General features: G+C 37.1%; 2 protein-coding genes across 3 annotated transcripts in view; one reads left to right on the plus strand and one right to left on the minus strand.

Annotated features, from left to right (window-relative positions):
• The first annotated feature begins 5,772 nt into the window (after positions 1-5,772).
• cdhr1.S (cadherin related family member 1 S homeolog) lies at positions 5,773-54,570 on the plus strand. 2 transcript variants are annotated; one of them, XM_041571159.1, is made up of 17 exons: positions 5,773-6,014; positions 17,110-17,205; positions 20,286-20,431; positions 24,165-24,215; positions 25,272-25,361; positions 27,846-27,932; positions 32,148-32,264; positions 33,089-33,232; positions 33,667-33,745; positions 34,714-34,814; positions 37,754-37,957; positions 38,768-38,920; positions 39,522-39,686; positions 40,567-40,634; positions 47,932-48,160; positions 49,728-49,982; positions 52,755-53,574. In XM_041571159.1, exons 1-17 carry the CDS (start codon positions 5,936-5,938, stop codon positions 52,956-52,958), a joined length of 2,268 nt encoding a protein of 755 aa, XP_041427093.1. In that variant the 5' UTR covers positions 5,773-5,935; the 3' UTR covers positions 52,959-53,574. The 2 variants fall into 2 exon arrangements, with proteins under 2 accessions (XP_041427093.1, XP_018094949.1); XM_018239460.2 differs by having other exon boundaries at positions 5,784-6,014; positions 53,482-54,570.
• An 11,789-nt stretch (positions 54,571-66,359) lies between these two features.
• The window catches only part of lrit2.S (leucine-rich repeat, Ig-like and transmembrane domains 2 S homeolog), an 11,581-nt gene continuing 5,851 nt past the window's right edge, over positions 66,360-72,089 (minus strand). The window contains 1 exon segment of the mRNA NM_001094334.1: positions 66,360-68,553. Coding sequence (NP_001087803.1) covers positions 67,730-68,553 — 824 coding nt within the window. The 3' untranslated portion in view covers positions 66,360-67,729.

Consider the following 72,089-nt stretch of genomic DNA (forward strand, 5'->3'; position numbering starts at 1 on the left):
TTATTTCATTGCTTTCTGATTGATTTCCTTCCTACTCTATTTAGTTCCTATGCTCTCTTAACTATTTCCTTCCTTTCTTGTGTTTATTACTTACCTAATTAGTATGTTCTTTCCTTCATTATTTCCTTGCTTCCTTAAATATTTGCTTAATTTCTTATTTCCGTTGTGGCTTCATTGCCATCTTATTTCCTTCCTGCTTGCTTATTTAATTTTTAAGATTTAGATGGTTTATTAGTGTGTTTTTTTTCAAGAAAAGGAAACATGCTGTTTGTCAATACTACAATGCAAAATGAGTGTGCTGGTTGCAGCTACCTGTATGTAAAATGTTCTGTTTAGGAATCATTTAAAATAGCATATATATATATACAATATTGTGTGTATTTCACCAGCATTAGGCTGGTGACATGAAAATCCAGATGGGCTTCCATTCCTTGCTCCAATACGGGTTTTCAGCTGCCAAGCTACAGGTAATTAAGCTACAGATGAGCTGGCACCTCCGAGCTTCCCCCTAGAGACCTCCTTGAGTGTAGGAGGGTGAGGGGCCACGTGAGAACCTCCTTGAGTGAAGGGAAGGAGTTTGTGAGTAGCTGAGAAAGAGTACCATTCCCCACTGTGTTAAAGAGTTTGGAGAGAGCTCCAAATGACCGGAGAGTGGAAAAGAGATACCCCTCCCGGGAAACAAGAGTGTCTTGAGTGAGCCCCAGAGAGGATTCTGGGACTTGTGTCCAGTGAAGGATGTATTGTAAGTGCTGAAGAAAGGTGAGTTTATGTTAACACCAGTGATGGTGTTAAAGCGGGACTGTTATTCCCTATGTGAAGCCAGCGGGCTGAAGAATTGTTTGTGTTTGACTGATGTGGTGTCAGTCTCCATTTTCTGTGCTAAAAACTGTGCCGAGGCTGTGGTTTTTGCTATCGAAAGCTCACAAGAAAAAAAAAATGTATGTGTGTGTGTGTGTGTATATATATATATATATATATATATATATATATATATATATTGACAGCGCTATATAAATAAATGATGATGATGATGATATAAGACCGAAACGTTGGAATAACAAATAAACTTTATTTCTTTTTCACCATATTTTAAGACCTGTGAGTGCCTTGCTTTACATGATATTCTAGATAGATAGATACGTAGATAGATATACACTCATGAGGGCTAGTAGCTGTTAAAGGTAAACTATACCCCTTTAACAATGTAGGACTCTATAAAAATATATTGCAAAAAACAGCTCATATGAAAAACCTTGCTTCAGGTAAATAAACCATTTTCATAATAATGTACTTTTTTAGTAGTATGTGCCATTTGGTAATCATAAATAAAAAAACTGCCATTTTAAAAAACAAGGGCAGCCCCCTGGGATCATATGATTCACTGTGCACACAAACATACCAAACTATACTTGTTAGGTCACATGAGCCAATTTCCGTCTTTTGCTTCAACACTTCTTCTTGTGAAGAGTTGTAGTATTTCTGGTCAGATGATCTCTGAGGCAGCACACAGACCACAAAATGGTGGGTCAAGGCAGGAGATGTAAAAATTTACTTAAAAATATATTTCAGTTTGATGCTTTAATATGCCACTTAATTTGATATAATCTGATCTGTTGCTCAAGTATTTATTTTGGGGGAAAAGTTTTCCTTTAAATGGTTATGTAAATTAGATTTAAATGACCTTTCTCATGTTTACAATTAGGGGGAAAAACAGAGCAAACTGTTGCTGCAATAATGAAATATTTTATATCAATATATACTTTTGATATTCCTTGACGGCACTACGTATTTGTCATAGTAAAGGGTACCAGTCTAAAGATTCTATAAAATTGTGCAGTGTAAAGAAGGACACTTCACTCTACTTTTATTTCACACTTCGCAGAAATGAATAAATTAACAGTCCTGTATTCATCCAATTATCTCCGTATAATGAGCAATTATAATTTTGAGAGAGGAGAAGTCCAGTTTAAATTTTTGTGTGTGTTAGTTAACCCATATGCTGTCATTTTATAATGCATTTGAGATGGAAATGTTATCTCTATAACACAGGAGCATAGAACATTGTTGGAACATAGTATGTGTACCTGGATAGAGAACTGGCTAAAAGATAGACTACAAAGAGTGGTGGTAAATGGAACATTTTCGAATTGGACCAGTGTTGTTAGTGGAGTACCGCAGGGCTCTGTACTAGGTCCCTTGCTTTTCAACTTGTTTATTAATGACCTGGAGGTGGGCATTGAAAGTACTGTTTCTATTTTTGCAGATGATACTAAATTGTGCAGAACTATAGGTTCCATGCAGGATGCTGCCACTTTGCAGAGTAATTTGTCTAAACTGGAAAACTGGGCAGCAAACTGGAAAATGAGGTTCAATATTGATAAATGCAAGGTTATGCACTTTGGCAAAAATAATATAAATGCAAGTTATACACTAAATGGCAGTGTGTTGGGAGTTTCCTTAAATGAGAAGGATCTAGGGGTCTTTGTAGATAACACGTTGTCTAATTCTGGGCAGTGTCATTCTGTGGCTACTAAAGCAAATAAAGTTCTGTCTTGCATAAAAAAGGGCATTAACTCAAGGATGAAAACATAATTATGCCTCTTTATACTGTAGGTCCCTGGTAAGGCCTCATCTGGAGTATGCAGTGCAGTTTTGGACTCCAGTCCTTAAGAGGGATATAAATGAGCTGGAGAGAGTGCAGAGACGTGCAACAAAATTGGTTAGAGGGATGGAAGACTTAAATTATGAGGGTAGACTGTCAAGGTTGGGGTTGTTTTCTCTGGAAAAAAGGCGCTTGCGAGGGGACATGATTACACTTTACAAGTACATTAGAGGACATTATAGACAAATAGTACCAGAGGCCACCCCTTTAGACTAGAAGAAAAGAACTTTCATTTGAAGCAACGTAGGGGGTTCTTCACAGTCAGGACAGTGAGGTTGTGGAATGCACTGCCGGGTGATGTTCTGATGGCTGATTCAGTTAATGCCTTTAAGAATGGCTTGGATAATTTTTTGGACAGACATAATATCAAAGGCTATTGTGATACTAAGCTCTATAGTTAGTATAGGTATGGGTATATAGAATTTAATTAAAAGTAGGGAGGGGTGTGTGTATGGATGCTGGGTTTTCATTTGGAGGGGTTGAACTTGATGGACTTTGTCTTTTTTCAACCCAATTTAACTATGTAACTATTAATTAATGGTGGCAGTTAGAATTTAGATCAAAAGGAGTGATAGATAGCACCATTGTTGTGGATATAGAAACAAATTAGTAGTGTGCAGGGTCACAAAGCGTATAGGTATATCATGGAGAAAAAGTATGTCCCATAAATTGCACCTTCCCACTAAATCATTCTGAGACTCCACGTAACTTTTACTACTTGTGATAAAAATAACCAAAAGAAAATATTAAGTTAAAAGAAAACATAGGAGAGAAAAGCTGATATAACTCTAGGTCGTCAGCTTATAAACGGTAAGCAAAATCCTGTGCTGGGTTAGTTATCACAGTTTATATAGTCACTGTGTAATCCATTAATGGTACGGACAGGTAGGGTCAAGCAGCGTGTTTATAAATGATTTGGAGCACAACTGGTCATGTCATCGAATATTTATGCAGTATTTGTCATTCTGCGGTAATGTGCAGTTCCAAAGCCACAGATATCATTCACATGTTTCGCTGTGCGTTTTTTCAACATAAATAAACCACTAATTACACAAATAATGTGCTAGTATTTACTGAAGTATCCCCACAAAGAACACTAACCTGCCATCTCGGGCAGAGTTAATAATTGCGGGCAGAAGAGATTAACAGTGCAGTCCCCTGTATTGAGACTGCATTTGTCTCCCTAGATACGCATCAATAGATGCGATATTAGTGAGGGGTTAATCGTAAGCACACCGATCAGTGGGAGAGCAGCAGCACAGAGTCCCTGCTGCCACCCACAATGCTCTTCTCATTCAGTCTCTCGATTATCAGAGTGCAGGAGATTATATGCGGCTGAAAGTCAACCGTTAACGACGCATACATTAATCTTAACCCGCCAGCTCTTCCACCCTTCCGCCCATTCACCCCAGACCATACCTCCCAACTGTCCCTTTTTCGGAGGGACAGTCCCTCTTTTCACAGCTCAACCCGCAGTCCCTCATTTGTACTGGAAAGTCCCTCTTTTCTCTGCACTGAACAGCCAGAAAAAGAAACAAAGTTTCTCACTAAATTGGCTTTTAGCAGAGAGCCCAGAACAGCTAACAGGTGCAAATAAGATACTTTGTTACAATTTTGGGACATGAAAAAAAAACAGTTTAGATATTGAGAAATATTTTCATACTTTCATAACCTGCCAAATTTTGTAAAATGAACATGGTAAGTAGGGGGTGTGGCCACAGAAAGGGCGTGGTGAAAAACATTTTGCTGTTCTACGTGTGAAAAACATTTTTGTCCCTCTTTTTACTTCCAAAATGTTGGGAGGTATGCCGAGACCCGAGGAACTGTTTTCTCTGCCCATAATTAAAAAAGTGAAGCGCATTTGTGGGGATACTTCAGTAAATACTAGCACATTATTTGTGTAATCAGTGGCACCTTTATGTTGAAGCACCGCACATTACTGCATAAATATTCGATGACAGGACCAGTTCTGCTTTTCTCTCTTATGTTTTCTTTTAACTTAATATTTTCTTTCGGTTATTTTTATCACGATTAGTAAAAGTTACTTTACGTTTTAACTTTTTGGGAAGTCTCAGAATGATTTAGTGGGAAGGTGCAATTTATGGGACATACTTTTTCTCCATGATATACCTATACGCAGTTAGAATTTAGCAATTTATACCTGTTTCCTTTAAATTTTCAAAATTAAAAAAAATAATAATAATTAAATCTGCCTGCTGAAAATAGTGTTACTTATAACAGAATTATAGCCCAGTCTGCAAAAACAAAAGCCATTACACACTATATTCTGAGAAGATTAGCCACTAGATGTAGGAACATTGCTGGTGGTATTTACATTCTTTACTGGATAGCTTCTTTCCAACTCATTCCAGAGGTGTTCAGTTTCACTCCTAAACACTGCAAAACATTTACATGAATCTTCCTTCCACAAATAATCCTGCTGAAACAGAAAAAGTCCTCCTTCTCTCAAACTGTTGCCAAAAAATAGGAAGCATGGAATTGTCAAGTATGTTATTGTATTGTAGTGATACCTGTCTTGACACATAACACCTAACTCATGAAGAAAGACAGACATATTACTATATAAAATGTAAAGATCCAGCCCTTCATTGTTGCTCCTTCTCCCTTGCAGAATCAAGCCTGCTAAAGTCAATCTTTAAAAAAAATAAGTGCTCTCTGGGATTGTTAGATGTCTTCAGCTGCAACAGTTGCCTGGAAGAGTGGCACCTGTGGCAAGAATTATGCCTCATGTTATTATCCTTGAATATATCTTATATAGGGTTGGACTACAGATATTTGTACAGCCTAGCAAACTTACTAATTATTAGTATTACGCTGAAAAGTATCCTGTACATCACTTTTAAGCAATTTTATTTTGCACAATCCAGGGACAGAAAATTCTGTGATAAATCTTTTTAAATTGGTTGTTTATTCTCTAAATTATGAATAATTCCAGGGCATTATTTAAAACAGATGTATTTTGAACTAATTTACAGAAAAGAGGCTTTTTAAACAGTGGTTATTTCAATTATTGTATAAACTACAAATTGTGAATAAGACTGCTTCTTTGGGAAAAAGTCCCTTAGTTCCTTGCAAGGTAATTGGTCTAATTAGATAGAAGGAAGGAGAAAAATAAGACGTGTCATCGGATTAGCATTTTAACATCTGTTACCACCCATTGCACAGAGAGTCTCGTTACGCTGCCCTGAAAGGTACCAATCTCCGTAATCCCTGCAAAAGATATACAAACGACTAGAAATAAAGATTAAATTAATGCTGCCTTCCATGATGAAGCAAGAGTGGAACCTATGCCCAAGCATCTTTGTTTCCTTATTTCACATTTGCTTATCAGGTAAGTGAAATTACAATCTAGGCAAAGAAGCTCTGAGCATAAGGCAGCTAATCCATGTTTATTAACGATGCTCATAATAAGGGACTTTAACCCCTCTGACTTCAGGCTGCTCAATGTAAGGAAAGTGGGCTATGCTAACAACATTAACAACATTAAGCAAGGGTGCCCAAAAGGTAGATCGGGATCTACCAGTAGACCTTTAGCTGGTGATCAGTAGATCTCAAGACACTATCAACAAACAGATTGTCTAAATTACCCTCCTGTATGATTCTTTTAATTCAGATTTTTATTATATGAAGGATACATAAGAAATAGTTGTTTTTTAAACATAGTAATATAAATTCTTTCATAAATCAATATAATATTTAAGTAATATTTTCCATGGAACAGAATGCTAACCATGCTTTTATGGATGCAGATCATAATGGGACAACATCACTAAAAGTACACCTCACAATAGTAAAGTATGGGCACACCAGATACAGTATAAAGGAAGCAGAATATTTAAATGTTTTATTAAATAAATAATGTAGCACAACAAATTAATCTAGTAGTTTTTTAGCTTATGCACTGAACATGAATTGAACATTCAATTTTTTTTATTTCTAGTTTTAAAGTAATCAAAGAATACAAGTTTTTTATATGGTTCAAACGTTACACCACAATATTGATCTAATAGCTTCTTAATGACAACATTCTTGTGAACAAATTGTACTCTCTACTTTCCAGCTATAGAACAGCTTCAAAACAGTTAAAACATTGTGGTAGATATACACAGGCATTTCTTTAAAATACTGAAATGTATTGACCATCTTTGATGCATATAAAAATGTAGTTGCTTTATGAATGTGCTTTAAAAAGGTTAATTTTTGGAATCATACCAGCGGATGTAGAAACAGATGGTTACACAGTTTCTGCCTTTATTCTGTAGCCATCTAAATATAATTGTGTGAACATGCCTTAATGATATTGTGCATTTTATGATTTGATGTGTCTTGTAATTCATGTTTTTTGTTCAGTGTTAAAAGCATAAATTCATAAATCTGATGTTTGTTTGGTATTTAGACAAAGGTTGAATTAGTCATATTATTAGTTTCTGTGATGCATTGAGAGACTCTTGTTGGATTACACTTTATTGAGGGCCCAATAAAGTAAAGAAAAAGCAGGGGAACTTTAAGTAAAAACTTACCAGAAGCCCTGTGAGGCTGGTAACATTGACGGATAGCCTTTTCCAAACCCCCACATGCCATATAAAAATCAACAAATAAGTAACTACATGAACAGTTTACATTTGACTAGGTTTTAATCTGTAATCTCAATATCATGGATCATGGTTAATTATATTACAAGAGATATAAATTACTTAAATGTATTATATTATATATTTTTATGGAGCAATATACAGTATGTGGGTTATTTATCAAAGTCCGTATTTATCTTAATATTTTATGCTGCAAACTCAAATCCGCTCGGGTTTTTTACGCTTATTAATTATTACATTTTCCCAAAAATTTGCTTTGTGGGAAAAAGTCTGATTTTCATGATTTTTTCAGATTTTTCTTCCGATTTTCACGATTTTCTCTAAATCGCCCGAAAACTTCAGGGTATTGCACGAAACTCAGACACATCAAAAAATCATTGGGATTTCTCCAATTGACTTATATGCAACCTCAACCTTTTCCACCCTCAGGGTTTAATAAATTCCGAATAAATTGTGATTTTTTAAAAGTCCAATTTTATAAAAAAAATCACAAATTTTTCGTGATTTTTGCATTCGGAGTTTAGCAAATAACCCCCTATATGTAGCTTTGACAGGAACCCGGTAAGAAGAGTGAATTTGTGTCCAATTAATAACAAATCTTTTGTTTGTTGTTGTTTTATAATACCTTAAAAACAACTTGTGTATTGTGAACTTGTCCCAGTGTACTGGTCTTAGGCATAATACATATGAAATAGACTAAATAACCTTCTCTCCTTCCAGAGTTACTTTTCAAATTCTAGAATGCATTTCAATAAAAAAAATGTATTTATAAAATTTGTTGCATATAGATGATGTATTATTTCAATGTAATTAATACTGAAAGCACTTGTATATTATTGAAAAGATGTCTTACTTTGATCTTACTTTGATCTTGGAATTCATACATATCGTACACTGCCTTCCTCAGTTATTGAATTGCTGCATTGCTGTCTCTGTGTCTTCCCCAATCACTGTGCCGCTGTATTTATGTACCAACTGTCCTGTTTTCCGAGGGACAGTCCCAATTTTGACAGCTCAACCGCAGTGCAAGGTTTGTTACTGAATATCCCGACTTTGGCGTATATTTATCTGAGATTGCCACAGTCTGCTAGAGTGAAATTCCATTCATTTTTGTGGGATTTTTAAAAGACTATTTATCAATGGGTGAAGGTGAAAGTTCAAATAAATACATCTTTAAAAATGCCATAGAAATGAATGGAGACAGAATTTCACTCTAGTGGACTATGGCGAGCTCAGACTTCACTGTTTAATAAATATAACCCTTGCTCTTTGATCTCCCGCACTGAACAGACAGAAAAAGATACAACGTTTCTAACTTTTGACTTTTAGCAGAGAGCCCAGAATATGTGCAGGTGCACTTTGAAACATTGTTGTTACAATTTAAAATAAGCAAAGAAACAATTATAACAATTTAAGATAAGCAAATCTCTTGGGGAAACTGTGACTTGCAGCTTAAAGGGCAATTCACCTTCATTAACAAAACTGTAATAACACATAAAACCACAGAAATGTGTCATAACCTGCCAAATTTCGCAAAATGAACATGGTAATTATGGGGTGTGGCCAAACAAATGCGCATAGTCAAACAAAATAATACACAGTGCTCTGCGCAGCAAACCTGTATGTATGTATTTATATATGTATGTATTTATGAGCGCTGTATTTATGAGTTAGGGAAGGGGGAAATCACAATTTACGGAGCAGCACACAACTGTGGGTCCTGTTCTTTCTGCATGACCTATCCAGTATGAAGTACAGAGCACAGGCAGAAGTGCTGCCCAAGGGGTGCACTCTTGTTTCCCTGGTCTTTGTAAATTAACTCTTATGCTATTGTTTTTGATATGGGAAAGTTTAATGATTTCATTTATAGCTTACAGTATATGAAAAAGAATTACATTAAACCAGTTCTCAAACTGTGGGGCTGACCTCCCTAGAGAAACTCAAACAAAAGGAAGGTTGGTCCTAGCATGATGGCCAGTTGATCTCAGACCTGTCGAGGTTGCATATAAGTCAATGGGAAAAGTCTCAATGAGTTTTTGATGTGTGCTGAGTTTTGTGCAATACCCCAAAGTTTTAAGAGTTTTTGGGCAAAAATAAAAGTTTTTTTGGGTGAAAAATCTGAAAAAATTGTGAAAATCTGACTTTCTCCTGCAAATTTTTGGGAAAATTTAATAATAAATAAGCATAAAAAACCCAAGTGGATTTGATTGGAGTTTGTAGAAGAAAATATTGAGATAAATTCAGACTTTGAAAAATAACCCCCAGACTGTTACAGCCATGTTTATACTGTACTTTGTATCTGTAACCTTTTTATGACCTATACAGTAAGTGATCCAACCAAAACCAGGTCTGAGTCTATGCACTTCTGTTTAAATAAACAATAAGCATGTTGCTTTGATAAAACACCTATAGGGGGATGTAATAAAAGTCGCAAAGAGCAAAACAATTTGCACAAATATGAATAAAAATTTGCATTTCACAACGTAATACTCTTCCTTAAACTGTTATTGCATTGTGCATTTTAATTGCACATTGACCACTTTTTGCTTGAAGGTGTCGTAATCTTTTAGAGCAAACCCTGTCGGAAGTGGTCGCTAAACAGTTTTTGGGTTTGCAAAAGCTATATTAAATTCACATAAAGTCAAATTTGTTTGCACAAAGGCATAACTTTTTGAATTGCAAACTGTTTTTCCGTTACCGATTTTTATTACATTCCCCTAATAAGCTTGAATGGGGGGATGTAATAAAATTCACAAAGAGAAAAACAATTCGCATCAATAAGAATAAAAATTCACATCTCGCAATGTGGTATTCTTCCTTAAACTGTAGTTGCATTGCAAATTATAATTGCACACTTTTAATAAGTACTTAAAGGTGTCGTAATCTTTTGGAGCAAACATAACAACCTATTCAGTAAGAAGTTTTATTACATTCAGTGCACTATTGCTTTCAATAGTTTGGCTGCACTGCCATTTTTCTCATATTTGTCCAATGGCTATGTTTTTGATGCAAAGTCATTGGGGCAGGTTCACTAAAGGGCGAAGTGGCAGACACTAGCGTCAATTCGCCAGAAATCTCATCTGCAGGAACATCGCCAATTCACTAACAGGTGTAGAGGACAATTCGCTAGCGAACGAGACCGTCGCTAGCATTCGTTTGCACCCTATCACCAGGCGATAGGGTTTATTTCGCCGCCTCAGACCAGGCGAACTAATAAAACAAAACTACATCTTCCTCAATCTTATGTCGGTGACATAATATCCTTTTTGCCGGAAATGCATTCAATTTGTAAAAAAACGCTGGCAACTTTTCTTTTTTTAAAGTTGAATTGCCTTCAACTTAAAGATTTATGTGTGAACAATTTTTAAAACTAATTTGAGGGGCATGCCAGATTTGTTTAATTGTGGGCTCATGTCTAGGGCATTAGAGGATCTCTTCTGTCTTTATTATGGCTCATTGGACATGTGTTTGAAAAAGTGGCCACTTCAAGCATTTGCACCAACATTACTATTAAAGACGTCCATATGACTTTCAGGTACCCGTCCTATTCAAATAAGCCTAAGCGCAAGAGTAGGGATGTAGCGAACCGCCGAGTATGTGTTCGCGAACGCCGTTCGCGAACACCAGCAAAAAATGCGAACAGTTCGCGAACAGTTCGCGAACTTCGAACATCCGAAAATCGTTCGATTCGAACGATCGAAGGATTTTTAATCGTTCGATCGAACGATTTTCGTTCGAATCGAACGAAAATCGTTCGATTTTAGCGACCGAATGGTCGAATGGTCGAACGATTTTGACGCGAACGCCTATTGGCGAACGTCGCGCGACGTTCGCGAACTTGCGGCGGACGCGAACAGCCGATGTTCGCGCGAACAAGTTCGCCGCAGAACAGTTCGCTACATCCCTACGCAAGAGTGCTATCAAAATTTCGCTAGGCAGAAATTAACGCTAGTAAAAATTCGCTAGGAAATGCTCACCTAGCTGAAGTAACGCATAGCAAAAATTCGCCAGCATTCGACTGCTGAGACGCAACTTTGCATTTTAGTGAATTAGCGTATTAGTAATGAATTTGCGCCGCAGAGTGTGGCGAAGTGGTCGCTGGCAAAAATTCGCCCTTTAGTGTATTTGCCCCAATATGTTCCTATATCCACATAAAAGCAGAATGTTCCATTTGCAACATCTAAAAGTTGGTTATCTACAAACATCAGCAATTAAAATATATCTATAGAAGATGACCATTGCAAGGTAAATATTACTGTACTTAGGGCCTTTGGTATACCCAAGCTCAAGCCATCTGTCTTATTATCATGCTTATCCTACCACTCAATCTTCTTAATCTAGTTAGGTCAGTTGTGTAGTTTGTGGACTGCAGATCATAGCATGCTAGTCTATTGGTCTCACAGCTAAACATGATTTGTTGCAATATTTAGTATATGTTATTATACCCTAATATAACTACATTTGCATACAATATGATGTATTGGAAATAAAAAATAAAATAATAAAAGGTATTTTTAAAAAATATTAAAATGTTTGCATAAAATGGACTCTTTGGTAGATGATCTTGCTGTATTTTAGACCATTTATTAGATAACGGATTTTAGGATAAAATGACAGATGACTAGGTTTATGCAGCCAACTCAACACTTTTCCAGCAGGTCATGCGAGGGTGGATGTCCCGACTAGGCCTTCACCCTTCCATGTCTGCAATGTCAGCATTTACCAGTCTTCTGGAATTCAGCTTGCTGTAAATTTCTTATACAGCCACACAGGGTCAGGTGCAAGTATATAAACAATGGTAGTTGGGTGAGAGTGTGTTAGGGTTAGACAGAAGTCAACCTTTTTTTCAACACACACATTACTAGAGGTGACTGTAGTAATTCTGTGTAGAGATTTTTAAAGAACTGCAGATGTGCAGTTGTTGTTGTTTCTCTGAGCTATTTACTAACTAAACAATGCGCTAATCTGCAGGGACTAGTTCCCCAAGCCAAGTTCACCTATAGCAGCTAAATAGTTTGCCATTTCAACACCTTGTGGTAATGTCAGCAATTGCAATTGCTTTTGAATAGATTACTAAAAATCTGGAAAGCAGAAACCTTATTGGTTGCTATTGGCAACTGCACTTGTGTAATTTAGCACCTTTGTCAGTCTACTGTGTTTTGACATTTTACCAAGTGACTGTAGTATAAAATATGTGTATCTGAAAGGTGAGCCAATATTGTGACATAACCTACACAAAGAGGATAAAAGAACACTAAAAGTAAAATCCTGAAAAATAATTCACTTGAAGTACAAGTCAATGAATGGGTACAACGAAATTACCAGGCTACTGAATTTGGCTTGAAGTACAGTTACATAATCATTAAGAAATGAAAAATGCATGGCACAGCTGAAAATCTGCCAAGATCAGGCCTTCTTCCAAGAGTAAGTGACCATGTGAGGAAGGCCACCAAGAAACCTCTGACAAAAAGCTACAAGCCTCAGTGGCTGAGACTGGAGAGAATATGAATGCAATAACTGTTGCCTGTGTGCTTCACCAGTTGCTGCTTTATGTGAAAGTGACAAGAAAGCCAATGTTAACTAAAACATATGAATCTCCCCTGCAGTTTTGCTAGAAGGAGAGTCAGCTGAAGGAAGGTTCTTATGGGGGAATGTTATTTGTTTAAAATGTTCGTAAACTCCTTTGCGAATGTTAGCGACCATGTTTGCTAAATTTTTGACTCAAAGACATTCACAGTGTATATAATATAAAATTTCACAATCGCAAATCATTTTTTGAGACAAAATATTTAACAAAACTTCAGAGCAGGTGTTAAAGTTTCGGAATGCACAATTAAGATTCACAATACAATAAAAGCCTAATGAATATTATTACATTGCGACAAATTTTTATTCTCAAAGTTGTGCTCTTTTATTACATTTCCCCCTTAGGGCATGGCCGATTCAGTCGCGATCCGACGTGCTGTGCATCACGTCGGATGTGACAGAAATAAGGTAAGTAATTCAATTGTCGCATCGTGTAGCAGCATTGATACGATGCGACACGACTGTCGGATGCAGACGCTGCATGCTGTGTCTGTATCCGACAGTAGTGTCGCATCGCGTCACATCAACAATGCGACACGATCTGACACTGCCGTTACTTACCTTGTTTCCGTCGCATCCGACGTGACGCCTGCGATTTTGAATCGGCCATGTAGTCCTGCCCTAAGTCTGATCAGATCAAAATTGAACATTGTGGCTATCAGACACAACACTGTGTTAAACGTAAGACAAATACTGCATGTCATCAAAAATACATCATCCCCACTTTGAAACATGGAGGTGGCAGCCTCATGCTGTGGGAATGCCTCTCTGCAGAAGACAGAGGGGACTCCATTTAAACTAATTTAAATAACATTGCAGAGATCTGTTTTTGCTGTAGCATGAAATAACCTGTTTCTATTGATAAGTGTAAAAAAATCACAGTTAAATCCATGGTCTATACCAATAAAATATGAACACTATAAAGGGAAAACATTTTTTTATAGGCATTGTAAATGCTTTGGGGGTGGGTAATTTTACAGGAGACTATAACATCAGGGTGAACATACTAAATATTCTGTACTATAACCCCAAACAATGTAGGTCTCTGTAAAAATATATTGCATAAAACAGCTCATATGTAAAACCGTGCTTAATGTAAATAAAAGATTTTCTTAAAAATATATTTTTTTAGTAGTATGTGCCATTGGGTAATCCTAAATAGAAAATTGCCATTTTAAAAAATAAGGGCCGCCCCCTCTGATCCTAAGTTCTGTCATTTGCTTTCACGTCTTCCTGAGCTGCAGTATGTCTGGTCAGGTGATCTCTGAGGCAACACAGAGAATATCATAAAATGGGGGCTCAAGGGAAAAAATATAAAAGGAGAAGATTAGTAGTGAGACTTGCTAACAATGCAGATAGTAGCAGAATTATATGTAAAAATTAAAAAATGTTTATTAGGACATACATAGCCTAAAGTGTTTCGTGCCAATTAGGCACTTACATAGGCACTTACACTTGCAAAGATGTGTGTGTGTTAACAAAATGTATTATACATTTTCTTATTACTAGTGGCTGATATACTCTCCCCATTATTATGTCATTTGAGATCCTACACATTGATCTTGATATGAACAATTGCTCAAATTGTTAATTTGCATCATATAGGCGTTAGTATGCAGTATGCAATATGCTGAGCAATGCCATATGCTGGCATTCACAATGAATGCCACTGCTCAAAACATTCAAAACATTAAGGGGCAGATTTACTAAGCTCGAGTGAATGGTTTGAATGTCAAAATGTTTGAATTTCTAAGTAAATTTTTGGGTACTTCAACCATCGAATAGACTATATTCGACCATTCGACTTTGACTAAAAATTGTTTGAATCGTTCGTTTCGAACGGTTTAATCATTCAATCGAATGATTTAATCGTTCGATTGATCAAATATGTTAAAAATCCCTCAACTTCGATATTCGAAGTCGAGGGATTTCAATTCGAGGGTTGAATTTCGACGTTTTTTTAACTTCAAAATTTGACCCTTAGTAAATCCTAAGACTAATTAGCACATCTATCTGCTTTGATAAATATGCCAATCTGTTAACACTTTCATGACAATCGGGTAATCTTTATTAAAATGTAAACACTCCTAAAAGTAAAGCAAACAATTAGCAGATACATTGTACATATAGGTTTTAACACCTAAAGCTGGCCATAGACGCAAAGATCTGATCGTACGAATCGAGGATTCGTACGATTTTCGGACCGTTTGTGGAGAGTCCCGACATTTTTCGTCCGGCGGAGATCGGTCGTTTGGTCGATCGGACAGGTTAGAAAATTTCTGTCGGCTGCCGATAATATCTCTGCGTGTATTGCCGATCGTACGATTTTCAGTGGGAGACTGTCACTAGCTTTGGTTGGACATAGATATCGTACGATTGCTGTCAGGGGCAGAACATTGCTGATCTGTTCTTTAACTAATCTGACTGGTAAGACTTTGATCTGAATGGTTAGTGGCGGGTCGGGAGATGTGAAAGTCCAATCGTACGATGATTCGTACGATCGGATCTTTGCATCTATGGCCAGCTTAACAATGATATAAACACTAAAAAACCAAAATCATGTAAAAGTCAATTGCAGATGGTCCCTTTAACAGTTGGAAGATGTTTTGCCTTCATGATTCTCAATAGACTGTTGGATGCTGGTTTTCATTCGATAAGTTGTAGTTTTTTAGTAAATTAAACCAGATTGTGGTTGGGAATTAGGTTGAATTTGTTACAATAAAAAAATAAGAAAAAAAGCAGGTTTTAGTAAATATGCCCCTAAATATAAAATAAGATAAATAAATTAGATTTTTATGAATACATGTATGGTACCTGTTATCCAGAATGCTAGGGACCTGGGGTTTTCTGGATAATGAATCTTTTCATAATTTGGATACCTTAAGTCTCATTACAATGAATTTATTTATCCATACTGGTTCCTGAAAATGACTTTAATACGATGTATGTCTCACATTCTATTACTATAATATATACTACTGTACACAATAAAAACATCATGGAAGACTTGTAGCTTTGACTGCAAAAGACAATCCCTTCTCTCTCTATGGTACTATATATAGTGGGAAATTTTAGGTTACACAAAGCAAAACTTTTGAAATTTTAGGCAGAAATTATTTTGATGGGAATTTCCCATAAAAAATCTGTAGACTTGTCACATCATCACCCAGCAGGGCATTCCACCACCTCACTGTGCTCGCCATGAAGAGCCACCTTCGCTGCTTCAAATTAAGGAAGTGACCTCTTATTCATTGATCTTTTCTAAGGGAAAAACCTCCCTGCTATTTGTCTATTATCTCTTCAAATGTAAAGAGGAATCATGTGCCCTTGCAAGTGCATTGCAGCGAAAATAACCACAGCCTTTACCAATCTTTTCTTAATTTTTAATTCCATTCCATTTCTTTCAACATGTGAATTGCACATCTCCGCACTCTCTCCAGCTCATTAATATCCTTCTTAAGGACTGGAACCCAAAACTGCAATGCATACATAAGTTGATGCGTAAAGAGACAAAATGCTAGTTTCATCTCTCAAGTAAATACCCTTTTTCTGCAAGACACACATATTTGCTTTAGTAACCACTGGGTGAAACTGAGTTAAACAGCTTAGAAACATGCTGTCATTTAGTGCATAACTCACATTTATGTTAGTTCTACCTTGTATGACCTTTCACTTTTCCACATTGGACCTCATTTGCCACTTTGCTGTCCAGTTCTCCAATTTATCATCATCATCATCATCATCAATTTAGCCAAATCTCTCTGCAAAATTGCAGCACCCTGCTTGGAACTTTTAGCTTTGAACAATTTAATATGATCAGCAAAATAGAAACAGTATTTACTATGCCCACCTCAAAGTAATTGATAAACAAAGCAAAGGGCCAACCCCCTGCTTTACTCCACTAACAGCAGTAGTCCAATTGCATTATCCCCTCTCTCTGTAATGTTTCCTTGTGTCAGTCTAAGCACAAACAGTATGTTTTGGGTAAATATTCCTTAATTTAAACAGTAGCCCTTCCGCATCTCATAATCAACTTACTGCTACACTCTTGGCACACTACTGCACAAGGATGAATGTGCATAACAGGATACTGGACTTAGAAAACTAAGCCACAAACCACATACAAAAAAGAAAATAGATTTACTAGAAAATAAGAATACTAAATCAAGTTATACAGTCTAAGTGAAAAAAGAATGCAAAAATGAGAACAGTATACTATCTCTTAACAATGTTGATATTTTTTTCCAGTCCAAACCAATCACGGCCCCTATTTTTTTGATAATGGGCCTATAAGTGCTGATGGGAACATGGCCTTGCTTAGTTTGTCTGAAGACACACCTGTTGGTAAGTTAATATTTTACCTTATGATTTGATAATACTATATCTCAAAATGATTGAATAACCGTGGACCATGGAAAGGTGTCAATCCTACACTGGTTCTTCAGTGCTGTAGAATTTTGAAAAAAGTAATTGACTTTCTCCTGTATCAGAAGATAAGAACAAAGCAACTTTGTTGCCTTTCATGTCCAAATTAACAATGTGTGGTACAATGAAATAGCACTGGAGGCAGGGATCAGACATACTCAGGGCATTTGGGTGGCATAACCTGAAGTATTTAACCCCTAAGAAATTGGTCTGTGACAAATTTTGTTGATTTAGTCAAAGCATGCCTCAATGAATAAAGATCTAAGCTATAAATGGACACACACTTTCACCTTTGTATTTAAGATGTATTTATTATGTTAGCTTATATCAATTATAAATAATGTAAATATCAGTCTGTATTGTTTCAATCTGCAGTGTACAACCAATATTTTAACAGAAGTAACTTGTGAAAGAATATTTGGCATACTGCAATACAAAATAGGTACACAAATGAATGTTGTGTAAAACAATTTCAAAGCAGTTTTATAATATTCCAAAGGAAGGCAAAAGGATGTTTATTGGAAATGAAGCATGATGTATGAGGTGGGAAGTGCATATTTTATGTTTTAGTGATCTGCTGCAATTACTAGGAATGTGCATGTGTTCCTTCAGTGCTTGCTTTGTATGAAAGCACTTTGCAAGTCCTGTCTGCATTTGAAGCACCGGCTTTGACATATCTATGTGTAGAAACTAGTTTTGATACATTGTTCTAGCCTAATGATCTGCCTGGAAAATGAACACTAAATGAACTAATTGCAGAATTGCCATTGGAAAATTGCATCTTTATTTATTGCTTGAAGTCAGAGTATTGTCAATTATCAAACCACAACCCTGTCAAGGTCTTATGGGAAGATTTTCACTGTAAGGTTAGAGAAAAAGCACTACACGCTTGTTTTACCTCTGGGTAGAGCTACAGAAAGTGTGGGTTGACATATCCACTAATTAGCTTCAAAAATGGACAGCTGCAATGCCAAAGGTTTGTATGTAATAAAAAAAATGTTATGACTATAGGGCTAGCTGGGCTTGGCATATTATGGATACCTTTTTATACAGTCATATGAAAAAGTTGGGGAACCCCTCTTAATTATTTGAAGTTTTGTTTATCATTGGCTGAGCTTTCAAGTAGCAACTTCCTTTTAATATATAACATGCCTAATGAAAACAGTAGTATTTCAGCAGTGGAATAAAGTTTATTGATTAAAATATGCAATATGCATCATAACATCATAATTAGATGGGTGCATAATTTTGGGCACCCCAACAGAGATATGACATCAATACTTAGTTGAGCCTCCTTTTGCAAATGTAACAGCCTCCTGATACCTCCTATAGCCTTTGATGAGTGTCTGGATTCTGGATGGCGGTATATTTGACCTTTCGTCCATATAAAATCTCTACAGTTCAGTTAAATTTGATGGCTGCCGAGAAAGAACAGCCTAAATCAATCATCCCATAAATTTTCCATGATATTCAAGTCGGGGGACTGTGACAGCCATTCCAAAATATTGTACTTCTCCCTCTGCATGAATGCCTTTGTAGATTTTGATGTGTGTTTAGGGTCATTGTATTGTTGGAATATCCAACCCCTGCATAACTTCAACGTTGTGACTGTTGCTTGAACATTATCCTGAAGAATTTGTTGATATTGGGTTGACCCTCGACTTTCACAAGGGCCCCAGTCCCTGAACTAGCCACACAGCCCCACAGCATGATGGAACCTCCACCAAATTTGACGGTAGGTAGCAGGTGTTTTTCTTGGAATGCGGTGTTCTTCTTTTTGTTATGACCAGATAACTCAATTTTTGTCTCATGAACCCAAAGCACTTTGTTCCAAAATTACTGTGGCTTGTCTAAATGAACTTTTAAATACAACAAGTTACTCTGTTTGTGGAGTGAGTACAGAAAGGGCTTCTTTCTCATCACCCTGCCATACAGATGTTCTTTGTGCAAATTGTGCTGAATAGTAGAATGATGTACAGATACACCATCTGCAGCAAGATGTTCTTGCAGGTCTTTGGAGGTGATCTTTGGGTTGTCTGTAACCATTCTCACAATCCTTTGCATATGCTGCATATGTATCTTTCTTGTTCTGCCAGACCTGGGTTTTACAGCAACTGTGCCTGTGGCCTTCCATTTCCTGATTACATTATTTACAGTTGAAACTGACAGTTTTAAACCTTTGAGATAGCTTTTTGTAGGCATCCCTTAAACCATGATACTGAACAATCTTTGTTTTCATATCTTTTGAGAGTTGCTCATGCTGTCACTCTTCAGAGGACAGTCAAAAAGAAGCACAACTTGCAATTGGCCACTTTAAATATCTTTTCTCATGATTGGACACACCTGCCTATAAAGTTCACTTAACAAGCTAATCCAACTAATTTGGTGTTGACAGTAATCAGTATTGTGCAGTTACATGCATTCAAATTAGCAAAATTACAAGGATACCCAAATTTTTGCACTGCCAGTTTTTCACATTTGATTTAATTTCATACAACTGAATACTGCTTCACTAAAAATATCTGTTCAGAAAACACCCCAGTACTCAGATGTTCTTGGGAAATGAAAGACATACCACTATTATCTTTTTTGTTGAAAGTGGAGTAAATTATTATGCAGGCTGAGAGGGGTTTCCAAGCTTTTTCATATGAAGGTAGATCAAGGAATTAACATGCATGACAGTGACATAAGTCTTCCAAACAAATTGGGGTTTTTATGCTACTAAGTTAACCAATAACATGTATCACCTACTCTTTTGGATCTGGTTTGGATCCATTGCTACGGTACAACACTCCACTAAAACTCCTGACTGAATTACTGATTTTTTCCCCCTCAAAATTGATATACTCCTTTATCAGGGATTTCCAACACAGGATGCAGACCCTGTAGTTTAGAAGTTCTAATGAGGCCTTGTCTGGTGACCAGTATCATGTTTGCAAAATATGATTTAGCTGTTGGGCAAATTTGTAATGTAATCTTAAACAAGTGTTTTCTTGAAGGTGCTTACATATATATATTAAATGGAAGTGACCCTGATGGAGACCCTGTGACGTATGGGCTCACATTTGAACCTGGTACAAAACGTTATTTTGATGTTGATCCGGACAATGGAAATGTCACATTAATTGAAGAACTTGACAGAGAGGTAAGAGAGAAAATACATGCTATGAAATCAGAGGAAGAAATAGTAATCTTACATAGTGGGAACAGAATCTGAACAATATGGAAGGAGAAAGAAAAATATTGAAGATGCAAGAAGGGTAGGTGGTGAAAATTGAAGTGGCTAATCGTAGGGAAAATGCAGGTGAGAAAAAAAAGGAAGTTGTATTGTAGACTGAGAGCAAGACCTTGGGGGTTGGAAATACTAAACAATAGGAATTCTGAAGAAAAAATCTGCATCCAAATGCATCGTAGACAGGTCAGGTGAAGGCAGTGAAATTAGTTTGCTGTGGAATGAATTTTTATCACAGAGTATCACAAGAGAAATGTATCAAACTGACCTGTATGTATCAAACTGAACCCTCAGGTCTTGAGCACACATAGTTACATAGTTAAATTGGGTTAAAAAAAGACAAAGTACATCATGTTCAACCCCTCCAAATGAAACCCCAGCATCCATACACACACCCCTCCATACTTTCACATAAATTATATATACCCATACCTATACTAACTATAGAGTTTAGTATCACAATAGCCTTTGATATTATGTCTGTCCAAAAAGTCATCCAAGGCATTCTTAAAGGCAGTAACTGAATCAGCCATCACAACATCACCCGGCAGTGCATTCAACAACCTCACTGTCCTGACTGTGAAGAACCTTTCAAATGAAAGTTCTTTTCTTCTAGTCTGAAGTGGTGGCCTCTGGTATTTGTCTATAATGTCCTCTAATGTACTTGTAAAGTGTAATCATGTCCCCACACAAGCGCCTTTTTTCCAGAGAAAGCAACCCCAACCTTGACAGTCTACCCTCATAATTTGTCTTCCATCCCTCTAACCAATTTAGTTGCGTGTCTCTGCACTCTCTCCAGCTCATTTATATCCCTCTTAAGGACTGGAGTCCAAAACTGCACTGCATACTCCAGAAGAGGCCTCACCAGGGACCTATAATATTTGCTTTAGTAGCCACAATATGACACTGCCCAGAATTAGACAACTTATCTACAAAAACCCCTAGATCCTTCTCATTTAAGGAAACTCACAACACACTGCTATTTAGTGTATAACTTGCATTTATATTATTTTTGCCAAAGTGCATAACCTTGCATTTATAAACATTGAACCTCATTTTCCAGTTTGCTGCCCAGTTTCCCAACTTAGACAGATAACTCTGCAAAGTGGCAGCATCCTGCATGGAACAAATAGTTCTGCACAATTTAGCATTATCTGCAAAAATAGAAACAGTACTTTCAATGCCCACCTCCAGGTCATTAATAAACAAGTTGAAAAGCAAGGGACCTAGTACAGAGCCCATAACAACACTGGTCCAATTAAAAAATGTTCCATTTGCCACCACTCTTTGTAGTCTATCTTTTAGCCAGTTCTCTATCCAGGTACAAATACTATGTTCCAGGCCAACATTCCTTAATTTAACCAGTAACCTTTTGTGTGGCACTGTATCAAATGCTTTAGCAAAGTCTAAGTAAATCACATCCACTGCCATCCCAGAATCGAGGTCCGTGCTTACCTTCTCATAAAAAGAAATTAAGTTAGTCTGGCAAGATCTATTATGCATAAAATCATGCTGGCACACACTCATAGTATTATGATTTGCTATAAAGTCCAGGATCTTATCCTTTATTAACCCTTTGAAAAGCTTTCCTACCATGGACGTCAGACTAACTGGCCTATAGTTTTGAGGCTGAGAATGGGATCCTTTTTTGAATAGAGGCACAACATAAATTCTCCCTGCAGTTTAATCTGATCAGAATAGAACTGATCATGGCTTGCTAATGTATTCCCCTTAATGCCCCTTTATTCCATCACCACTTCATACCATTCATGTAATCTGATTTGTAGATTTAATTGTCCATCTCAGTAAGAAGTTCAGTACCTACTGGCTGAACCAATGTCAAAAATATTATTTTCAGTAACAATTGACTGAAACCATCTTATATTGCATATAAAGTTGCCTTATTTGTGGCTATACATTGTACAGTGTATATAGTTACATAGTAGTTACATAGTTAAATTGGGTTGAAAAAAGACAAAGTCCATCAAGTTCAACCCCTCCAAATGAAAACCCAGCATCCATACACACACCCCTCCCTACTTTTAATTAAAATTCTATATACCCATACCTATACTAACTATAGAGTTTAGTATCACAATAGCCTTTGATATTATGCATGTCCAAAAAATCATCCAAGCCATTCTTAAAGGCATTAACTGAATCAGCCATCAAAACATCACCCGGCAGTGCATTCCACAACCTCACTGTCCTGACTGTGAAGAACCCTCTACGTTGCTTCAAATGAAAGTTCTTTTCTTCTAGTCTAAAGGGGTGGCCTCTGGTACGGTGATCCACTTTATGGGTAAAAAGGTCCCCTGCCATTTGTCTATAATGTCCTCTAATGTACTTGTAAAGTGTAATCATGTCCCCTCGCAAGCGCCTTTTTTCCAGAGAAAACAACCCCAACCTTGACAGTCTACCCTCATAATTTAAGTCTTCCGTCCCTCTAACCAATTTAGTTGCACGTCTCTGCACTCTCTCCAGCTCATTTATATCCCTCTTAAGGACTGGAGTCCAAAACTGAACTGCATACTCCAGATGAGGCCTTACCAGGGACCTATAAAGAGGCATAATTATGTTTTCATCCCTTGAGTTAATGCCCTTTTTTATGCAAGACAGAACTTTATTTGCTTTAGTAGCCACAGAATGACACTGCCCAGAATTAGACAACGTGTTATCTACAAAGACCCCTAGATCCTTTTCATTTAAGGAAACTCCCAACACATTGCCATTTAGTGTATAACTTGCATTTATATTATTTTTGCCAAAGTGCATAACCTTGCATTTATCCACATTGAACCTCATTTTCCAGTTTGCTGCCCAGTTTTCCAGTTTAGACAAATCACTTTGCAAAGTGGCAGCATCCTGCATGGCACCTATAGTTCTGCACAATTTAGTATCATCTGCAAAAATAGAAACAATACTTTCAATGCCCTCCAGGTCATTAATAAACACTGAAAAGCAAGGGACCTAGTACACAGCCCTGCAGTACTCCACTAACAACACTGGTCCAATTCGAAAATGTTCCATTTACCACCACTCTTTGTAGTCTATCTTTTAGCCAGTTCTCTATCCAGGTACAAATACTATGTTCCAGGCCAACATTCCTTAATTTAACCAGTAACCTTTTGTGTGGCACTGTATCAAATGCTTTATCAAAGTCTAAGTAAATCACATCCACTGCCATCCCAGAATTGAGGTCTCTACTTACATTCTCGTAAAAAGACATTAAGTTAGTCTGGCAAGATCTATTACGCATAAAACCATGCTGGCACAAACTCATAGTATTATGATTTGCTATGAAGTCCAGTATCTTATCCTTTATTAACCCTTCGAAAAGCTTTCCTACCACTGACGTCAGACTAACTGGCCTATAGTTTTGAGGCTGAGAACGGGATCCCTTTTTGAATAGAGGCACCACATTAGCAATTCGCCAGTCTCTCGGCACTATGCCAGATCTCAATGAATCCTGAAAAATTAAGTAAGTAAAGAGGTTTGGCAATCACAGAGCTAAGCTCGCTAATTACCCTGGGATGAATACCATCTGGCCCTGGACCTTTGTTAATCTTAACATGTTCAAGTCTCTTTTATCTATGAATATGTTCATAGATTAATATAATGAATACAATAAATGTTTGTTTTGCAGAAAGAGGATGAAATTAAAGTAACTGTCAGCATTTCAGATGGGATAAATAAAGTAAGTGTGAAAATAAAGTGTTCTTGGTATAATGAAGACCTTATTATTTCCCTCTGCATAATGTAATATTCCCACTGATAATATGATACATTGATCTTGTGAAGCTTTTCAGCTACATTCCATGTTCTATTTTAAATAACTACATTGGTAGGAACATTGACTTATCATATTTTTGTGTATTTTTAAGGATATAATTATAAAATGGTGAACTTTCACTTTTATACTTTGATAAGTGGATATTGGGGCAGTGAGCATTTACTCTGGAGGACTGCAGTGAGCTCTAGTTCCACTTTTCGATAAATATACATCTAGCAGTAGGGCTCTTTTCTGAAGCCAGTGCAGCATGCAAAGTGAAAAAAAAGGCAGTAATTGGCTATTTTTTGCATTTTGCATGCTGTGTTTGGGTATGCACCAATAGTTGGCCTCTGCATTCAGTTTTGGAGTACAGAGACCTGCAGCTCCCTTTACTAATACAACACAGAGCTTCAGGAGGTATAGCCTGATTTGGGGCCCTGTCCTTACCACCTGCACAAAGGAATGAGCATAGCATCAAGTGGCATGGCTAGCCCTGTCCTTACCACCTTACCACAAGTGCTTCTAGAATTAGCTCTAGGGCATGCAAGATCCCCTAATATGTCATGCTTCGCTATCTGCAAAACATATATAAAGTCAGTTTATTCAAAAGTCATTGTATTCAAAAAACAAACAGCCACTCATTTTATTTTGTAAGCTTCTTATACGAGACTATATTGCTTCTTTAATAGCAAAAGGGGCCAAATATACAGAGTCCAGGGCAGGGTGCAAAGCACCATGATTTTTGCACTTCTGTACCCTGCACAACCCTGCACAATGTCACATGTCTTTGACCGCTAGAATGGGACCCATGGACCTTTGAGCAGGACTGTATTCATGAGCAACAGTCATATAGGCATACCCCATCATGCTCCTTGCCTGTTACCTAACTTTTTCATAATTTTTAATCCAGCATGAGGACAAATGAGCACAAAGGGGACCAATAAAGGATAACTTTAATGAATAATTTCATTTAATTTATAGGTTTCTGAAAAAGTCAGAATTCTGGTAACCGATGCCAATGATGAAAGCCCAGAGTTCCTTAATACCCCATATATTGTGACTGTGCCTGAGGTATGACTTAAACAATTTGTATTAGTAACATTAATATGTATAATTAGTTTATTCATTCACACAGTTTTCTCAGAGAGATCCATCTACCACTGTGGCTGATGCTTCAAGATTTTTGTAATTGCATTTGCACTTATATACAGAACAGGTACACAGATACAGAAGTGCAAGGAGCACATGTTGATCCATGTATCTTTAATGAATTCGGGATTCATGGGATTTTTCAGTTTTTTTGAGCAGTCCTGCAATTGCACTTGAAATTCTAAAAGACCCATCTTATGTTTCAGATTAGATAGAACCTGTGATGGACAATATAAATATAAATAGTTTAGATCATTAGGAATCTAAGGGGCTGTTTTAAAGCTCTCCATTAAGAAAAAAGTTTTTTGCTTACTATAAAGAAAATGTAATTCTAAGCAACTTTTCAATATACATGTATTAATTACCATTGTGTCAGTAAATCAAAATAGTAACCACAACCTGGAATAAAAGTTTTGCAAAGAGTCTGCTGGAGTTCCCCTTCCTTTACTATTTTGATTTACTGACACAGTGGAGTTGTTGGCACAGAGCAACTTAATTGGAAGCTGTACAGATCACCAACAACCCTTTACTTTGAACTATTAATTACTATTTACAGTTTTAGCTGACAGCAGTGTTAGTATGTAAATGTCTTATTCCCTGGGTATGACTCAGAAGTTACAATGTAAGAGAAGACATTCTTTATTGGGTCTTTTAATCAGTATTAATCATCAGGCTTGTACATTGTTCCAGAATCAGAGTCAGGAGTGCAGAGAATTTAAAGAGTCTGACAGATACTGCCTTTCATAGCGATAACAATGTTGTACCATGTTGTATATTGGGAAGGTGGCTAAAATGTAGTTTTTTCAGGCAAAAAACAGTTTGCAAGTGGAGAACCACTTCAAAATTGACATTATTGTAAAATTAGGCTGTAAATATTGCAGCACTTTGCTATAGTAGCAGAACATTTGGTAGGTTCCTGTCGAGGAGTAGGTAGGGGGTCACTGTGGAGGTAGAGGAGGAAGACTGAACATGTAAAGTGAAGGCAGGAACAGGGTGAAGAAGGCGACAAATCAGACTGGATGGAGTGAACAAGGCGATGAGTCCCAGAGGACCAGAAAGCCGGACTGGAGCAAAAGGACTGGATAGCAGGATTACTGGATAGCAGAAATGGGAGGAAAAGGCAGAGAAGATGCAGATATAAGACAAGGTAGAGGGTATAAGGCAGCACAGGGCTGGAAGCAGGAGTGGACTGGAAAGCAGAAACAGGCAAGGCGAGGTCAGGTGAAGGTCAGGTAAGGACAAGGCAGAATAAGGATAAGGCAAGACAGGATCAGAACAAGGCAACGTAACAAGGTGAGGTTCAAGGTAAGGCAAGACCAGGAAAGGACAAGGCAAGACAAGGAATGGACAAGGCAAGACAAGGAAAGGAGGCTCACCCTGGTGGTCCAGTGGCCCGATGGGGATGCCTGCCACACCTCCGATGGGGACTCCCACCGATTGATGCTCCTTCTTCCGTAATAACTAGGACGTGTGTGACATGCACTTCAGGGTTTAATGCGCCGTGCGCATGACGTCATCACGCCGGATGGAGCGAAATTTGAATATTTAAAAGGGCTTTGAGCTCAAAATCATTGCCAGTTGTTAGGTCTAATATGTTAGTATCCTGGGTGCGATTTCTGTCCTGTCTGATTACAGTTTTGACACTTGCCTGCCACTACTCTTTGAACGCTGCCTGTGTAAGCCTGATTGACCTTGCTTAAAATCTGCCAGTACCGAGCACTGCCTGTCTGTCCCAGCTTGAACTCTGCCTGTTACCGACCTCGGCCTGCCTGACTACGCTTTTGGTCTATTCCCTGAACTGGTTGCCTTCCGTCTAAAACCTTGGAAATGCACGTGCCCCTTTGCTCATTCAGAACATATGCTTTGCTGCTCTCAAGGTAAGACCTAGTGGCATCTGATTAGCTGAGGGCTCCTCCCGAGACCAAAGGTAGCTGCTACAGGCAGAAGATTGAGCTGCCTGTGACAGGGAGCTTAGCACTTATTCTGAATTTAGGGAGCCATACGTAACAGAGGATAGAGCAGGAACGTTTACCTAGGGGCGATACCATAGTGCTAGTATAGGTTATTGCTCAGGCCAGGTTGAGGAGGGCTGGCCTTACTGAATATAGGGAAGGGTCAGCCCTGATTGGCTGACCTCAACCCACCAATCATGCTGCTGCTGAGATAAGGCTGTAAAGGCCAGGTAATAGATAGTGAGCAACCCTGCAGGTTGCTCATGCTCACCCGGCCCAATGGTTAAGGCACAGAGCCAGAAACCCTAAAGTCCCTGGCTCAAATCCCAGCAGAGCCTGACAGTTCCTTACTAAAAAAAATCTGCAGATTCCATTATAGTTGTAAAGACAACTTTCTAATAGTCTTGATGTAAAATGCTGTGAATGATATGTATAACACATCTTTGGATAACAGGACACTCCTCCAGGAAGCAGCATTTTCAAGATAGAAGCAGTGGACAAAGATACAGGATCTGGAGGAAGTATAACCTATATAATTCAGGTACATTTACTGTTATAAAATAGAACCAACTGTTTTTCATCCTTGGCTTTTTCACTGAAAGCAATATGAATCTCTTCTGATCTTTTGGGAGCCTCTGGATTAGGAAAATGCATTGCGTCTAAATTTTCCTTTAAATTAATTTAATATAGTTTTTGCAAATCCAGAAACTGTTTAGCAACTTCTTCCAACAGTGGAAGAAGTTTGCACTGCCAGTGCACCATGAGTGTAATAAACCTTCTTTACTGAAAAAGTTGATATGTTTGCTCCAAAAGAGTACAACACCTTCTTGCACTTCTTAAAAGTGTTCAGTTAAAATGTGCGATGCAATACCAGTTTGAGGAAGAATATTACATTGCGAAATGCAATTTTTATTCTTTTTTGTGTAAATTGTTTTGCTCTTTGTGGCATTTATTACATCCCCCCATAATAGATTTGTGCACTTGTCCTAAATATTGACAAGATTTTTTCTTACAACTAAACCTGAAATCTCAGACTTCCACAATCCTATGTTTTAATTAAGTCTTAATTAAGGATTGCATACATTTCCATTTACTGATAATAGTTGACAAAGGTTTTAAATAGCAAATAGATCCATTTGAAGTACAAAATATCTTACTGCAACTTGAAGCCTTTTGTAATCAATAGGTTTCTTCTGACACTCTGGGGCCCATTTACTTAGTTCGAGTGAAGGAATAGTGGAAAAAAGTTTGAATTTCGAATGGTCGAATATGTCTACTTCAATCATCGAATGGGCTACTTCGACCTTCGACTATGACCTTCGACTTAGAATCGAACGATTTGAACTAAAAATCGTTCGACTATTCGACCATTTCTCTTTAAAAAATACTTTGACCCACCTAGTTCGCCACCTAAAACCTACCGAGGCCAATGTTAGCCTATGGAGAAGGACCCCATAGGCTTCCTAACAATTTCCTGATAGAAGGAATATCCTTCAATCGATGGATTAAAATCGTTCGAATCGTTCGATTCGAAAGATTTAATCGTTCGATCGAACGATTATTCCTTCGATCATTCGATCGTAGGAATAGCGGTAAATCCTTTGACTTCGATATTCGAAGTCGAAGGATTTTACTTTGACGGTCGAACATAGAGGGTTAATTAATCCTCGATATTCAACCCTAGGTAAATGTGCCCCTGTTTGTCCTGTTCATATGTTGAACGTTACCAAGGGGTCCAGACTTTCAGTAACAGAACCTCATATTTTAAAGGAGGTAAAGTCATAAAGAGGCTTTATGCTATACACCTGCTATACTGAAAAGGCTGCTAAAGTGAGAACAAGCAATGTCATGCACTAAAGTGTCGAGCACAATATCCTGCTATGCAAACAAAGTATATTTACATATAAATAAGAACTCTTTTTTTAGATTTTAGAGCCTTTATTTTGAAGCTAGGTTGTAATATATATGCACAAATTAGATTGAAAGTGTCCTTGATAATTTTGAAGTCACTAATAGATTTTAAATAGTGCTGTTATGGCCTTTCACAGAAATAAATAGCTTGCCCTGCATCAATGTAACACTATGAAAACCAGTGTATGGCTATATTTTGTGGCCCATTTTATATCTTGAAAAAAAATGGTTTTGGGGTATATGCTATCTTAGCAGCAAGAACTGTGCACCTGTTACTAGTGGTGGGCAAATAAATTTGCCTGGCACGAATTTACAGCGAATTTCCGCATTTCGCCACTGGCAAATAAATTCTTGAATCTCCCACGAAAATTAGCCAGTGAAAATTCGCTGGTGTCAATTTCCGGTTTTCACGATTTTTTTTGTGAAAACCTTCAAATTTCATGATTTTTTGGTGAAAATGTCTGAATTTCGCGATTTTTTTATGAAAACTTTAGAATTTCACAATTTTTTCCTATTCCAAGATTTTTCGCAAACACACCACACTGCATTGTGGTGTGTTATGCTAAAATCTTTGCCTGGATGTATTAATGTCAATTTTTATCATGGTTGAAATGCACAAATAAAAGTTTTAATTCAGATACTGTGCATGTTTCTAATTTATATCTAACACATTTTATACCTTGCACCAGACTCCTGTAGGAAAGCAAGTCAAGCTCTGATGCTGTTGCTAAATTGTCTTTGGCTGGCCTGTGAAGGAACAATTCCTTCAAGCAGCCCAGCTGATTGTAGCAACACAAAGCAATTTTTAGTATGAGAGATGATTATTAACCCTTTACAAATATTTTCAGACAAGAAAAAAGGTGATTCTTAAGTCTACTAAAATTTAATGTTATCATTAATTAAACATAATAGCATTGTTTTGCCTCTAATAAGGATCTTAGCTGGGATCAAGTGCAAGGTACTGTTTGAGAAAGAAAATAATTTTAAGAATTTGAATTATTTGATTAAAATTGAGTCTGTGGGACATGGCCTTCACATAATTTGGAACTTTCTGGATAATGGGTTTTCTGGATAACAGATTCCATACCCAGAGGCTTCTAGAAAATGTAAACGAGGAAATAATAGAAAGAGATTGGTGATGTGGAAAGTAGACTAGCTTAATGAGATTTGTCACTTTTTGTACTTATAATGAAAGTAATAAATTGCCTTGTACAGGTATAGGATCCGTTATCTGGAAACCCGTTATCCAGAAAGTTCCAAATTACAGAAAGGCCATCTCCCATAGACTCATTTATAATCAAATAATCCAAAATTTTAAAAATGATTTCCTTTTTCTCTATAGTAAGAAAACAGTTGCATGTACTTGATCCCAACTAAGATATAATTAATCCTTATTGGAAGTAAAACCAGCCTATTGGGTTTATTTAATGTTTGCACGATTTTCTAGTAGTCTTAAGGTGTGAAGATCCAAATTACGGAAAGACCCATTATCCGGAAAGCCCCAGGTCCCGATGATTCCGGATAATAGGGCCAATACCTGTATTAATTTGAAAAAAATCGTAATCCTGCCATTCTTTATGGCTTGTACTCATTCTACACAATCTGAATCAAACCAATAGTATTTCAAGGTTCATGGCAAAATTAGTGATCCTTTATATCTATTTATTGCTTACGGTCTCTCTATGCATGATCCTTTGCTTACGGTCTCTCTATGCATTCAGAATCTATTCAGCATCTATCAAAAATTATAACACTTTCTTACAGATTGTCTACTCTGCTGTTTTCATGTAGAGAGAAACATCTGTCAATACCCTCTGCTACATTCTGGGATACAGATTTTGGTCTTTTGGAGCTTTTCACGTGATTTGTTCTCACACATTTGCTTTCACACATAACATTCACTAAAATTGCCTGTTCAGTTGCCATGGTAACAGCCACAATGTGAGAAAGTGCACATGGATAAAAAAATTAAAATGGTTAAGCAAATGCAAATGCATGAGAATCAAACTTTGGCAACGTTTAACTCTTTCTGTGTTACTTCTTTTTAATATTTCCAATTATGATGTTGCCGGTAAATATGCTGTGTGGCATTGATCAAAGAGAAATCATAGAATCTACAACAATGGTTTAACATTACAGTTATGTTAGAACACTGGGATCTAGAGAAGGTGCCATTTACATGGTTAAATGATAACTTAATGATGTTATCAGTCTTTCAGAAAAATACCAAATATATCCAGATTATTGACAAGTTGTTCTATTGTGAGAATTCTAAAGCTGCCGTAGCATTTCTATTGTTAAGTCTCTGTAGGAATCACTTTCTAAAGGAAGCATTTCAGTTGTTATCAATGCACTCCCCATTTAAACACTATTGCCTCATCTTTTCCTCTCTCATGAATTGTCAGCTCTTCAGGGCAGAAGCTCATTCAAATACTGCCTTGCCTTTTCATTTTGAGCATTTGGAAAAAAACTTGAGGAAGAAAAAATTAAACTCCTAAAACCATAAAAACACACACACGGAATAGCTATCTTATTGTTTCAAATTAACTCTTATTCCCAAAAACACAACTTAAGCGCTAACATGGTTTTGTTGTTTTTTTAAACTGGATTTTGAAATTCTCTATTTTTTTTATACTGTATCCAGTTTTTCAGCATTTTTAAAATGGCTTTAATATTAGGTGTACAAATTTGTGTATAACTGTAAAGCTGTTCCATGTTGAGATGCCTTAGTGGCATCTTCGTTTAATAAGCATTACTTGATTAAATAAATTTGCTTTTAATATTAGGTATTATAATTTGTCTTGTCTCTGTTCCATATTCATCTTGTTTTCCATCCTGTTTTTAGGAAATGCATGGCAGCAAATTTACAATAGATCGTCACAGTGGAGTTTTGAGGATAAAAGCTGGGGCATCATTAGATTTTGAAAAGTCGAGAACTCATTTTGTCTCTGTGTTAGCAAAGGTATGTACTAAATCCTTTATTCTAACAAAGCAAGAGAGCTAAAGATGTGATGCTCCAAACATAATTATAATAAATAGATAGAAACAGAAAAAAAGACATTTAAGATACTGTTGTTACAGGTATTATCTATTATTCTATTATCTATTATCCAGAGAGCTTGGGACCTGGTATTTACTAAATAAGAGGGTGGTTTCCATAATTTGTATCACAATACCAAATGGCTAATAAAAACATTAAATAAACCTAGGAGTTTTGTCACACATATAGATTTTTGCAGCTTAGTTAGGATCAAGTACAAGGTACTATTCTGCTAACAGAGAGAAAAAGAAAATGTTTTTAAAAATTAATTTAATTAATTCATTAAAATTAATTAATTAAAAATGGAGTTTATTGTGAATGACGTTCCTATAATTCTGCAAATGACCGATGCCTGTGTCTCTTCCTACTGAGCCACCTGCTGATCCCTTACTTACTCATCTGAATGACATACAAATTTAAGAACAGCAGGAGTGGGAGGGGGACACCTAAGTGCCTCCCCTTCGTTGGCCCACCCCTCATGAATCCAGTACTGTCGAACATAGTCAGTGCTAGGGGGACCACAGGGCTCTGTGCTCTAAAATGGTATGCAGAGACTGGAAGCATTTCATACAGTGTGGAAAGCAGTAAACATTGTGTAAAAAAAAAGGCTTATTGTGCCCATTTTTTAAACTCTGCAACCTTCCTAACACATTGGACTTTGTGAAATAAACAGTGGTATGGTTACATAGTGGAGTCTTTACTGGTTTGGAATTGTAATATTTTAATTGATTCTCTTTGTCTAAAAGGATGGTGGTGGGAAACTTCGAGGAAAGTACCAAGTTTTCACATCAACTACCACAGTAACTATTAATGTTGAAGATGTGCAGGATTCACCTCCGATTTTTGTAGGAACTCCATATTATGGCTATGTGTATGAAGACACCACAATGGTAATTTATGTATAATAAAGCCATAGTATAAAGTAAAATGTATTTACATATTTTGAAAGCTTAATTTTTACAAGGAATTATTTATGAGGATCTATTAAAAGTAACCAGTTACTTTGTGCTGAATACTTTGCAATTACTTTAACAACTTTATTGATAATTCTTGACCCACTGAGAAATGGGATGTAATTCTTTTATTTTCAGAATTAAGTTGTTCTGGATGCAGAACAATGCAATTGCTTAAACCTCTTTGGTTGACCCTTGGTACAGAGTAGTATTCTAAACTGTCATTGATGAAAACAGCAATTGTTTAAATGGATCTTCCTCCAACTATAGTTAGGGTAAAGAAAGTAACTAGATTATAGAAAATATTTTTCTTTACTCAGTAGTGTATTTCAGCTTTTTGTCACTGCATAATTATTATATTCTTTATTTAGGGATCTGAAATACTTACTGTCATAGCATATGATGGAGACAGAGGGAACCCTAATACTATACACTATTCTATAGTGGATGGTGAGTAGATGCACAAGATTCTTTGATGATGTTCTGTATATTTTGTTTAATGGCTTTCTGCTTTATGAAATTTTTTTTAGTAGGCATGCACATGATTACCCAGTTGCACATACTACTAGAAAAGTATATTATTGTGAAAATGGTTTATTTACATGAAGCAGGGTTTTACACATGAGCTGTTTAATCCAATATCTTTTTTTTTTTAATCAATTTAGTCATCTATGTTGTTATGGGTCAAATCAGACTGATTCAATCAACTGACCATAATTCAAGAATATCTAGGACAGAATATAAGATTTCATCCCAAACCTTACCCTAACTGATTTTCAGAACTAGGCTTTCAAGTGTATCTGGGAGAGCTAATAGGCATTCTCCCCAAATCCCACCCTAACTGGCCTTCAGCCACTGCTCTAATGCCCCCCACCCCGAGTAGTGCTAACCCCACAGTCTGGGAACCACCACTTTAAGTTGAATGTTCTTAATAAAAAAGTATATTAGTTTGCATGCCCTGTATTTCCTGAACCCATGTTGAGGTACTCCCAAAATCATTATATTATCAATATTACAGTTCATATTAATTGATAGCAAATTTTAGCTCCCAGAATCAGATTACACTCTCTTCATAAACAGGTAGAAAAGTAATCTTATTAATTATGTGCCACCATGTAATTTAAATCTACAAACAAACCAGTTAATTCTAAATGCAACAGTGTAGTAAATTGTGTCTTTACGGAAAAACACTTTTGACTGTTTTTTTAAGTATTCATTGTTTTATCCAAGGTCAAACGGAGACATTGGTATCATTATATTACTGTACATAGTCTCCCTAGAATCTAATTCAAAACCAACTGCAAGTACTGGCCACTGATATATTTGTGTGACAATAGTTTTTATTTATTTCAGTCTCATCCCAAACTACAAATCAGTAAAGAATTTAAGTAAATATATGTGTCTGCTTTTATTAACAGGAAGTGATGGAGCCTTTACAATCAATAATGCTACTGGAGGAATTACAGTTATAAAAACCCCAAATGAACTTAAGAAAGAAGTCTATGAGCTTAAAATTCAGGTATTGTGTTTCAAAATACATTGCAGAAATCAAACTGTGGGTGCAATTTAACAATAATATAATATATTTGTCCTTTATGTGAGTTGCACTGGGGGGGGTCTCAGATGGGTGATAATGCTCAGCGCTGTGCTGACCACTACCACCCCATAAAGCAGAATGATGTTCATATGAATTGCTTTGATAAATTTGTCAGTTGGTTGAATAAATAGAATTTTGAGAAATAACAAAATAGATCAAATTGCTAGGAATAGTCCTGGATTTATAATCAATCTGTGCCTGTATATTTTATTCTGAGGTTTAAGTTTAGCTTGCATAGTCTGTAACGTCAGACCCCTTTTTACACAGGGCAATATCTTCCCTCACTGTTCCTGACTAGACTTAATTGCTAGTCTGTTGCTCTATTTTTAGCTACTCAGTTATTCGACATCAAGTATTATCCTATCCTATGGGGCACATTTACTAAAGGGCGAAGTGACTAATGCTAGCAATGATTCGCCAGCGCAACGTCATTTCGTTACTTTGCCATTTACTTTTGCCAATTTACTAATGGGCGCATGCGTCACTTCACTAGTGAAGGAGATAGACGCTAGCGTTGCTTCACACTCTAACGCCAGGCGAATTTTTACTCTGGTGAATGGACTTAACTCTTCAAATTCAGACTTGCCTATGCCAGCTCAAACCAGGACAAAGTGCAATGGAGTGCATAGGACTTCCTTAATTTTTAGTGGAAACATTTTCTAAGTCCCAAAAAACACTGGCGTCTTTTCTTTTTTTCAGAGTGATAGCCTGCAAAAGTCCCCCATACATTTTCTAACATATGGAACACAAACTATACAGTGGCTCATGTGTCGGGCATTTTAACAACTATATTTTCTTTATTAAGGTTCCCTGTACTTGTGTAATGTAATTTATTTGCTGCAATATATACGTCCATTAGACTTTATAATTTCCTGCCGTTTGCAAATTAGCCTGAGCAAAGACCTCTAACGAAGTTGCACTAGGCATAATTGTACGCTAGTGCATATTCTTTTTGATTGCTGACAGTAGTGAAAATTCGCCAGCATTCGCCCCCCTGGACACAACTTGCCATTTTAGTAAATTAGCGTTTTCTGAATGAATTTTCACCTGGCAAATTGTAGTGATGGGTGCGAAGCTGTCGCTGGCAAATTTTCACAGGTTAGTAAATTTCCCCCCATTTAGGGTGCATATTTTTAGATCCCAGCCATATAAGCATACGTTTATTTTAATTGGATCATTCCCTTAGGTGCCTACACCATTGTGTCTAGATCTTAATCCTAGAATTATACATGCTGAACTACAGTAAGTTCTGCTTAATTATGTCACATACAGTAATTACATTGGTAATACATTGCCACGCACAACCATAGAAAACTAGATGCATTAGTGCTGTTAACAACTACTCTCTGTATATTATTTTTTAATCTGTTCTATCTTACTATATGTACACAATGAATCACCAAGTGGCACTGTATAAAAAGTCTTGCCAAAATCGAAGTAGACGCCATTCACTGCAACACTAGTGTTCAGATGTCTACTTACTAGGTATGCACCGAATCCAGGATTCGGCTGAATCCTTGATCCTGGCCGAACCGAATCCGAATACTAATTTGCATATGTAAATTAGGGGCAGGTAGGAAAATAACGTGACTTTTCGTCACAAAAGAAGAATTTTTTCCACTTTTTCCTTTCCTGTCCCTAATTTACATATGCAAATTAGGATTCAGATTCAGTTCGGTATTTGGCCGAATATTTCACCAAGGATTTGGCCAAATCCCAAATAGTGGATTTGGTGCATCCCTACTACTTACTATTTAATAAAAAATGATTTTGTTTCATATAACTGGTTCTTCATTAAACCAGGCAGATTGGTATTTGGCCAAACACCAAACAAATTCAGGATTTGGTGTATCCATAGCAGAAAGTGATGTTAAACATGTAATGGGATCAAAATCTTCTATGTTCTGTATGCATTCCCACTCAAGGTGCATTCAATAATAAAAGTATAGTTATAAAGAGGAGACAGGAACAATGCTTTCTAGTCTATAGTTCTGCAATTGTACTGTGTCCTCCTTAACCATAGGGGTATTTTACTGCACATTAATGGGCCAAGTGCAGTAGGTAAGATGCAATTATTTGGGTGCAACTGCCAGGGCTGTATTTACCATATACAGTAGGCATTCCTGTGTGCTGTACCTATTTATGCAGGCTGCTGTGGGAACCCTAGCTCCAAGATTCCCACAGCGGCCCATGTCAACAGACACAACTGCACTTGATTCAGAACAAATTCAGAGGCAGGGGGAGGGAAACACAACTATGAAAAAGTGTATGGAGCACCTTTTGACACAAGTACCTTTAATGAATGGGACTTTTATTGCAACTGACTGTGAGGAGATTTGCAGGCCTACAAGTAAATGACCCATTGTATTTATTACAAAGATCAAAAACATTTAACCTTCAGTCACTTTTCAGATTTTGCACCTTCCCTAACATGGAATACAGTTTAGATTTAACAAAGCCCCTGACTCCTTTTAAAAATAAACATGTTAAAATGAGCTTAACAGATAAGTAAAACCTCAGTTTTACATACCCCAATTTTAAGTTTTGTTCTACACCATTTTATATGGGCCCACCAATATATAATGAATAATGCATTTCCCTGATTTTAAACCATTTTTTTGGTCTCCCAAAAAAACATAAAAAAGGGGGTTCTACTGTATTGCTTTTGTTTTATAAAATCTGTTTTTGAGTTCTGAAATAATTTCCTGTTTAAAAGAATGATCTTTTAATTTTAGTTAATAACTAATGTCAAGACTAGTTTGGGTTGGTTTGATTATTATGTATTTTATGTATTTTATTGCCTGTCTGGCATTACTAAAATCTCTTTTCATGTAATATACCTACTCTTTATTTATGTGCAGGTATCAGAAATTACACCTGAAGGGGATATAGTAGCTCATGCCTTCACTGTTGCAACTGTAAGAGTTGTTGATCTTAATAACCACCCTCCAACATTCTATGGGGAAAATGGTCCCCAGAACAGATTTGAACTTACAATGTATGAACATCCACCAGAAGGAGAGATACTAAGGGGTCTAAAAATTACTGTCAATGATTCTGATCAGGTGTGTACAACTCAAAATTTAAATAAGGGTTACATATTCACAACACACTTGATAAAGGGCATGTGTGGCCCGAAACATGTAGTTTTTTTTTAGTTTGCTAATAAATTGTAGCAGTTACTCTGCTTTTGGATTGCTCTCCTCATTCCTTTGATTGTGTACTCATATTCAGAACACATGTACAGTATGAAACTAAATTGGAAAATGCTTTTTATAAGAAGCAGGACAAAGCAGCCTCTGGTTGTCAGAAAATCTCAAGATTTGGGTACTAACACACATGCTCTAAAGAACTGGGGTAATTGTCATCTTTTAGCATCCAATTATATATTTGGTGTCTGTTGTGGTTATTCAGCACTGTGGCTATACAATAGCTTACTTTTCACTCAGAGTAATGATATCCTGACAACACAGTATTTACTTGTAAAATCAGTTATGTTGCAACTAGTGATGGGCAAATCTGTTTCATTTCACGTCGCAGAAAAATTTGCGAAACAACGAAAAATTTGCGAAACACTTTGAAGTCAATGGGCGTCAAAATTATTTTTAAGTGAGCGACAATGTTCATACGCGCAACTATTTTGTCTAAATGCATTAAAGTCAATGGCCTGCCTAATAATTTTGACTAGCGACAATTTATTTGTCGCAGTAGATTTTTTTGCTGCAGTTTCACTAATTTATTTGCGGACGGCGAAACTTGGAAATTCGCAGTGGTTGCATGCCTGGTGAATTTATTGTCTCATCACTAGTTGCAACTCCAAGAACATCATTTAAGTTACCATTTTGATAAAAATATTCCTGTTAACATATTTACAGGGAGCAAATGCCAAATTTAATCTGCGCTTGGTTGGACCTGGTGGCATTTTTCGCGTTGTGCCACAAACAGTTTTGAATGAAGCCCAAGTTACAATAATTGTGGAAAATTCTGCAGGAATAGATTATGAAAAATTTCACTTGCTTACATTTAAGGTACAGTATGTTTTCTATTATTTATATAAAATATCGCTTAAACTGTTTGAATTTTCATAGACATTTTATGAATTCCAACCAGGGCCAGGCCAAGCTGACAGGGCGCCCTAGGCACCCGGTCACTGCCGCCCCCGCCAACGTGCGTGCGCACATGCTCATGAGTGCGCATGCACCACAAGAAGAGGATGGAGGGAGGGGGTTTTGTTCTTCTTAACTTTGTTTTTTTTCTGGTCTATTGAACTGAATCACTGTCTTTACAGCAGGTACAGCACCGCTTTTGAATTTTTGCTGCAAATCATTATTCTTATTATCTAGCAATATGATATTTGCTAAACCGATTTATGCATAAATCCTGCAGTATATTGGTTAACTGTTTAAATGCCAGGCACTGCAGCCGGTTCATGTATTGTTAGATAATGCAGTTCTTTCATAGATTATAGTGTGACCTGATAACCAATCTGCACCAATTAATAATTAAACCACTGTTGATTCTATGATCTACAGCAATGTATACAGTATATTAAAAAAAAAAATAAGTAAAAAAAAAAGCATTCCTTCCTACACTATAACCCGAGCATATCAAATAACTATCTTTTTGTAGCTTCTTGCTATTGAAGTGAACACTCCTGAAAAATTTAGCTCAACAGCTGATATAACCATCCATCTTCTGGACATCAATGACAATGTCCCAAAGTTTTCTTCAGAGTATTATATTGCCAGGATTCCAGAGAATTCTCCAGGGGGCTCCAATGTTGTAGCAGCAACTGTAAGTTGTAAATGTTCCTTAACTTTTGAGACTAGTGAATGTTCTCAAAATTCCATTTAAAGGCATATATTTTTTTTAATCTGCTTACTTTGAGGGGTCTAGACATGTTTATTTATATCTACCAGATATTAACACCTGCTTCAACATCTGTTTCAGTGTGATTTATTATTTATTATTATTTATTTATGTATTACAGAGAAAATGCAATTTATCAGCTATGCAGTATTGTTATGCAATATTCCTTTGCAGTGTTTAGGTAAAGAAGATATAACTGGCAATCTTCTTGCCATTAAACCTCCGCCGTAGGGTGCATAAATAACCAAAAAAAGTATAAGTGTACAAGAATAAGGCACTTGCGGCAGAGATTAACTGCTCAAAACGTGTTTATTGCCACACAACATATTTCGAGCCTTGGGTCTTTTGAACAGTTAATGTTATTTAAATTTATGCCAGTAGCATAAGTTTTCCATTGACCAAACTGCTTTTTTTATTCACCTAATTTTTGCTGAATAATTGTTTTAAGTAGTAAGTGCTCTAGGACGTTTATTCGCAGCACAGGAAAATAACCATTTTTAGAAAGGTCTAATTAGAGTAAGTTTCTGTCAGTTTATTTATTTGAAAGTAAAAGTAGATATTCAATTTCAGATCCTCATACTTTCTGTAACTTAAGAAAACAAGTAGAAACAATAGAAACCCTTATAATCTATTTTAATAGGATGCATAATTTAATTCATGTAATGTACATATTTTTAGCTTTTTTCTTTTAATGCACTCATAAATGAGAGAGGTACCAGTGGATATGACATTCATATGTATAGCAACATGTCTGTTATGCTATGCTATACTTGCAATAATAATTCAGTTTAATAATCAACCACAGGCAAATGACCTGGATTCAGGACTTTGGGGTGAAATAAAGTATTCAATTTATGGCACAGGATCTGATCCGTGAGTAAATGATTTAATGATACATTTTACACTTTTTTATGTTTTTTATCTATATGTTGTGTATATTTGCAACTCAATATGCATGAATGTTAATTAATTTAAAAATAGTTTTTTTTTCATATAAATGACTAATGTACCGCATATTGTAAAATATAAGATTATCCTCACCAAGGAGCTCCATGACCACATAAAGGTTTGCATTTATACAGGTCATGGAACTCTGATGTGGCTTCTAACATTCTCATATTTTACAATAGGAGGTACATAATTTATTATAATATCAGTTTGAGTTAGTCATGTGACAAAATACATCATTAAGCACAAATTATAATGTATGACATCACCAAACACCATTTATAATGATATAATTTACAGGATATTCATGGCTCTTGTGTGTTGTTATATCACCCTACGATTATGTCATTACTTTGTTGTAGCCCTGTATGGGAGTCTACTTATTTACAAAATATGCTTGGGGTCAAGTATCCTAGAGAAATTATTCAAATTTCTGATTTCACACAACTAACCAACAAATGCTTCCTCCTGGTTGCTCATTGTGGCTTTCCATGAAACTAACTAACTTTTGCACCTTTTATTATATTGCACTCATATAATTATATTAATAATAGAGGTTCAAATTGTGTGGGGTCACACTTAAATGGATAGTCCATATAGTTATATTGTTATATAGTTATATAGTGCTAAGCTCTACTGGGACTGTGCAGCACGGATGTCCACAGAAATTTTTCCAGGGGAGGGCAAGGAAGAACACATATTACAAAAATTACTTGAACTCATATTTTGGTTTCCACATAAAAACTAACGTTTTTCTATAAATATATAAAGTAATGACTGTTGCACATGTATAGCATTGCCATTCTATTAGTGACATATACTCCTTGTTTGTCAGGACAGCACTTGGTATTTTCTACTTTCTTAACACAATTAGCCAGCGGTTTGTAGAATGTTATTCCCTTTAGTTACAGCTGGATACATACATTGAAACCTCTATTTTACATACCCTAATTCTAAGTTTTTCCATATGTTATACCATTTTTTATGGTCCCACTCATATATAATGCATTATACATTTCCCTGACTTTACACCATTTTTACTGGTCCCCTGAAAAATGTAAACTGGGGGTTCTTCTGTACATAAAGTAGAGTAACAGCAGCAGGAAGAGGTTGTGCACAACAAAATGTCACTAGCATAGAATCTATGTTTATACATTTTCAGTCTAGGGGAAAGCTGCATTGTTCCCAGAGTGGCAGAAGGGTTAATAAGAATCACCCAAAAAGAAACAATGAGGTGGATACAGGATAGGAGCAGGAGAGGGAAGGGGTGAGGTGCAAAATATATATTATATTATTAAAGATATTTCTATCTGTACAGATATATAGAGTGAGGCAGAGGGTTATTAGAGACAGAGAGGTGAGTGAGGGAGTAACTCAGCAGAATGAGCAGGGAAAGGGGTTAAAGAGTATAGTGAATAGAGTGAGGACATTGATAGGTGGGGGATACAATAGAGCAGTAGGACAAGGAACTGTAGGGGTTAATGTGCTTTGTGGCAAATGCAGTAAGAGAATGGTTGTAGGCAAAACCCACAGCCAACCTGTACCTATAAGATTGACAGACATAAATGCACACAAAGAAACACACACACACACACACACACACACACACACATACACCCCCCACACACACAAAAACATGTATAAACTGGCATTTACACTCTAAGTTTAGGGAGGGGAAAGGGTAAAAGAGTACAGTGAATAGAGCGAGGCAGAGGGTCATTAGAAACAGAGAGGTGAGTGTGGGGGTAACTCAGCAGAATGAGAAAGGAAAGGATAAAAGAGGACAGTGAATAGAGTGAGGACATGGATAGGTGGGGGATACAATGGAGCAGCATGACAAGGAACTGTAGGGGTTAATGTGCTTTGTGGCAATTACACTGAGAGAATGGTTGTAGGCAAAACCCACAGCTAACCTGTACCTAAAAGATTCAATAGTGAATGTAGTTACACAGTTATACACAGGTTAATTTATAGTCTCTATAACTCACACACAGTTTGTCTGACCTTCTTAAACACAATTGCCCTTACACACATTAACATGAACAGTTAATTATACACACAGACATAGATGCACACAAAGACACACACACACACATATAAATATATATAAACTGGCATTCACACTCTAAGTTTAACATAACAGATTCACACTCATCTGCCCTTGGAACTAGGCATTGGGATGGTCCATTATTTGAAGGGGTGCTGACCATAAAATGTAAGCCTTTTAAAAGCTTATTGCAGGTTCATAATGGTAATTTTAAGAAATGTGTTCATATAAAATGTAAATACATATGGCGAGATAATATCCTTTATTATAAAATACAAGTCCAGGGGGGGGCAAGTGCCCCCTTTCTGTGCCCCTATCTGTGGACGCCCATGCTGTGCAGACTGCTCTGATGAAGTGTGCAGAAGTACATCTACTGACTCTGTGGAACCCTAGACATACCACCACCCTAGACATCTCAATAATGTTAGGGCTATCAAAACAAGTTACATCAATAGGCGCAATAGGTTTATGCAAAAGAATGAAAAAAACACTAATGCTAATTTAATGCAGCATACAAGAATTGACACATTGTACACTCTTAACAATAACTTCTACAGTACTCTTGTGACAGATACCCACAATTGTGCCTGTCTTAAAGGGCTCCTTTAGTTAACTTGGGTTAGTGTGTTCTAGAATGGCTAATTCTAAGCAATTTTTTAATTGGTCTTCATTATTTATTTTTTATAGTTTTATAGTAAACTTTCAAATGGAGGTCACTGACCCCATCTAAAAAACAAATGCTCTGTAACGCTACAAATGTATTGTTATTGCCACTTTTTATTACTTATTTATCTATTTAATCTAATATCTGTATTCTAAGAGTTAGGAGGGTTAATGTAGGACTCATAAGGTTAGGAAAAAAAATCTGAAATCCAAGGAGGCAGGAGCATTGCCACGGTGAGCTAATTAGGAAGAATTAGATCAGTGTAAATGGGAGAGCGAGAGCTAATGTATCCAAAACTCATAACTTATACAACCATATAATTCAAGTTATGGTCCTTATTTACTCCTACATTTGCAATATTATAAGTGTTCAGACTATTATAGTGATTGAGCAGTAATTATGAAAATTAATATACCATGTACCATTATTTTACTTTTTGAAATCTGCCTTTTAAATTGTTCGATAGAAAAGAATTGTTGTTTTTTTTCTGAATGATTAGATTGTACATCTACCTGTATATGGCACTGTCACTTACTAATCCTTTGTAACCATATCATTGCTTTTAACAAAATTTGAAAGTGTAGTGTCTTACAGGCAGCAGATATTCTTTTTACATAAAATCCAGAAATATTTATTACATTTCTTTCATAATTTAATTTTTTTTGCTATGTTAATAGCCATAAGTACAAAATTGTACTGTATATTGCATTATTTATGCCACAATTAGCTTTGTACAGATGAGTTGCTAGTATGCAAGCTAGCTAGTAGTAGCTTATGGAATTTAAAGGAACAGTAACACCAAAAAACAAAAGTGTTTTAAAGGAAGGACACTATAATGTACTGTTGTCCTGCACTGGTAAAACTGGTATGCTTGCTTCTAGTGATGGGTGAATTTATTTGCAAAGGTGCAAATTAGTGGTGAATCTGACCGTTTCGCCACTGGCGAATAAATGTGCTAATTTGCCACAAAAATTAGCTGACGAAAATTCGCGGGTGTAGAAAAAATTGGGATGCCGGTGACGAAACCTTTGCCGCTGTCAAAGTTGATTTTGATGCCGGCGCCGGTTCCGACTACTTGCTTCAGAAACTCTACAGCAGTTGTAGCTGAAATGTAGCCATGGGAGCAGGCTTCAAGATCACGATACACAGCAGATAATAGATGACTCCCATTGTATATTACAGAGTTTATCTGTGATCTGCTAGGTATCCTGTGCCTTTTCTCCAGCTTGAATGGGTGGTTCAGTTTTTGGTGTTATTGTTTCTTTTAGGTGAAGGGAAGCTTGCTGTTATTGTTAGATACTCTAATGGTCCCCCTAAATAGGACCATTAGAGCATCTGCCAATTATTTTATTGTCATTAAAGTAACAAACATTTAACACTGTGAAATAAACCATAAAAACCCTTCCTGTTGGAGATGCGACAAGGACATAGGAGATATGCTCCATATTTGGTGGACATGTGAAAAAATACAGAGATTTTGGCTTAATGTGAGATCTTTGATCACGGAGATAACACAACAAAATATCCCACAGTCTCCGGAAGATATGCTGCAGAATCTATACGGAAAACTTCAATTTTTTTTTTTTAGAAATTTTGACTTTCCAAATACTAAACGTTTGTAGACTTTTGATTGCTAGAAACTGGAAAAAACAAAATGTCCCTAGTATTACCCAAGTACAAAGACAGATGACCAACAATTTAAAAAACGAAGAAGCAGTACCGAGTTTAGGGGGGAAAAAACTCTTTTTGAAGCTCACAAACTTTGAATTGTAACTACCCTGAGAGACATACAGATATAATGCATGTCACACTATCCTTTCTTTCTTTCCTTATTTTTTGTTTGTTTGTTTGATTGTTTAATTGTGTGTATATTATTTTGGTTAACGCAATGAGTATACCTGCAATGTTATAAACCATTATATACCAATTTAATGATTTTATTGTTGAAAACTAATAAAAATTGTCAGTACAAAAAAAAATCCATTTAAATGGGACCTGTCACCCTAAGCAATAATCCTACTTTCTTTTCTATCCTGTTAGTTGAGTAAAATAAACTTTACTTACACATTTATTTAAATGTTATCTCCTTCAGTCTTGGAATTACACAGTCACAGCAAGCAGACAGGAGCCTTTTGTGGACACTGTTATTAAGACCAATTGTGTATCACCCCAAAATCTTGTGTATGCACTAGGATGGGGAACCTAATGCCCATGCACAGTGCCCTACATAATTATAAAGCCTGAGGAGGGAAGGGGAAATATAAGGACACAGTGACATGTAGGAAGTGCTGAATGGAAAGTGAAAGTAATTGACTGCCCCCAGGGGTGCTTCGCCAATGAGGCGAGTTGAGGCTGTCGCCTCAGGCAGCAGCGCCCCACTAGGTACTAGGGGCAGCAAAAATGCTGCTCCTGGTACTTTAAGAGCGAATTTCTGTTGGAGCGTGGCAGCAGCAACTGCCTCAGGCAGCAAAGGGGCCAGGATCGCCCCTGACTGCCCCACCTCTATGTCTTAGGCATAGAGGTGGGAAAGATAAAATTTGATTGACAGCTCAGATATTTAAACACCTTTATAACAGTTATGGATGTTTTAGTGATAAAAATAATTTGTGTTTCATGTTTAATTTGCAAAGGACTTTCAATTTGCAGCTTTTAATGTGTAGGTGACAAGTCCACTTTAAAAACACAATGCAAGAATTTTAAGTGTTAAATTTACAAAATAGATGAAACAGTACAGGAAGAATTAGAGACCATTTAAATGCTTAAAGGAAAACTAACCCCCCCCACCAAAAGCCCCCCCATTCTTGCTGGCCTTGCTCTTTTCTCCATCACCGTGATATGCTTTAATGTTAAAAATTTTGACCCTTAAATAGAAGCGCAGCGGACCTACCTGTCGACATCTTCCTAATCTTTATATTTTGGGTCTCAATGCTGATTTGCGCATGTGCAGTTGAAGTCGATTCCTGACTTGGCCCAACTGCACATGTGCCGGTTGGCTCCGTGACAGCGAAGAGACCCGAAGACTACAGGAGGATCAAGCTTGATAAAAGGCCGCATTGCCTGAAACGTTGCTGTGAAGAAAATTAGAATTTCAGAGCATTTACTAATGAAATTATATAAATCCAACCTCAGCTGAAATCAGCCCTTTCACAATTATAATAAAACATTTCAAATTGAATGTCTGCACTATTAGGGCATATTGAGAGAAATTATTTTATAAAATGCTTTCTGTATTACATGAACATGTGCTATGCTGCTATTCATTGGTGACTTTAATTTGGTCTCTCACTTAATCCTAAAAACAAGCTGTTAATTGGATAAGGGTGGGGTGGAGAGAGGCTGAATGCACAGCTGGAGCTAAATTGGAGATAAGAAAATATGACAGCTGAGCACATAGAAGAGAAAGGATTGTGACAATTTATTCTGGTTTTTTCACCTCTAAAAGGTGAAAACCTAAATATAGACATGTTTTTTCCCTTTGACTATGATCACTGTGTTAATGTAATTTAGCATATGCAGAAAGTCAGTGAGGGGTGAGAGTGAGAAGGGGCTAAAGTAAATTCTCCTCTTCTGCTTTGCAATTACCTACAGAAATGACTAACATCTTCACTGCTAGAAAAAGGCGATGCACAAGGTCCCTATATATTTATACTTGCATAAATATACTTGTATAATTGTTTTTCTGTCCTCCCTACGTATTACCCTTGGGCAGTGTATAAATCATATATTTCCTGTCCCAACTTTATGCCTTAGGCACTGCACTCATATCCCTTCTTCACCTTCAACATCAAATTTTTAGCCATTGCATGGGCATCAGGTGCCCCATTTTGGCACATAAAAACATTTTTGGCATGAACTAAAGCTTACCTTAATAACAGTGTCCACAACATGGCTCCTGCCTGCTTGATGTAATTTAGAATTCCAAGAATAAAAAAAACAAGATTAAAATAATTTATATAGTGAAAGTGACTAACATCATAAAATAGGATTTAAAATAATTTCCTGGGATGACAGGTCCCCTTTAAAGCTATCCCTTTCTGCAGAATATGCATAATATGCTGAATGCCACTCAATATGCACTGAGCTCCTAGCCATGTCTTCCTGCACATCTACAACGCAGTACTATTAACTGCCCACAGTTTTAGAAATTTTAGACAATAAAAAAATTTACATGACAGATTATTTTTTAGTAAAGCCATCTCTGCCTGAGCAGGCAACATCTGGATTGAGATCTCATCTCAATCTGAACTCTATTTTTATTTTTTAAGACCACAGATATTATACATATATATTTTTTCAATATCTATATCATCTTTGAGATTATTCTGAAGCAATGAAATATATTATAGGGAATAAAGGTCTGTCTGGCATCATCATACTGATCACATATGATGGAATGCATCTTTGTGGTTGTGAATCAGTAAAGGAGTCACTAAAACAACCAACAGAGTTAGTTTTTGCCTAGCACTTGAAATTGAAATGTTCTAAAGTGATAATATTTGCTGTGTTTGCAGTTTCCTTATCCATCCTTCTACTGGAATCATCTACACACAACCTTGGGCTTCTTTAGATGCAGAAGTCACTTCCAAGTACAACTTTTATGTAAAAGCTGAAGATACTGAAGGGAAGCACAGCTTAGCTGAGGTGTTTGTGACGGTCCTGGATATCAATGATCACAGTCCAGAGTTCAGCGAGAATATTCAAGAAAAGACCTTGATTATTGGCACCCCAGTTAAAATAGAGGTATAGTACAACAGTATATATGTATGTATGTTTAGTCATAAAGAAAAGTTAAGTACCTTTTACATGAAGGTTTTTCTTTTTTTAACATATGTAGAAGTATCAATATTTTATCATCATTCAAATAGTATATTAGGATGATTCTCATTGAAAGGTGACTCAGTTGAACTGTGACAATATCACAGTCTTCGGGACATGCAGGTCTTAATTCTAAAAGGGAACTTTAAAACTGAACGGGAAAGGAAGATTTATGAATTCAAATGTATGGAGTTATTTAACACATTAAGACAGGGCCTTAATTTAGAGTTAAGTTTCATGTCACACTATATGACCTGAGTGAATCCAGACTCCTGGACTATTTACAACCCACCCTAATTCGTTGTATTATCTCTACAATTGATCTCTATTATCTGTAACATCTTAATTTATTGCCCATGAATACTTTTCATTGACCTAACAGTATATTTGCTCAGGCCCGGATTTGTGGAAAGGCCACCTAGGCCCGGGCCTTGGGTGACAGGATTTTAGGGGGGCGGCATGCTGCCCAACCACACCCACATTGGTTCAAAAACACTGGGGATGCACTGGAGATACAATAATTTTTTACATTTCCCATGCACCAATCCCCATTGCTCCAGTCCAGATGATGAAAATTTGCACTAGTAAAGGCGAGGAGACAGGGGCGACGAACAGCAGCGTGCCTAGGGGCGCCCACTATGTAAATCCGGCCATGTATTTGCTGTGCCTTTCTTTAGCTTTCATTTGTATTTTGCCTGATGAAGGGGCCTTGGTGCTCCGAAAGCTTGCAATGTATTTTTATTGTTAGCCAATATAGGTATCACTTCTACAATACTTTTTGTATTTGTTTGTTTTTTTCTTTGTTATTTTTGCTACTGGCTAACACGGTACCACAGTTTTTGTTTTGTGGAAAAAGTAAGTAACTGTTATTGCTCTCTTCTGCAGAAACAACCTCAAGTAGGCATTTCTTATAACTGTCTACCAGTCTCTGACATCAATTTTCTCTCATTCCTCTATACAGATTTTTTCTCAACTGTGCAATGTTTAAGGGGTTTCTTGTATGTACAGCCCATTTTAACCCCCCCCCCCAGCAGCATCTCAATGGGATTGTAAGACAACTAGTGTTTATGTGGTGTGCATTAGTTTTCACAGTATAATTTATAATACAATATTTTAAATGAAATGTTGGTGTGCTTGCCTCTATTCTGTTTTATGTGGATTTTTGCACAGTGGGTTGGACTGTGGGAGACTTAGAGAACCCCACAGCAACTGCAGAGTTACAAGTCAGTGTGTGTGTGTGTTTAATTTTGTTTTGAAAAGATAATGTGCAACAATTTGCCAGAAAGGACCTCTACAGCACTATTCATATTTATTTTTTTATATACTGTATACTGTATATTATATTATTTTCTAATGGTTATGTATTTGTTTATCATTTGATAAACTAATGTCTTCTTTAGTAGTATCCATCTCTCTCAGTCTTAAAAGTAAGGCTTTAGACTTATGATTTATCATACATAAAGAAAATGTTTTCTTTAAATGCCTTTTGTAGGCAATAGACCATGATGCAGAAGAACCAAACAATATTGTTGATTATTCCATCATGCAAGCAGATCCATCCAATGTCTTTGATATTGACCAAAGTACCGGAGAGATTAAGTTGAAGTCTTATATAAGGTCCCTAGATATTATCCAGAATATTACACAAAATAAAGACTGCAAATGGTCAGTAGTGGTTCAAGCAAAAGACAGAGGCTCTCCTTCCTTCAGCACAACTGCAGTAGTCAAGATTGATGTCACAGAGGAGGTAAGACTATAACGGCCTGCCTGTCTTTTACGTTATTCGCCTTCCTTCTGTCCTACATATTATATAGACATGTTCCAGATTTTATTAGGAATGTTTATATTAAAACCTTTATACTATTGGTCATACTTTCTAAAATGAATCATTGTCCTCCATGCACAATCTCTCTTGTCTGTGTCAGACTCCATGATGCCTTCTTCCAATGTATTCAGTCCAGAGGTGGATTAACCTCCCTTCTGGCCTTCCGGTTGCTCTGCCCATCCATTGTTCTGCCCCTGACCTATCACAGTCTGTTCAAGCTCCACCCCTTTTACAAGCACTCAGTCCGCCTTTGAGCTATGGACCTGCAGTGACCACCCCTGTCTTGCTCTGCGGTCCCCCTGCAACCACCCGGGTTGCCCTTAGGATAATCCACCATTGATCCTGCCTTTTAAGTCTTGCTTTCTATTCAAGTCTGCCCCCATGGCTACACAACAGCTTCTTTGTGTAAACTGTAATTGTTTAACTGCACAGCTGTACATTATTCCTTTGAAATACTTTTTTTACTTTTTTTTGGTGTTACTATTCCATTAACAACCATAGACAAAGATAAGCTACTGTTGAGTCTGGTTGTGATTTTTTTTGCTGATTGTAGTTTTTCCCATAAATGCTTGCCAGGGTCAGACTGGGGCGCTCGGGGCCCACCAGACTGCTGTCCAGGGCCCCCCTCCAGACCCCCTGGTGCGCCGCCACCTCTTTGTGCTGCCCCATGCTGTGCCGCTGTGCACTTGTTCCCCCCATGCCTATTTTAAAATATCGTCCAACCCTCTAGCCATCCTCTTCCCCAAAGCAGCTACATTATCATCATTGAGCGGCTGCCCATCCCTGGCAAAGAGCCTGTAACCGACTGAGAAATCAGCCCAATTCTCCAAAAACCCAAAACCCTCCTCTCCCCTCTCTCAGCCATGCATTAATCTCCCTAAGCTCCCACTGTCATCTTAAAGGGCACCTATCACAGCCAAAATCAAACACATATTAACAATCTGACCAGTACAACATAAACACGTTTAATCAAACTACATATATAGTTTTTTGAAAACAGTGCAGTTCAGATTCCAAGATGAAAACCCACCTGCATCTCTCACATGTAAATACTGCATGGAACTGTTGATCCAACACCACATACATATTACAAGACACACACTTCCATTGCATAATTTTTCTTTAGCAAAACCAATGAATAAAATACAAAATCAATATGCCAAGACAATTCAGGTAGAGACAGCACAATGTGGCACCATGTGGATGTAGTCAGGGTAGTTTAAGATACACCTCTAGGAAATAATGCCTAGGTGGTCCAGATCCCATACAGTGGAATAATCAGTGAGAATAAATCTAAAGTCTAACACCCTATCCAGCTGAGGTCACTTCACTATAGGCAAACTCAGAGCCTAAGGGGCAAATTCACTAACAGGTGAAAATTCGCCAGCGATGGCTTTGCGCACATCGCAACACTTCGTCAGGCGTAAATTAGCCTGGACAACGCTAATTCACGAAGATCCGAAGTTGCGCACAGGGTAACTAATGAAATTACACTCAGCAGTCCGAAGTTACGCTAGCGTTGGCTAATTAGCATACGGCGTGCAGTTAAAGTACAATGGCCGTATATTGTGCAGCAAATACATTACACTACACAAGGCCAGGGAACCTTAATAAAATTACATAAAAGTTGTTATAATGCCCTACACATGTGCCCACAGTATAGTTTAGGTGCCATATGTTAGCAAATGTAGGGGGGAAGGAGGATACCCGAAAAAAAAATTTACAATCTTTTTCAGTCTATCACCCTTTAAATAGGAAAAAACTGCAGCGTTTTTTGGGACTTTTTTTTGAGGAACTCCTATCTACTATTGCACTTCGCCTGGTCTGAGGTGGCGAAGGCAAGTCTGGCAATAGAGGTAAGGGTCAGTAAAATCATTAATGTAGTGAATTTGTGTAGTAACGCTCTTTTGCCAGACCATAAATTCGCCTGGCGTTAGAGTTTGAAGTTGTGCCAGCTAACGTTAATAAATTGACGAAGTGGCGAAATCACATCACGCTGGCGAATTTTAACGTTAGCCACTTCACCCTTTAGTGAATTTGCCCCAATAGAAGAGCTACTCCCTATTACAATACTTGTAGGAGCACAAGACTGCTCATGTTATTTAACTTCCCTAAATACTAGAAAGTAATACCTGGTGTATCAATTTAGATGAATAATATACATTTTTTGGTGAAACTGGACCTTTAAAGGGGCCGAATACCACCTTATCCAACATGAGTTCAGTAAAAAGGTTCAGTACCATTAATCTATGGTTTTTGTTATTTCTTGAGCTAAAGGGGGCAAAATATTGAGACGGAAGCTACTCCATGTTCGATTCTTGATAGCATTGCCGAGGTAATTAGATTAGTGTACAGATAACAAAAATAGTTGCAACAAACTGATATACTGGTAACCTAAATATCTACCTTGCAAGTATCAATCATGGAGGAGCTTTAGTCTACCTGTTCGATTAAAACAATGGGCAAAAATATGTACAGTATATAACACAAGCCCTATTCATTGAATATATGTAGTGCAAAGGGGGTATACTGTCCATTTAGGTCATTTTAATTGCATAAAGGCAAACAAAAACCTTTTATAGCATATATACAATATGCCCTTGTGTCCTATTATTCATATTTGTTTACCTTTGATTCCAAAACCTCTCTTTGCCACATGCCCACGTTTCATTGTTTTATGTTTGACATTTCCAGATCAGATCAAGGGTAAAATCCTATGTACTGGGTCTCAAGAAGCGGCCCTGGACGATATTTGGGATTTGCATGAGTACCATCCTCTCAAGCATATCTATAACTATAGTTATATCCACCATCATTTATTGGAAAAGTGTGAAAAAGTCAAAAATTCATCCTAAAGACAGAGTCATAAAAATCATAAGAAGACCAAACAAGCAGTAAATGTAATGCACATGTCTGCTAGCATGCCAAAGGACCCAGTATAAAATGACTATTATTTTATTTCCTTCAGTGTTTCATGTATAATGATGTGATGTATTTTCTTGTCTGTAAAAGAGTACTAGAAAATGTAAACATAGAAATCACAGAAAAATAAAATAAAATTAAATGTAGTCTATGTTGTAGCTGTTCATGATATCTTGGAGTATTACCATTCGTTGAAATGAATTCACATACATAGCATTATGGCAGTAAGAGAAAACTAGGTCCAAATTATGAAGTGAACTATACAACAAAAATTGACAGTTTTTGCACAGCAAGGTGTATTAATGAAAGACAATAGAGACTATGCACATGTAATATTTTATTTATTGGGAATGAAAAATATACACTTTATAGTAAATGTGAAGAATGCTATCTACTTATTAAGCATTTTGCTTCTGAATGCTTAAATTGTGAAAAAATAGAATAGCAAACATGGAGGCTAGAGAAATCCATGTCATGTTTTCTTTGTACTCTTTTACAGACACTTCTTCACAAAGGGCCTATGGCTGCCTTTTTGATGCAAAGCAAAGATAATCCAATGAAAGCCCTAGGAGTACTAGCTGGAGTTATGGCAATTATGGTGGTCATTACAATCTTCATCTCCACTGCCATGTTCTGGCGCAATAAAAAGTCAAATAGAGTAATGCCTCTGAGGAGAATAATTAAAAGACAAAGAAATGATCACCCTCCAAGAACAACCAGGACAGAGTGGTTGAAATTCAAAAAATCCAACAATTCTGCAGATAAATTTACCATCCAGGAAATGGAATCAGCCCTTAAAAATGAAAATAGAAACAACAATTATCATGGTATCCCTGTTCCGCCAAGGGTACCTTGCCTACCTCCACCACCACACCTAATACCAAAGGTCACTAAAACAGAATGGAGCCTGCCTACAGTTTCTGGTTCCTTGACTCCCAAGATCATAGATCAGCAGATTAAGGAGAAAGTCCCAAGTGCCAGTGCTGCTCTTGTCTCTGAACTGAAACAAATGTTGGAAAAGAAGAATGCAGGAAGCTCAATCTCAAAGTGGATAGAATAGTTCTCAAATAAAATATACTGTACTTAATCATAATCAAGCAATACTTGTGCTGCAGCTGACTCAGTTATGCTTTGGTTTTAGAACCGACAGCAGAAACCTCATAGCTAGTAGAATCCTATAAATGAACCTTTCAGTCCTTGGTTTTATTAAGGGACCCACAAACAAATAATCAAATAACAAATTATTTAATTGTTTTTTTTGTAATCATCGTTTGTAGCTGTATTTAAAGCTCATTTATGAACTAACCACTAAGGCTACTTGCATTGTGCAGTAACAGTATCAACAGTAATGCAGAGGAAACAGCACACCGAGGTTTATTTAAATATCTTTTTAAATTATTTTAAAGGCAAAAGGCGCTTATAGATTAATGAAATTTTGTTGTTAAAAAATACTGTACTGTAGTCGTGCTGTAAACTTTCTCGTCTGTTCTGATTCTAATTTGTGCTTATATTGAAGAATCCTTCTGCCCGGTCTAACCAAATCCTAATTTGCCTATTCAAATTAGGGGCGGGAAGGGGAAATTGTGTGACTTTTTGTCACAAAAAAAAAATGTTTCCCCTTCCCACCCTAATTTGCATATGCAAATTAGGATTCAGATTCGGTTCGGTATTTGGCCAAATCTTTCACGAAGGATTCGGGGGTATGGCCGAATCCAAAATAGTGGATTCAGTGCATCACTATCGGAAAGTAATGCAAGCCCATATATCAGTGGAAGAAAGATTTAAAATGTTAAAGTTTGAACCAGCTTGCAGTATATGTAATAAAACATCTTATTATAAATAGAGTACCTTAACATTGAATGCTCAATAGGCTGCACGATTTCAAGGACTGTATAATTCCCTTGTGTTTAATGTGCTTGGTTACCAAATACATAAATGCAAACTCCTGGCAAATGTAGGATTAAGTAGGATCTGTAAATACATTAATATTCACTTATATTTGTATTTCATATGCTTGCTTTGCATTTGATAGGCACAATTACCTGCAAATTTCTTTCAGTAGCACATATGTAATAATTTGAATGTGTGCCAACTTTGCCACAAGCAAGATCTAATCCTTGTTTGGTTATTACATCAAGAAAGTGTTGAAGTATTGATTAGGAGCTTCCCTGTGCAATTTCTCACCACTTTTTGCAACCACAAATTAATTAAAAGGAACATAATGTATATTTTAATCTGCAAATAGCCTTATATAGAAAGATATCTATAATAGTAAAGTAGACGCATTGCAGTGTAATGGGACAAGGTGTATGGTCCGGGCATAAAGATTTTGCATGTTCAAAATTATTTTTGTGTGACAGTTTATACAATAATATAGTATTTTATTTCCATACGCAACATGTGTACCATATGCCAGTGTTATTAACAATGTATAATAACGCTAATGCTAATATGTGAGAATAGATAAAATCATCAAATATGCTACAGTGCAATAAAGCACATGATACAGAACAAAAGTGCAACACAAGGTTTCTTTGTGTTGGGTGCATTGTACAGGTAAAGAACTAACCCTAGGTTTTCCTTTCTAAGTTCTTACAAATTTAATGGAGAAGTAAAGCTACCAAAGCAGTTTATTGGCAATAGATTAGCCATAATAGTGCAAGCTAGAATGCTTGAGAGCTTCTGTTACCATAGTAACACAATGCTGTTCTAAACTCCCTCTCCCCTTACAAGATAGTGTTGCGAACAGTGACGTATAGAATTAAGAACATGGCACCCGCTAAGTTATTGAACTATAGATAAGTTTGGAATGTGGGCAGAACTTTTAAAAGGCACCGAGAGAAAATCTAACCCAGTGTTTCAGGACAGGGGTTAATTGCCAACATTTAGGGATAGTTTTGTAATTTTGTCTTTCCTTGTCCTTTAATTCTGATACAGAAGCCCATGTGTACACAATAGAAGGAAAGGAATACAGTGTTTTGATAGAGGACTCAGAGCATCATTGCTTCCAGGCTTTAATTGGTATTATTATATCTTTTTGATAAAGCTTACTTAGCTTTAACCTTTCCTTATACGAATAAACCAAACAATTCAAGGGACTGAAAATAGAAAATGACTGTACTGGATTTCAGTGCCCCTGGTTTCTGTGTAAATTAATTGTTTTTATTATGTCATGAAATGTTTATGTCTAAATGTCTCATATGCAGTATTATATGCCATATATATGCTAAATTAGTGGAGTTGTACTGAGGAAAGAAATACTTTATTTGATTAAGCGTTAATGTAATGACAATGTAACGGCCATCCGATTGATAAGGTGTGTACTTATTACCTATCACTGAGTAAATAGGTACTGCTTATTTAATGGAATATCACCATCTACATTGTATTAAATATTTATTTTCAAATCAACTTTCTCTTTTTCACAAGTTGGTGTAAAATTACCCTTGTATTTTTGGGCTTCCTTTTCTGTTACTCAGCCCTGAGGCAACAATGTTTATTTTTAAAGATTGTATGGATAGCTAAGATACACCTGAGTCACTGTTACCTTTCTAATGTCTCTATCTTCTTTCTCATATTGATTAACTTTGTTAGTACTTAAATATACCGCATTAAATATGACCGTAATGGCAAAAAAATATTCAAAAAAAGTAATAATGGCAAAAAAATATTCAAAAAAAGTAATAAACATTGTGCAAACCTTTATGTATTGCATTTTCTTTTATCATCAAATTATCCTGTCATTTATCATGTTTTTTTTAATCAATAAAATACAAAAGTAAGATGAAATACCTGCTGTCTCCTTTTATCACTATTCCACTTTAACACCCCATGATCCCATTTAATTTTTTCCTCAAATTCAATTTTATGTCACTGTCATTGCTAAAGAGACATCTTTCCAGTCTGCTTAACAGTGTATCATATATCTAACATTTTAGAAAAGATGTAGATGAGGTCTGCAGGTTTTTGGTGGAGTTTTGGGGAATATTCTAAATGTTTTTCTGACAATCCCATTTATGAGGGGTTCCAAATGTAATTTATTAAAATAACTTAAAAGGCACTTTGTTTTGCCAAATAGATGTCAGTTCACTGAAGTATATGGGAAACATTTTATTTATTGATATACATCACAGCAGCCAGAGTGGCTGCTTCCAAAAACAGGTCATATAATGTATATAATATTGCAGAATCTGCTCACTTTGTTAGTTGGTGCTCTATCTGGGATCCTTGCTGCAATCCTTGGTATCCGTGATCCATATACTTATAGAAAATCAGATGACACACACAGAAGCATTCGTGCTGAATGGTTGTAGTTTTATTGAGCTCCCCACAACGTTTCGGAGGCACAGCACTTGAGAAAGGAGGCTGTGCCTCCGAAACGCTGTGGGGATCTCAATAAAAAAACAACCATTTAGCACGAATGCTTCTGTGTGTGCCATCTGATTTTCTATAAGTATATGCTTCCAAAAAGGCACAATAGGACTCTTTATGGGCAGCTGTGCTCTACCGTGTGTATTGTTTGTTTGCATTACTGCTAGTACAAGCTGTGTCAGAGTACAGAGTGACAGATGTCAGACTACAGAGGATAGTACAGACAGAGAGAAAATGTGCAGGTAGAACCTCACTATCCCTGTGCTATTTACAGCTCAAACTATGTGAGAGGCATAACTAATCTTTTATTTTAGGTTTGTCTATTCTTACAGTTACAGCCTTGAACAAATATGGAAATTATAGAACTATGATAGTAATGGAAACAACATATGAAGTATGAACTATAGTAGCAAATGTAACTATGGAATGTATAGTAGCTATAAAAAGAATGGTAACTGTGGCCAATAAGGAAGGAATGGTACCAGTGGCAACTATGGAAAGAATGGTACCTGTGGCAACTATGGTAGCAATAGTACCTGTGGAAACAACAGTAGCAATAGTAACTATGGAAACAATGGAAATGGTAAGTTTGGAAACCATGGTAAGTTTGGAAACCATGGAAGCAATGTTAAAACCGTGGAAGCCCTGGTAACTATGGTAGATATAGTAGCAATGGTAACTATTGAAGTAATGGTAACTATGACAGCAATGTTAACTATGGTAACAATGAAAGTAACGGTAATTATGGAAGCAATAATACCTATAGTTGTAGTGGTAGCAAAAGTAACTATGGTAACTGTGATAGCAATGGTAACTGTGATAGCAATGGTAGCAATAGTAACTATGTTAGTAATTGTATGTAACTATGGAAACTATGATAGCAATGGTAACTATGGAACCAATGGGCAATGGAGCATAGTGAGGGAGATAGGTTTGTTACAGTTAAGAAGGGAAATAGGGAATATAAGTGTAGGGGGCTGGTCCACAGCTAGTCCAAAGCAACAGATTGCATCATCATCATCATCATTTATTTATTTTTGCTATTTTGGCTGAAGATGCTGGGGAGGACAGCTCTGAACTAGTTTGTATGGAGCAGACTGACTCCTAGAGCACCCTGCTAGGCAATGTCTCTAATACAGGCGGTGGGGGGGGAGTGTGAGGAAGAAAAGAAAGATTTTCGCTATAGAGGATTCAATTATTAGAGAGGTTGATAGGGTAATCTGTCGTAAGGACCATTCAAAATGGCCTGCTGCTTGCCTGGTGCTATGGTTCGGCATGTGGTGGATTGAGTATACAGGTTACTGGGAGGGGCTGTGAGATAGGCTAAGATAGGTACCAGTGACAACAAAGTTAGATGAGGGGTGGGTGACATCCTCAAAAATGATTTTAAAAAAACTAGGCGAAAAGTCAAGGATGAGGAATCCAAGGTAATTTTCTCAGAGATATTACCTGTGCCACGAGCAAAGTTAAGACAGCAGGACCTTCGGGAGATTAATTCATGGCTGAGAGATTGGTGTAGGGAGGATGGCTTTGGGTTTCTGGAGAACTGGGCTGATTTCTCAATCGGCTACAGGCTCTTTGCCAGGGATGGACTGCACCTCAATGATGATGGTGAAGCTGTTTTCAGGGAGAAGATGGCTAGAGGGTTAGAGATTATTTTAAACAAGGCGTGGGGTTGGAGTGCAGTAAGGGATTCCATGGAAGACAGTTTAGATGAGGTAATGGGCATAGTAAGGAGGAGGAAACTTGGATAGGAGTACTGTTAAAAGGGAAGTCTGGCTTCCAAACCAAAATTTGATAAAGAGGCCCACATAACACAGAAACATGTGCAGGGAATAGTGGGGTTTGGAGGATGCAGTCTAAGGACAGCTGGCTGTTAATACAAAGTAACAATAGTCAACCAGCTCAGCAAAATCATGAAAAGTCTGCATATTTTTTTAATTGATATATTTTTCAAAGTTGATTGAAATTATACTTTTAAAAAAGCTTAAGTTATGTTTTTGTGGAGTTCCCCTTTAAGGACAGGAGGGGAAATATGATGTGATTGGGAACAGGATATTATTGATTGAGAGGGTCCAGAGAAGGGTAACTAAGCTTGTAAAAGGTATAAAATCTCATCTATGGCCAAGTTGGGGTTGTTTATGCCGGATAAGAGGTGCTTATGGGGGGATATGATAATTATGCATAAATATATAAGGGGATCATATAATAATCAAATACTTTATTTACCAGTAGGTCCTTCCAACTGAAATGTGGACACCCATTCCGATTAGAAGAAAGGAGGTTTTGTCTAAATATTCAGAAGAATTTTTTACAGTAAGAGCTTTAAAATGTGGAATTCTCTCCATGAGTCGAGCTGGCTGATACATAAGATTTAAAAAGGGGTTGGACGGCTTTTTAGCAAGTGAATAAATACAGGGTTATGGAAGATAGCTCATAGCACAAGTTGATCCAGGGACTGGTCCGTTTGCCAGGAATGGGGGAATTTGTTACCGTAAATTCCATTTCCTTCTTGTCTTCTAAGGCAGCACACAGAAAGACCCCTCCCCCTTAGGTAGGACAGGGAAACACAAGATCCTCAAAAAGGCATTTTTTGAGAGACTCACCATGTATATGAGAAGGCCCAGGCACTCTGTCCTGAACCTTCTGCTTGAGGGGGCGGATATCACTGTGTAGTTTGTAGAGTAGGCACTCAAAGAGCAATACTCGAGGCCATTGTAGATTAAAAGTATTTATTGAAGTACAAGCATGGATTATAGTCTTACGTGTTTTGTGTTCTCACAACACTTGTGAGTTAAAGGACAACGAAAGCTAAAACACAAGAAGAGTTCTATCAAAAGTCTGGTTGACAAATCACTTACAGAATGGAGTTAATGCTGTCTCCCTGGTGTCTCATAGTAGGAACAGCGATCTGTTGAGAATGTAGCGTAGGACTCCAGTGACGTCATTGTTTTTCCAGGCAGCTTCCTCCCTGCTATTAGCAGACTAGTAGTCAGCACGACTTCCACTTTCTTTTTTGGGTGGGTGCACATCCTCCAATGGCCACTTTCCACTGGCAATACTGACATACTGACAAATTAGTCCAGCACCCGCAGTTTTGAATAAAACAGCCTTTATTGGTGCAAGGGCATTACAGCAGTAAGACTTTTTATACTATGGCCGAAAGGCAAATAAGTTAGGGACAGCCATGTGGGGTTTACCTTGATGTGGTATGGTGGCTTTCCAACTTTATGATCATAACTTTGTAACTAAAAACCCCTGTTTTGTAAACTTACTTTTGAGACGGGACCAGGGAATGTGCATTAAAACTAGCACTTCCATTATACTTAAATATACTATTACTTAGCCTTTAGAGTGCTTCCACACCCCTATTTTGTACATTAGATAAAAGACCATATGGTCTGAAACGTTGCTGTAATGCCCTTGCACCAATAAAGGCTGTTTTATTCAAAACTGCGGATGCTGGACTAATTTCTTTGTCAGCTTCCTCCCTGCTGCCCGAGGCAGCCTTGAGTCACTGTGGGCCAAAGTATATCATGCTTCAGAGGCACTCATGACACGCTCCTAGGGTCAGGGGGAGTTTTATTTTTTTGCGCATGCGCAATACGAAGGGAGAAGAAAAGGAAGCATCTAATCCTTAAGCAAGATGGAGGCCGCGTCTTACCGAAGCCCAGCAGAGAATGAAGCATGATTGTATGCTTTTGTATTCACATAGGTGAGCTGAAAATATAGCAACTAAGGTCATCTCTATGAGAACTTTGGAGGGAGGTAGCGCATACATTTTGCCTTTCCTTCTCCTTTAAAAAAAGGGATGGGGAAGATAACCCAACCCTCTATGATGATGTGTGTCACATGACACACTCAGGGTAGCCATATTTGTACTCGCTGTATGAGGCAGATCATTATAAAAAAACAACAAAATGGTTAAAATCACAGATATATCTGTTAGTTCCAAAGAATTGACTAGTGTATATAATCTTTTATTGAACATATTCAGAGGTATATAAGTATAAGTTAGCTGCACATATAGACCAATTACTGAGAACATTGTTCTAAAAGTAACAAGATATACTCATTATTCATACCCTTTGGGAACCTTGTATTCAAAATGAAAATCCACTTAGTTACTTGATGTAGTATCTTTTTACTTAGGTCTCCACCTCTCTTACATAGTTACATAGTTAAATTGGGTTGAAAAAAGACAAAGTCCATCAAGCTCAACCCCTCCAAATGAAAACCCAGCATCCATACATACACCCCTCCCTACTTTTAATTAAATTCTATATACCCATACCTATACTAACTATAGAGCTAAGTATCACAATAGCCTTTGATATTATGTCTGTCCAAAAAATCATCCAAGCCATTCTTAAAGGCATTAACTGAATCAGCCATCACAACATCACCCGGCAGTGCATTCCACAACCTTACTGTCCTGACTGTGAAGAACCCCCTACGTTGCTTCAAATGAAAGTTCTTATTCATGAAAACTCTCTCATGCTCACAAATCTTTTAATAGGGTGGGAAGTGTGTTCTGTTTTAAAAGACAAGAAGGAAATGGAATTTATAGGTAACCAATTCCCCCATTGCTTCTGTTTCCAAGCAGGACACTTTATTTCAGCAACAGGGGTGGGAAAAACAAAATTAAGTAACAGCTGCTTGCAGAACCTTTTTACCAAAAGCAGCTTCCCCCGCTTAAATGAAACCTAGGTGATAATGTCTTGCAAATGTATGGGCATTACTCCAGGTGGCTGCCTGGCAAATCTGCCCCAGAGGTAGACAAAGATCTAGTTGAATAAGCATTGATTTCCTCTGGAGGTTGAAACCCAGAAGAAGATTATGAAAGAGAAATGGCTTGCTTAATCCACATAGAAATGGATGGTCTTGATGCCTTTAATCAATTGTTCTGTTCTGAATCCTGAAGTACTTTGTAGATAAATTAAGAAGCATATTTTTACATCCAACGTATGCGAGTTGTACTCTTCTGTTCTTTTGACTGAGCGTCAGGAAAAAAAAGATTGCAAAACAATGTTCTGTAAAAAACTGCTTCCTGAAAATCTACATATATATTTCTTGAATAGAAAGAACCTGGAGTTCTCTGGCCCTTCTGGCTGATTAAGAGCATTAAGAGCATACCGAAATAATAAGAGCATACCGAAATAATAAACTTTCTAAAGATTTTTCTGACCATTTCCCCTTGCTAGAGGAGTAATCCATGTCAAGGTGTGACATCTAGAGAGACAGGAATGTTTAAATTCAATGAATATACAAGCAGGAATGGGAACCTGTAACACATCCCCACTCACCACTGGCTATAGAATCAGACACTGAGCAGCCACAAAGTGGTGGGGGAAACTGCAAGACAATAGAAAAGTTTAAATGCTTTTTAAGGGGGAGGGGGTCTCTCTCAGTGTGCTGCAAGAAGACATAAGGAAGGAATTTTTCCCCTCTGAGCAAATGGTGGCTCAGGGTAATACTTTGATAGAAATATCTTTTATAGGACAACTTTGTAACCCAGATAATAGCTTTTATAGGGTGGCTTTGTAATCCAATGTCTTTGCAGCTTTGCAGGAAAGAACTGTTGAACTCAATTAGTCAATGACCTAATATGTTTATGACTCTTATTAGAGTGGCTTGGATATTTTACATCCCAGGTACATTTATCAACCGGAATCTCATCTGCCACTTAGCTGCCCAGATTACCAGTTGGTCCAGATCCTGTTGCAAAGATGCTGCATCCTGGATGGAATTAATTTGGCTGCATAGTTTTGAGTCATCTGCAAATACTGATACATTTTATACAATACCCTCTTCTAAGTCATTGATAGACAAGTTAAATAAAAGTGGAGCCCTGAGGGACGCCACTAAGAACCTTACTCCCAGAAGAGAATGTACTATTAACAACCACCCTCTGTACCTGATCCTGTAGCCAGTTTCCTATCCATGTGCAAACTACTTAATTAAGACAAACAGACCTTAGTTTAGAAAACAGTTGTTTGTGGGGTACAGTATCAAACATATTCGTTTGTGGGGCATGGTATCCATTTGACAAAATCCAAATGGATAACATCTACAGCTCCCCCACTGTCCAGCATCTTAGTTACCTCATCATAAAAAAGTAATCAAATTCATCTGACATGACTTATCCTTTCCAAAGCCATGCTGATTCCTGCTCATAATGCCATTCACTTGGACAAAATTTTAATTTCAACAATCCTTCAAATAATTTGCCCACCACAGATGTCAAACTTAATGGCCTAAAATTGCCAGGCTGAGATCGTAATTCCTTTTTAAATAAAGGAATGACATCAGCTTTCCTCCAATCCATAGGTTCCATACCAGATGAAAGAGAATCTCAGAAAATCAGAATAGGGGCCGGTCTAAAACTGAACTAAACCCTCTAAGAACCCGGGATGTATGCCATCTGGCCCTGGCACCTTGTTTACATAGATTTTTATTAAAGCTTTATTAACCATATCCTGAGTCAGCCACTGACTAGATTGAGCCAACAGTGCAGCTATGAAGTGAGCCTGGGAACTCTGATTCCTCTATTGTATACACTGAAGAAAGGAACTGATTTAGCACAGTTGCTTATCCTGTATCTGTTACAACCACACTGGTAGCATTATTTAAAGGAGCACCACTCTCAACCTTCATCTTTTTACTATTAATACACTTTAAAAACATTTTGTGGTTAGTCTTAGCCTCTGCCGCAATGTGCTCCTCATTTCCTATCTTTGCCTTCCGGATTGTGGTTTTACAACATTTATTATAGTGTTTATATTCATTAAATGCAGCTTCTGTCCCCACAGACTTGTAGTTTTTAAATACATTTCTCTTCTTTTCTATTAACTTCTTAACTTCTAAATGTATTATTTATTTTTATTTATTTAAGGGAATAAATTGAGAACAGTAATGATTTAATATCAGTTTAAATGACAACCTTTTCTGTTCTATGTTTTTAGCAGAAATCAGAATTCCCCAATCTATGCTCTGAAGGGCAGCCCTCAAGGCACTAGAATTAGCTTTTCTGAAATTCAGGGTTTTTGTTGCCCCAGTGTATATTTGTTTCTTGCAGCAGAAATTAAATGAGATCACATTATGGTCACTATTACCCAGTGGTTCAATCACTTGCACATTTGCTATACGTTCTGGGTCATTTGAGATTACTAGATCTGGTATAGCATTTGTTATGATTAGTTCCTCAGCAACTTGTGCCATAAAATTGTCATGCAGCAAGTTTATTAACTTGTTCCAATTAACTGTCCTGGCAGTACTGTTACTCCAGTCAATATCTGGGTAATTAAAATACCACATTATCATTACTTTACCTAAACTAGTAGCCTTTTTATATTTGCATCAGGAGCTTAGCCTCCTCCTCACTTACATTAGGGGTTCTATAGTATACTCCTACATTTAATTTGCTGGACTCTTTACAATTAATGAAGATCTCCACCCATACGACTTTAGCCCCCTCATTTTCTAACATCACCTCCTCCTTTATAATTAGCTTTTAAATCCTACCTAGCAAACAGACATACCCCTCCTCCTTCCCTATTGCCTTTGTCCCTCCATATCAAAGTGTAGTCACTGATATTAACTGCACAGTTATGTGACTCATTCAGCCATGTTTCGGCCACACCAATCACATCATATTTTCCCTCCATTACCTCCAGCTCTCCCATCATCATTGAAATACAGCCCATTCCTGGCAAAGAGCCTGTAGCTGATTGAGCTATCAACCCATTTCTCCAAAACCCAACCCAAAACCCTCCTCCCTACACCAATCTCCCAGCCATGCATTAATTTCCCTAATCTCCCACTGTCTTCTTAACGCTGCTCATGGCACATGTAATATTACCTTGCAAGTCCTCGCCATCAACTTTCTTACATGGTTACCATGAAAACAATGGTAGTTACAGTAGCAATGGTAACCATGGAAACAATGGTAGCAATGGTAACCATGGAAACAATGGTAGCAATGGTAACCATGGAAACAGTATACACGTTAGTATCAATGGTAACCATGGCAGCAATATTAACCATGGGAACAATAGTAACCATGCTTGCAGTGGTAGCCCTGGTAATTATGGAAAAAATTCTATTGTAAACAATACTAACAATGGTAGCCATTGTAACCATAGAAATAATGGTTTAAAACTTTTACCCTATTGCTCTAATTTCACATGGATATAGATAAAAAGTGTTATTTCATTCACATGATATCCCACCACATCATCACACATCTCCCAGAAATCTCTATGAGATGCAGAATGTAAAGAGAATTACAGATGCTGTGAACAATCTGCATTTAATTAGCACTGCAGGTGTGGGAGTGATGTTACCACCTGGGAGGAAGGAAGCTCTCTGTCAAAGGTAGGAAGCAAGAAGTTAGAGTGTGTGTGAGGTAACTAATGGAAGTCTGTTTGGGATACACTCTTGAGACAAGTCTCTGGGAGACTGAGTAATGGACCAACTGCCTAAGAGGGACTAAAGCATTTTTGAAAAGAGCAAGACCTCTGCAGCCAGTGGGCCAGTTAAAGGAGAATTCAACCCCTTCGGCGCTAAAATCCCTCCCCCTCCCCTGTGTTGCCCCCCTCCCTCCTCCCCCCTCCCTACTTCCCCCCCCCGAGCCAATGTCCCTAACTTATTACTGAACCCTCCGTGCAGTTCCTCTCCTGTTACATTCATGGCAGCCATATTCACCCATGCGCTCTTCTTCCTGTATTCACCAGCATTTGGTGGCGCAAGCGCAGTAGATGGATTTACTGGTAAGGATCTACTGCACATGCGCCCGAAAGTCACAAAGTTCCCGAAAAAAGAAATATATATATGTATATAATATATATATATATATATCAGATTTTATTTTATATAAATATTTATAATATTTATATTTAAATATATATCAGATTTTATTTTCAAAAACAAAGACCTATGAGTGCTGTCCTATTTCTGTATACATATAAAAACAGAATTGAAATAATGCAAAAATAATAACATACATTAGTTAGGACACATTATTGCTATTTATTTCTTTGTAACAAAATATTTACATTTATGATAAAAATAATTTTAAAAAAGCTTGACAGAATGATGATCATGCAAAACAGATGAACTCAAGTTTCTACTGTGCTCCTGTGGCTTGCCAAAAATTTAATACTTATTAATTCAATACTTCTCAATACAAAACATAACTTTTATTAACCATAATTACATTTTGTTTTTGTTTCCCACCCTATTTAAGTTAAAGTTTGGTGGTTTAGTCAAAGCAGTGGGAATACTTGTCAGGTGGCAAGGGACTTACTTATATTGCCCTGCTTGTAGGGTATGATTCAGTACCTTCTTGAGTACTGGTCCCAAGTTAGCAGTGCATAGTTAGTGGCATTCTCACTTGCATATCAGAAAATGGCTGCACCTGGTAAATGGCATGGCGGGTGGCCTATTCACACTAGTGGAGTTCTGGTTGGAAAGCATTAAGAAGTTGCTATTACATTGATTTTTGTATTGCATCAATTAGGAAAAGATTTGATGTTCAAAACTATTTAAGAAGTTCACATGTATTTGTGTAAATAACTACACAATAACCACTACATTTCCTATAAAATGTTACCCTTTGGATTATCCAAAGCCTTATTTGGGAAAAATAAGATTTTTAAAAGAAAATAACCCTGACCAAGGCAGCCACCCCAGGGAACAAGTATGTTCAAATGGAGATAGTACAGAAGTCATGTCTTTAATGCAGCACAATTGCTATCAGAAAGTATAGATCTACACATCAGACTGAGCAGTTTTTTTCAGAGACAAAGAAAATGTTTATGTTTTGTAATCATGGTGGTCCAGAAAAACGGAGTATATCATGATATGCACTATGATAAAATGATTATCTCTTTGCCATGATCTTGTTATACTGCAATATACACAAACAGGTGTCTATGTAACCCATGCTATTACTATGCTAAGGTGCAATTGTAGCCTTTTCTCTTTGTCAGTGATTACCGAACATATAAATGCAATGTTTGTATGAGGTGTATTTTCCCTTGATGTCACTGCTATTGCTATACAGCATGTGACACATTAAAATATAGAAATTTGAGATAGCAGATGTAAAGATCACTTTAGATGTGTTTCACTGTAGTGTGAGCACTGATTTTGAACTTATATTTTCCAGGATTTCCAGAAAAAAGAATGATCACAGAGCTAAATCAACATTCAGCCATGAAAAGATTACAACATGCACAATTTAAGAAAAAGACAAAAACACATTTAAATAGCAACACATTATGAGTAAATTTGTCTTATATACACCTTGTTTTTGAGTACATTTACAAATCCAGATCCAATCAATTAATCATAGATCAATAACATTACCAAAATTAATATAAGTCAGCAGGGTTTCTGTTTTCAGGTTTTGGTTTATTGAGCTTTTCTTCTGAACACCTTCTTCTACGATTCTCTTCATTGCCTTCACGTTGGCATAAACCATCTTCACTGCTTGCCTGCAAGCTGTCAAATGTACTCTCTTTGGTATTGTCCTTCTTTAAGTTTTTTTGCGCTTTATGCTTTCTTCTACAAAGGCCCAAACATTTATCTAGGCAGTTAAACCTTGTTTCTGTGGTACATGCATACATCCCTGCAGGTACTGCTAATACCATGGCACAGACAATTACAATAATATGGATGAGTTTCTCTCTTTGTTCCAGCTCACTTATATCACTACCGGTCATGAAAACAATGCATTGTCCTTTCTTGGGTAGCTGGCTTTTTAAGGTGACACACACTTCATATTTTGTAATTGGTAGCAAATCATTTACTGAGTATGAGTATATACCAGGACCAATATTAATTACTTCCTTCTGGGTATCCTCACATTTGCCAAAATAAATTGTGTACCATGTTTCTCCTGGATTATCTGTTACGGCAAACCATTCTAATGAAATACCATATGCTGTTTGCTTGGAAATCCTCAAATCTATGAAGACATTATCTTGAGATGATGATGATAGTGGTGGCAGAGAATTGGAAAGTGACGGGGGAACTTTCCCCACTTTATTAGAATGTACATTTAGAAGTATTGATGCGGAAGAATTGCCCAAGAAGTTTGTGCCAATGCATTTGTATACCCCTGCATCTGTAACATGTACAACTGGGATTATTAGTTCTGACTTGATCATTTCCTCATTGATAGCTGTTGTTGATACTGTAGAGAGATAAGACAACAATGAGAGGTCAAATAACATGTAATAATGTCAGCATATCATATTTTTAAAGCACCATAATAATGGAGGGCACATAAAAAAAAATATCCACCAACTGCCTGGGTGCCCGGTGGTAGTTCAGCAAGCACATCCACAGCAATGATATAGCACTCACAGGACATGCTTAAAAATAAAAAATGTATCATTTTATTGTGAAAAATGTATATTTCAGACACATATTCAGACCTTTGTTACTTTGTGTCTTTTAATTTGCAACATGGATTGGTCTGAATTGATCATTTCACAGTAGTCTTTTCTATACACACAATAGGCATTGTCAGGGTTCATTATTATGCATCAGTAGGGGGTGGTGACATCATGCCGATGTAATTGGCACCAACATTTGCACTGGTTATTTAGATAGTCGTTTGTACATTTTGAGGCATCTTGTTAAAGGTCTGACTATGTGACCAAAAAGTAAATTTTGCACAATAAAAGGATTTATTTTATTTTTAAGCAAGTCCTGTAAGAGTCATCGCTGTGGGTATTTTCAAAACAAGTATGACAGTAAACAGTTTTTTAAGGTGTAAAAGACTAATTTTGCAAAATATTTAATGTATAACATTATAAAATTTGATGTAGAGACGTGCTTGTATGCTAAAGGGGTACTTTAAGAGATGGCATAATCAAAGCTAAGACAAACTACCCCTTTAATAAGTGAAATAAAAGCCGTTGTAGATATAGGGGCATGGGATGGGCACATTTTTTTGCCTTGTTTCGCTGAAAAAATGACGCCCATAGACTTGTATGGTGTTGTGTGTCAAAAAAAGACGTGTGTCAAAAATAATTTCGCGCGACAACATTTTTTTGACGCCAATAGACTTTAATGGTCGTCGGCGACATTTCGCCGGCAGCAAATTTTTGACGAAACGGGTCAAATTCGCCCATCTGTAATAGGGGCATATTAATTATGCTGTGTAAAAAACAGCAGGATAATACAGCACACATCGGCAGGCACCGCATCTTAAAAAAAACTAATTTCTTTCACTTTTTAAAGTGTTTTTGCTTAGAATGACTTCCTCCAGAAGGAATGCAAAATAATGGTGTCAAATCTGGAGTTCTCATGGCAGAAAATTACAAACACCTTGATAAATTCACCATTTGTTTTACAAAGCTTTTTACACATAGTTAAGGTGCCATAAGTTAGGAAATGTAGGGGGGAAGGAGGGTAGCCCCAAAAACATTTTCAAAAATCTTTTTCAGCCTATCACCCATAAAAAAAGAAACAACGCCAGCGTTTTTTGGGACTTAGAAAATTTTTTAACTTTTTTTGAAGCAATCCCTATCTGCTCTATTGCACTTCGCCTGGTCTGAGGTGGCGAAGGAAGTCTGGCGTAAAAGGTAGCGTTCAGAAAAATGAGTGCGTCAGTGAATTTGCGTAGTTACGTCCGCTGCGCAAATTCGCCAGGCGTCTATTGAATTAATGAAAATGCAATACGCTAGTGAATTAACGCTAGCGTTAGGCGATTCGTCCTTTAGTGAATTTGCCCCTTGGAATCTGAAACTATTTTTGGTTTTGGTTTTTCTTTGCCCTGTTCAGCTCAGAAATATTATTAATAAAAAAAACAATAGACAAAAAAATTTTTTTGGCAAAAGTGCTATTGGTTAATAGCTAAATTGCTTACATTTGGGGAGTAGGAATCCAGCACCATCTTGGAGGTGGCATGTAGCATTAATAGTTAGCAGGACAGACTGTGAACCCAACGAGGGGTGAGTATTTGAGGTTGGTAATTGTGCACCAAATAGGGATTAGAATATTCAGAAGTGCAGATAAGAGGGGAAATAGTGTTATATGGGGAGGCAGTCATTAATTAATGGCTAACAACACTCTGCTTGTGCCTCTCCACATGACAGTAACACTGGATGCTTCAGGAGAGCAGTGTGTATGTGAGGATGTGAGAGGATCCACTAGAGAAGTTTTCTGCTTTATATTTACTGATTATTTGGAGAATTGCTACCAGTGCTTCAGTTCTATACATTGTTGTTCCTGTGAGAATCTATTTAATAAAGTATGCCTTGGTTCAGAGCCGGACTGGGAACAAAAAGCAACCTGGGCAAACACACACAGAGACAGATACACAAACACAGAGACACACACACACACACATACACAGACACACACAGACACACACACACAAAAACACAGACACACACACACACATACGCACACACACACACACACAAACACAGAGACACACAGAGAGACACAAACACACACACACACACAAAAACACAGACACACACACAGAGACACAAACACAGAGACACACACAAACACACACACAGAGAGACAGACAAACAGAGATACACACAGACACACACAAAAAACACAGACACATACACAGAGACACAAACACAGAGACACACACAGAGACACACACCCACAAACACACACACACACTTAGACACACACACACACAGAGACACAAACACACACACACAAAGAGACACACAAACACAGAGACACACACACAAACACACAAACAGAGATACACACACACACAGACACAAACACATGCACAGAGACACACACACACAAACACAGAGACACAAACACAGACACCCCTACCTCCCCCTACCTCTTCTAGGAGCTTCGTGAAACAGTACGGGAACTCTTTGACACCTCCCAACCCGTCTGCTGGCCAATCAGAGGGACTTTGCCTTTCCCTGACTGAGTAATTGCAACTGTGGAAGGTCAGTGGGGAGGTGCAGAGAAGTCTAGAGTGCAGAGAAGTGTGTGCTGCCTGAATCTGTACAGAACTGCTTCTTATAGGCCTACCCAACCCTGTCCTGTGGTTGGAGTCTACCAGTCGTGGGTAACCCCATTACAAATACATACAATTTTGATGGCATTTATTGTGTTATAGAAAAAAAACACCCTTAATGTGCTGCATTTGAAAGACCTTTTGGCCACACGCATTTGCTCACATTCTAAAATACATCTAGTATAGGTCAATCTAAAAACAACTGGACTTGCTGAGTAATCAATGAAGACGTTTCACTACTCATCCGAGCAGCTTCTTCAGTTCAACTGACTGGCGTGGGAAGTTCTTTTCATAAATACGTACTTTTCATAAATTGCAAAGAGCAGGATTAGGATTAGTTTTGTGGTTTCAGTAGGGCATCTAAGAGTGCTGCCTTGTATTTCTTAACCAAAAAGGCCACTCTAAATAGGTCCAGAAATAGGCCTATAAATACTGTCTCTTTTGTTTTGTGGGTAAAAAAACACATGCAGTATTTGTAGTACTCAGCTTGTAACGCTGTCAAGCCTCTAAATAACAATGTACTGATTCATCATTTATAGCATGGTATGGCATGTATAATTGTTTTTGCATCCCTGCTCTAAACATAATCACAGTAAGATTACATTAAAATGAGTAAATTATCCTCAGTAGCAACAATAAGCAGTACTAAATAAAAATACTACTATAAATCAGGTAAATTTATAGCTGCAACTAATAAGTATTTTGTAGTGAAA

This window comes from Xenopus laevis, chromosome 7S (assembly GCF_017654675.1).
Source record: "Xenopus laevis strain J_2021 chromosome 7S, Xenopus_laevis_v10.1, whole genome shotgun sequence".
Taxonomy (NCBI): Eukaryota; Metazoa; Chordata; class Amphibia; order Anura; family Pipidae; genus Xenopus; species Xenopus laevis.

Bases quoted from the DNA above. Each gene is read 5' to 3' on its own strand.
- cdhr1.S (XM_018239460.2), top strand. From the start codon at position 5,936: ATGCTGCCTTCCATGATGAAGCAAGAGTGGAACCTATGCCCAAGCATC. The intron at 33,233-33,666 runs GTAATTTATGTA...TTCTTTATTTAG, and splicing joins TGTATGAAGACACCACAATG to GGATCTGAAATACTTACTGT. The intron at 39,687-40,566 runs GTAAGTTGTAAA...AATCAACCACAG, and splicing joins CCAATGTTGTAGCAGCAACT to GCAAATGACCTGGATTCAGG.